Source organism: Ipomoea nil, unplaced genomic scaffold (assembly GCF_001879475.1).
Source record: "Ipomoea nil cultivar Tokyo-kokei standard unplaced genomic scaffold, Asagao_1.1 scaffold2779, whole genome shotgun sequence".
In the NCBI taxonomy this organism is placed as follows: Eukaryota; Viridiplantae; Streptophyta; class Magnoliopsida; order Solanales; family Convolvulaceae; genus Ipomoea; species Ipomoea nil.
Window position 1 is genome coordinate 3,226,558 of NW_017619207.1, and position 72,089 is coordinate 3,298,646.

Sequence of the window (72,089 nt, forward strand, 5' to 3'; positions counted from 1 at the left end):
TCGCTTTCCTTGAGACCTTGAACAACATGGAGGCAGTCGATTTCAACATGGGTTCGATCAATACCTTTTCCTTTTGTCCAGCTCAAAACCTCCCTAACAGCCATTGCTTTTGCTTCTTTGGGACTATACACCCCTCTCCAAGGAGTGCTCCTAACTGTAATGAATTTACCTTTATCATAACCAAATCTCATTATTCCTTCTTCCATGTGCACTGCTGCATCAACATTCAAATTTACCCATCATTATTGTGGTCTCGTCCATGTAAGTTCTTTGGACTCCTGTGCCTTGACTGAGAATTTTCTTTAACTACATCTCTATAGTCATTTAGGTACAATTTAGCATTCTCAACCATCCTTGAATGTGAGATAATCTGGTTGTTCCATATCTTCTCATTCCTAGCATACCACAATTTCCAGCATATGACAACTGGTAGACACTACTCTTTCTCCATTCTTGTAAAGATTTTGTTCACCCAATCTATAAAGGATTTATAATCCACAGCAATAAAATCATTTCCAACCAAATTCCAACATGTTTGAGCCACCTCACAGTCCACTAAGATGTGCAAGATAAATTCTACATCATTAGAACAAATCTAACAAGTAGTTGGGCAGTTCACTCTTTTAACTATGAGCAAATCAGTAGTGGGAAGGTACTGAGTGCAGGTCTGCTAGAAAAAATTCTTAATTTTGGCCGGGATCCAAAGGTTCCACATTTAATTCCAAGTTTCCTGAGCATTTCCATCTGTCTCCCCCACAAGAGCTCTATAGCAACTCCTCACAGTAAAGTTTCCTTTGTCTTCGTTTGCCCAAATTATTATGCCAACCTTATAGAAGGTAGGAATAGGGATATTTAAGATCAACTTTGAATCTCTCTCATTGAAAATGTCGTTTATAACCTCCTCGTCCCACCTATTCCCTTGTATATTGAATAGAGATGCCACCTTCGCTTGTTCTAGCCACGGATAAGGGAAAGTAGTCACTCTTGCATTCAGATTATCAGGCAGCAAATCATCATACCAAATACTGATTTGTTTTCCACCCCCCACTCTCCACCTTGAGTGTTTCCCGATTACTTCTTGAGTTTCTAGTAGACTAGAACAAATAAAGGAGGGATTGTGACCTTTTTCAGCTTCCAAGAACGATGAATTAGGAAAATACCTTGCTTTGAAAATCCTTACCACTAGAGAGTTTGGTTTATTAATGAGCCTCCAAGACTACTTACTCAGCAGAGCAACATTAAATTCCCAAAGTTTCAAGTGCCAACGTATGCTCGGTTCCTTATGGAGTTATTCACTAAGAAAATGAGATTGAAAGGCAATGATAAGGTGTTAGCTGGAGAAAATGCTCCAGCAGTCATACAAAGGAAATTGCCCCAAAATGCAAAGACTCATGTATGTTTCTGATACCATGTGTGATATATAGGAAATAAAAAGATTGATAAATCTATGTTTAATCTAGGTGCATCTATTAATGTCATGCATTTATCTGTTTACAAGTGTTGTGAGTATTTCCGTTTAGCTCGTAGAGTTCCTCGGTGAAACGGATCAATAACAGTATAATGTAAAGTGCATAATATAAGAGAGAATAAAGTGTAATAGTAATCTTTCATTCCAACACCCTCTACCGAGTACATAATACATGGGATATATATATATATATATATATATATATATATATATGTATGGATGAACAAGAAAAGAGTACAAGGTATATAGATGGTATATTTGAATACATTCATGCCTCGTTAAAAAATTCACTAGGAAAACCACGTGGGAAAAACCTAGTTGAAGAAAGAGATCCCGCACAATCTGCTCGTAACCGCCTCCGGTGGGGCACTCAGGTGAGAATGCCACGACTGCCTGGCGAGATGATCCGCGTGGAAGGGCTACGACACCCAGCGAGGACACACCAACCACCGAGCCTGGTCGCCTGTATGGGTTCTCCCTAGGGAGTTCGGTTGGGGACACGCCGCCTCTCGAGCCTGGTCGCCCATCCGGGTCCTCGAGGGGATCCCAGTCAGGGACACGCTGACTACCGAAGCTGGTCGCCCAATCGAGTCCCGTGTGTGAACCCAATTGGGGACATACTGGCTACGGGGCCTGGTTGCTCTGCCTGAGCTAGCCGGCCTCCATTGGTTGACTAACCGACATGCGTCCTTTTCGGCACCCTTCGAGACGAGCAGGGACTGCAGCTGTCTCGTTCCTTGATCATGAAGTGTCGCGTCGCACTCGACCCTGACTACCTAGCTTTGTGCTCCTGACCGGGTGCCTAATTCTAGGTATCCATCACTAGTCCCTCACTTTTTTAGGTCCAGCTGAGCGATGACCTGAAAAAGTAAAAATGAGGCAAGGACGCATCGAGGCTATCCGACCGCCTTACTTTTTGTCCTGGCAAGTCAGCCAAGCTTCTGGTCGGGAGTCTATTCCTTTTCCGACTGATCCTGCATTTTCTCGACTGGTTCTGCGAAGCGGTACAGTCGCTGAAGCGCAATTATGATGACTCCTCGAATTTTGCCGATTACGGTCTCGAGGCGCATATTTCCGTAACTGTTATGTCAGGCGTTACGTCTCTGCCCTCACCATTCGATTAAAGACACGTGTCACGATCTGGGCGATCACCCATCCTTATAAATACCCCAAGCCTTCTCTCCATTTCGTTCTTCTCTCCTTTCTTCTCCCATTAGCTTTCACCCTCTCCCGCGTCCCTTCTAAAGCTCCCCTTCTTTCCAGCGATCGGCATTCTTTCCTCTTCCGCGTCAGTCTCGTTTCACTCCGGCCGTCGATCTTTTCAGGTTAGCTTATCTCTTCCCTCCTCTTTTCCCGGCGCTTTTCCTTCGTTTCTTTTCTTTCTTCTCGTCAGTCCGTATGTCTTCCTCCCAACTCCCTTATTCCTCCGCCGCCGCCGCCGCCACCACTTCTGTGCCCGCTGCGGCTCATGGCCAATCGTCAGTAGCCCCTGTAAACCCCCCTGTCGACCGGGAATCGGGCTACTTCGATGGCTTGGACTAGCCAGTGAGCCGCCGTTCGTCCCTCCACGAGGTCGACTTCTTGAATGCCCGACGGCTGGTGGGTACGCCGACGGTAGCTCGCCGACCAGGCGACCGACTGGTCACGGATCCCCACAACGGTGGGTATGTGGGGATCCATTACCAGTCCATTCGGTGCGGTTTCCGAGTGCCCATCTCTCCCTTCCCTTCTCTTCTCCTCCAATAGTACGACATCGTGCCCGGCCAGCTGGTGCCCAACTCCTACTGCCTTCTTACGACCTTTCTCAACTACTGCTACCATCTTGGGGTGGAGGCCTGTAACACCCCCGATTTTATCAACATTTTAAAACTTAAATTCAAATAATAAACAACTAATCATTAAGGCAATCAAAAGCGGAAGCTATTAAAATCGGGAAAAATGTTATGCCACACCCATAAAACTATGGGTGCACAGGCTAAATCTATCATAATCATCATAACAACATAAGTCTAGGCACACAGGCCACTAGTCTAGGCACACAAGCCAACAAAAGATAAACGTCTAAGCACAGGAGCTACACTATCTAGAGTCCACATCTAGCGCACTCGGTATCTACTGAAAACCTATAAAACATAGGGATAACACCCGGTCAGCGAATAATGCTAGTAACCCGTCAATACGCGTTAAATAACATAGTATAGATAGATATAATCAAAAGCATTTGGGACTGAGGAATACAGTATATAGTCATTTCAAAGCCGAGGAAAAGGAAACATCAATAGACTCATCTATCACTCACAACAAAGGTCAAAGACCAACATACTCAACGAGACAACAAATCACAACATCAAGAGACAACACAACTCAAGATGCAACCTACCATTCACAGGGTAGAGTTCATCAAAGACATACTCTTAAGCAAGGAAATCACACAATCACATAATGACACATTCATGTGTCAAGTTTCATAGTTCCAACCTTATGCCCTGTTCCAACCTTATGGCTACCCCGACCTTATCACAGTTCCAACCGTTACCTCCTGTGTCACCCTGTACTTCTGAGTCCAACCTTATTCCGCCTGGGACCGTCGCCCCCCACCTACACCGCCGAACTCTCAGTACACGAGGGTACCATTAAATATCATATTCACACACCACCGATCATGTGAGCAAAGCTCAAGTCACACACCACCAATCTCATTCATAATCACACATAGTCATCATCATCAAGAAGACTGAGGCCCATGAATAGCCCCAATCAAGTATCAACAAATGGTACAACGATTTGTACAAGATCACACCATAAGAATCAATCAAGAGATCACAACAAAGACATGAGGCATTACTCAACAACAAAGGATACAATCCAACATCAAATGATTGACAACACAAGTTGTCAGCCCCAATAAGAAGGAACAAACCACACATAATAGCATAACAACATCAAACTAGCATGCTCAACAAGCGGGTAAATCAAAATGGTTCCAACGAACCTTCAAGACTCATATTAGCCCAACGAATCACAAAGTTGGACCCTTAGCACGATTCAAGACACCAAATCCTAACATGGATTCCTAACACATCGTTCTAGACATACGAAACATCAAGAAGACTCACAAATAGCTCAATAAACCAACAACGGGAGGTCAAAACATCAATACCAAGAAGAAAAGGATCACGGGGAACAAATCCCCGTAATCAACCATGATAGTGCCCTACCCGTGCTCCTGCCCGCGGTGTACATACCCAGCACAACAATGTTCCTCACGGGTAGGGACACGGGTGGTGCCCTACCCGTGCTCCTGCCCGCGGGGAACACGAAGCCCAAACCTTAATCCCTTCGGGGATTTTCATCATCAATGTCAAGTTCAAGTCCAAAACACCCAAAATCTCACACACAACAAAGATATGACTTGAACCCAGGAAATAGCCAAACAATGGCATTCAAGAAACCTAAATACAAGCTCTAAACATGCATCATCACAAGATCATTCATCAAATCTCACAAATCACATCAAGAACATCAAATAGAAGCCAATAATCATCATTTAGGTAAGAAAATATGTTTTGTATAGCATGTGTTACCTTTGTAGCCTAATAACTTCTCCTTTACACTCTCTTAAGCCTCCACTTAGAGCTCTTCTTCCACAGCAACTTCTTACACAAGCCAAAACACGAGAAAGATTCTAACTTAGATAAAGACACCCAAAAGATGGCTAAAAAGACCAAAAAGCTATGAACCTTACCCTTTCCTATGCTCAAGAAGAAGAAAGTAGGAATCTTGGTGAAGGATCTTGCAAGGCCAGGAGGTTCTCCCTTTTGCTTGAAGAATAAGCTAGGTTCTTTTAGAGAGATCAGATGCTAGAGTGTTTGAGACGTAAGCTTGAATGATGAATGAATGAAATGTCTTGCTAGGGATGGCTTGAACACCAATTCATGGGTGAAAAGCCACTTTTACCATTACTAAGGTTGGAAAGATAAGGGGGCAAGGGCACAAACCATAAAGCACAAGGTACACTTGATTGACTTAAGTGACTAGTCAAATTCTAGTCCCTTGACTATTAAATTTCAAGATTTTAGAAATGGATTACCAAAGAAAGCTTGGATTAATTCTTCAATTAATCCCCAATTAGTATTTAGATTTACGAGGTGTCACAAGGCCACTCTTCCCATGTTCCACCAGCTCTTCCGCCTGACTACAGTCATCGCGGTCGCCCCGGGATACGTACAAATACGTTCCCACGACCGCCGCAAACTCCTGGACAAGTTGGTCTCCTCCCACAAAGGTTGGAAGGAGGAATTCCTCTTTGTCCGCCAAGCTAATCACCTCCCGACCTTCAATTTTCCTCTGGCCTGGCAGACGACATATTATCACCTTGACGGAAGGCCGACTTGCCCCGAGGACTTGGTTGATCTGGTCTAACGGATCACCGGGGGTGACCTCATCTCTACTCGGCGGTGGTCGCGGCTGGCGGCCATGATGAAGGCTGGCTTGCTGTCAGATGGTGCTCCTCGGACAGGTCTATTCTTGCCATAGCGACTACTTGGTGTACTTGGGCCAAGGGGCTTAAGCTTTCCATTTTTCATTTCTCGCAGGGAACAACGATACTGGGCAGTCATCTAAAGAGTCCGAGGAGGAAGAGGAGGGCGAAGAGGAAGCGCTGGCTGCTGCTCCCATCCTGATCGAAGCGCAACAGGAAGATCTCCCCGACAAAGCCATGGCCGACCGCCGCTCCATCCTTCGCACTTCCGGCCGGGCCCACCTGACTGCCGCTGAGAAAGGCAAAGTCGTGTCCATTTCTGTAGACTCCGCCTAATCGCCAATTGCACGCAACCCGGGTTCCCTGGTCATCGGGGGTTCTCCGGTCGCCGCAACCCTGTCCGCCGTAGATACTTGGCGGAGGAGATATACCACGCCAATGGCTCCAACTACAACTCCTTATCCTCGTCAGGCTGGCGTCAAACGGTCCGACGAGACACACATTGAGGCCCCGACTACCAAAAGGATACTTGTCGGCCCGGAGGCCAACGAAACGGAGGGTATCCACAAAGGCCACTACCCGGTCGGCGAGTGGCTCGACAAGGTGATCTTCCCCAAGGACCTTGAGTCCGTTGAAGGGGGGGATCCCGACTTGCTGTTGGACGGGATGGCCTTCCGTAGCTACCAGGTAACCGTTCGAGCCTTCTCCTCCCCGACTGCCTTCCCTTCACACTTAACCACTTTCCTAACGCTTTTCCTATGCTTTTTAGGCCTTGATGTGCCAGCTTGCTCTCCACTGCCGCCAGAAGGTCATAATGACCGAGCTCAAGGACTTGCATGCCATCCGGGACAAGCATGCCACCCAGGTGGACGATCTCAACCTGAAGCTCGGCCAGGCCGCCTCCGCTTTGGAGGCCGAGTAGAGAAAGAGCGACCAGCTGGCGGTCGAGCTACAACATGCTTAGGAGGCTGCATTGGCTGCCTTTTGGCAATCTCCTGATTATCAGAAGGAGTTGGCGGAGCACACGAGGGCCAACGCCGAGGGCATTGTCATGGAGAGGCTGGCCTCCGAGACCGGTCAAGCTTATCTTGCCGAGGGGACAGAGGACTACCAGCTCGGGATGACAAATATCCAAAAGGAGATCTACACCATTCTGGGGGAGTAGATATGAATACTTCAGCCTGCATTGCTATGGACTCCCGGCTGCCCTGTACGACGATAATGTGAACCCTACTACCCCCACACATGAACAGGGGTGCTGTAACACCCCACTTTTCTAAAACCTTATTAACAAATACTTAACTTAGAAATGAATTCTAACAAGCACAATAAATCTACTAATCATCATTAAGAGGTTTCACCGCCACAATCACCATATACGGTGATTGCACAGGCAAAGAAAGGATCTAAACAAATCAAGCTTAACTAACTTTTAACAAACTAAGGGAATAACACCCCGGTGTCCAACAACATCAAAAATCTAGATAGGTCTACAACCAAGTCTCAAAATAAACATAACGGATAAGAGTTTAGACTACAACTAGCACACTAAGTTAATCTACTCTAACTCGATCGCTCTCAAGAACTAGGCCCACCTGAAAAGGGTAAACAAACAAACAAGTAGAAAACAACTTGTTAGCACGAAACTAAGTATAACGACACTCAACCCTGTAAAATACTACCGTATATACTTTTGGAAAACATTTGTTTCACACATTTAGATCAAGCATTCTCAATCACTTAAGCTACATTCAAACATGCTCAACATGACTTCTATATGCTTGCAACCTAATAACAATTAGGCATACTTTCTCAATTAATTAGCATTAATTTGCTTATCAACAATCTCATGCTTTCCCATATATATATATATATATATATATATATATATATATATATATATATATATATATATATATATATATATATATATATATATTGGTTCCTATGAGGTCAGGTATTCCCGTGCGGTCAGTGCGGCATACACCATTAGGTATGCATAAATGCACCATACAGTGTTCAAAAATACACCAGAATGAAATGCCAAAAAATGCACCACATAAAAAAAAAATACACACACATATAGTGTATTTACGAACACTGTGTGATGCATTCCCACACTGACCGCACGGGAAGACCTGAACCTGACCCTATATATATATATATATATATATATATATATATATATATATATATATATATATATATATATCTTATCATGGCTTCAAACACTAATTATACTCAAATTGATGGTTAATAATATAACTTAAGTTTTAACAAGCAATCTCATGCTAACATATATCTTAATAACAATCTCATATCATCATATATCTCAATAAGCAATCTCATGCTATCAAATAACTCAATAAACAATCTCATGCTATCATATAACTCAATAAGCAATTTCATGTTATCATATAACTCAATAAGAAATCTCATGTTATCATATAACTCAATAAGCAATCACATGCTATCATATAACTCAATAAGCAATCTCATGCTATCACACAACTCAATAAGCAATCTCATGCTATCATACAACTCAATAAGCAATCTCATGCTATCATATAACTCAATAAGCAATCTCATGCTATCACATAACTCAATAAGCAATCTCATGCTATCACATAACTCAATAAGCAATCTCGTGCTATCATATAACTCAATAAGCAATCTCGTGCTATCATATAACTCAATAAGCAATCTAGTGCTATCATATAACTCAATAAGCAATCTCATGCTATCATATAACTCAATAAGCAATCGCGTGCTATCATAAGCAATCTCATGTTATCATATAACTCAAGGAAAGACAATATAATGCCATGCTTCTTATCCTACTTCCATGCAACACGTGCAATCATTTAATCATGCAGTAAAATGAACATAATGCTTTATTATAAGTATAGATAGATATACATACACACTCTTTCTTTGGTAACAAGGAACACTTGTTCAACGGAGGTTTCTTAGAGTCACAACGACTCGCTTTTTCTTTACTTTCTCTAGAGTCACATTGACTCGCTTTCTTTAGAGTCGCAATGACTCGCTTTCTCTTTTTACTTATACTCGTGGACGAGGTAGGAACTTCACCATAATGTGAATGGACCTATCTGGGCTCGGCATCTAGCCAACCCAATACTCATCTCGCCTACAGAATCACGCTCTTGGTTGTATTCTCAAATAACTCTGTGGAATCAAGTATCGTACTTGTCAATGTGCACACCCCCTAACCAGGATTCCAAGCCCGGCGGGTAGTATCCTACCTAGTAACTCGGGAATACGCCTCGTTACTTCACATCGGATCGCAATGTCCGTTTCTTTCTTTACTTTCTCTTCTCTTCCGAAATGACATAGTCCTAACGGGCCTCCAAACCCTCGGATTACTCACACTAGATACATATAGATATAACTCATGCATTTCAATCTCACGCAACAACTTTACTTATGAAACTTGTGCACATAGCTTCTCAACAACTTCTCTTTTCTTACAAATTGGAAATCAAATATTATGCAACTTCTCAATGCAACTAGATAATGATTTTCCAAAATAGATATAAGTTTTAGAAAGAATACTTATGTAACACCCCGTGTTACGACCTTCAAACCCGAATTAATTATTAAATTAATTCAGTTAATTAAAATAATTAAAAAGGATTTAATTCAATTATAATTCTCCTAATTAATTTATGCGGTCCTCAATGGATCGTGAACCCTTGCCTGAACTAGAACCTTAAGCCCATAAGGAATAAGGAAAGTGGGCTTTATCATCCAGATCTCTGAATAGGTTTTACCTTAAACATATAAATAGAAGATTAGGAAGCAATTAGAACCCTCCTCACCTCTCTCTTACTCGAAAATAACTCTCAGGAGATCCAGTCAAGGAATTCCCCCACCATCAAGCTTAGGAAGATCGATTGGAAGAAGAATCTTAGGAAAGAACCTTAGTAGCCGAGGACATCGATTAGGGCTAAGAGGTAACCCATGTCTTACAAAACCTATTTTCCTTGCTATTGTTTATTGATTGGTTCCGTTGGTTGATTGAATGCGTGATTTTGTATGTATAACTTGTTAGAGCTTGTCGTTAGGTTTATATGGTGGATTATTGCTATTCTTGATATTCTTGATGGCCATGTGTGGTTATTGATATGATCTTATATTTAATTAAGTCTAGAGCTTGTCATTAGGGTTTATATCCTGAATCTCGTGTTGTGATGTTCTTGGTATTCTTGGGTGGGTTTATGCATGCTCGGGTGTTGATTCAAGTCTAGGACTTGTCTTTAGGGCTTTGCATATAGATATCTTGATGTTCTTGAGGTTCCGGGTGCTCCTGAACCGTTATGTGATTGATGTCGAGTCTTGGCATGTTTAGGAATCATGTTAGAACGTAATTGGAATTATTCTTGGTTTAATCTGTGTCAACCGAATCTGTAATGTTGTTGTTACGTGTTGGAACATGTTTGGACATGGTTTTGGGTTCCACGAGCGAACACCGAACCAAATAATCACCTTAGTACCAGTGGGGGTAGGTGGGGGGAACGAGTCCCCACCACCTACCCACGGGTAAGCTGCCCAATTCCAGCGGGCCGCTGGCGGGCCACCCGCTGGAATGTGACCGCCCACTGGCGGGTGGTCCTCCATCCGTCACCCACCCGCTGGAAAGTGGTGGCGCGGCGGGTTGTTTTCCCCCGTTTGACGTTTCCCCGTGTCCCATTATGCCCTATCGTACCCTGTTGGATGTTTATGAGTCTCGTATGATGTTTTGAGTACAGTTCTAGGAATTTATGTGTAGTGCGTATCGTTGCTATTATGCCTTGATTGTTATTGTTGATTATATGTTATTCGATTGAATGATTGATGGGTATTGTGATCATTACGCAATGATGGTTGAGATTGATGCTAATGAGATTGTGATTGGTGGAAATGAATTGTTGGCAGATAGCACAACGAGTGCTCGGTTATCGTGCTAAAGGCACGGACCACCCGTTAGACTTGCTAGCTAAAGGCTTAGGTCAGGGCATAAGCGCTGTGGTACCATGTCAGAGCTATATGCGCTGACTCCTTGGTAGTGGTGCTAGAGGCACGAATCATGCGAATGGCACTTCGGTGCTACCATGTTGGTGGACGTGTTGGTGGTTTCAATGTGCGGCATGTACTTGCTTCGAAGGAATAAGGGATGCGATATAAGGGTGGCCTGGGGGTACAGGTTAGAACTGATATAAGGATGGAGAGGAGTAAAGGTTTGAACTTGGTATAAGGTTGGAAGATGGATTGTGTGCTTGATGATTACTTGCTAATTCATCGTCGTTGGATCCCATTGTTGCCTTTAATTTCTATTTATGAGCATATTCGTCTATTAGGCCTTGTCTTGCGTTTTTAGGATGCATGCTAGTCTTTATGATCGTTCTATAGTGTCAAGTTTGTTGTTGTGTCTTGAGTCTTGATCTTGGTTTAAAGCTAGAGTTGCTTAAGTTATATATGTATTCCGGTTTCAAAATGATTTTCTTATATCTACTTATATTGTACTTAACGCGTGGGAGTGGGTTACCAGCATTATTCGCTGATGGTTGCTACGACATGTTTTTCAGGTGATGATCAGTAGCTAAGGAGCGCGCTAGTTGGAATTGTAGCCTTAGTTTAGTTAGTACTGGTACTGATGATGGCCTGCGTGCCTTGACTTGCGTTTTGGACTTACAGATCTTGTGTATTAGTTAGTTTAGCCTGTGCACCTAGGTTCTCAAACCTAGGTGTGGCATAGCACCCCGACTCTCATGAATAGTTTATGCTCTGTTTGGATGTTTAATAATAGTTTACATTATTTATATAATCTTTTAAATGTTTTAAAAATTAGGGGTGTTACAGTTGGTATCAGAGCTTAAGTTCGACCCTAGGAATAAGACCCTAAGACGAGACTTTAGGACAATAAGTTTGAATTCTAAGTACTTCGTCACGTAAGATCTAGGAACATTAGGACACGTGGTGAGGCTGTGAGTTTATTTACCATCTTATGCTTAATTTTCCTTAATATATATTCTATGCTTAGCATAGGAAATTCTTATAGTTAAGGGCGCGAACCCCTGACTTACACCCACGTCCGGTGTTGAACCTGTAGACAACTGGAATGGCACCATCAGGAGAACAATCAGGGACCTCTGAGCCCTACATTCGCGACCTTCTGACCCAGAACCTACAACAGTTGACTCAGATCGTTGAAACTCTAAACCACACCATAGTAACCAGCAGTGATCAAGCCCCATTAGACGGAGGTCATGACCTAGCACACCGAATAAGGGATTACGATCCCCCTTCTTTCGCTGGGGAGGAGGATCCTGCAACACTCGAAGAATGGATTTGGACATTCGACAGGATCTTCGAAGTAACGAATTGTCCAAGGGAGCATCAAGTCAAGTTAGCATCGTTCTACCTTCGGCATGAGGCTGACTCGTGGTGGGCACAGGAAGGGCCGGAACCAGGTGTGGACTGGCACGTCTTAAAAGCCAAACTGAGAGAACGTTTCTATCCACAGCATATCCGAGCAACCATGAACGAAGAATTCCTGCACCTAAGGCAAGGGAACACCTCAGTGGAGGAGTACTATAAGAGGTTCATAGAGTTGACTCACTTCACAGGTGGGTTGGTCCCTAAGGAAGCAATCAAAGTAGAAAGGTTCATTACTGGGCTCAACTTCGGAGGCAGGAAAGCCTTGATCGCAAGCAAACCAAGGACACTCGAGGAAGCCTACGCTAAGGCGGCCAAGCTCCAACGAGTACAACATAACCCTCCGGGAACTCCCGAGGCGCACAAGAGGAAAGTCGAAGGAAATCCCATAATCCCTCTACATATATTAAAAGTCGCCAGGGTCATTTCACCTCAAGGTCGAGGAAAGTCAATGTCACGGGTCTCGGAAGACAGGACGGAAATTACCCAGGGGAGAATCCTTGCCATGAGTAGGGCCCGAATCGGAGACAACAACGTAGTAACCGGGACATTTCTTGTACACGCCACTCCCGCCATCGTACTATTTGACTCAGGAGCCACCAACTCGTTCATAGCAACCAAATTCGCATCAAGGCTCGATTTAACAACAGGCACGGAGGTACAACTAAGAGTCAAGGTGGCGTCAGGCGAAGTGTTGAAGTGCGATCTTATGTACAAGGACATAATGATCGCCATTGGTGGAGTGGAATTTCCTAGCAATCTGATCCAGTTCGGGTTGGACGGCATACAGGTAATCCTAGGAATGGATTAGCTAGGGAAGTTCAAGGCACAGATCCTGTGCGACGAACAAAATGTAATCTTAAAAGCACCAAAATGTAAACGGGTATCCTACCGCGGATCTACCAAGGACCCGGAAGTCAAACTAGTAAATATGATGAAGATGAAGAAATACTTAACCAAAGGATGTGAGGCCTTTCTATGCTCAGTCGAGGATCTGGACGCCGGGAGCGACAAACCGCATCCAATCCCGGTAGTAGACAAATTCACGGATGTCTTCCCGGGCGAGATCCCCGGGGTACCACCACCCAGGGAGGTGGAATTCACCGTGGACTTAATGCCAGGCACCGCCCCCATCTCAAAGACACCCTATAGGATGGCACCAAAGGAAATGCAAGAACTGAAAACACAACTACAAGATTTACTAGATAAGGGTTACATACGCCCCGGCATATCACCATGGGGAGCCCCAGTGTTATTCGTCAAGAAGAAAGATGGGAGCATGCGACTATGCATCAATTATAGGGAATTAAACCAGGTTACGATAAAGAACAACTACCCCATCCCTTGAATAGACGACTTGTTCTACCAATTTAAAGGGGCAAGAGTGTTTTCGAAAATCGATTTATGATCCGGATACCATCAAATAAAAGTGGTCGACTAGGATATCCCAAAAACAGCCTTCCGAACACATTACGACCACTACGAATTCACAATAATGCCATTCGGATTGACCAATGCCCCAACAGTATTCATGGACCTTATGAATCGCGTGTTCCGACCCTACTTAGACGACTTCGTAATTGTATTTATCGATGACATTCTGGTCTAATCTCGAGACAGAGAAGAACATGAGAGGCACCTCCGTATTACCTTATAAACACTAAAGGAGAAGCAGTTATATGCTAAACTCTCCAAATGCGAGTTCTGGAAAGACAGGGTGGCATTCCTAGGCCACGTGATAACCAAGGAAGGAATCATGGTGGACCCGACAAAGATTCGCGCAGTCAAAGAATGGCCTACACCAAAGACAGTTTCAGAAATTAGGAGCTTCCTTGGGTTGGCTGGTTATTATCGAAGATTCGTGCCCAACTTCACCAAAGTGGCTCAACCCATGACGAGACTTATGAAGAAGGAAATTCCCTTCCGGTGGGATACCAGTTGTGCCTTAGCCTTCCAGGAACTAAAAGAAAGGTTGACCACAACCCCGGTTTTGGCACTATCCTCGAGAGTAGAAGGATTCGAAGTGTTCAGTGACGCCTCGAAGAAGGGTCTGCGTTGCGTACTAATGCAGAATAGTAAAGTGATAGCGTACGCGTCCAGGCAACTCAAAACCCACGATGAGAATTACCCCACTCACGACCTGGAGCTGGCAGCCATAGTATTTGCCCTAAAGATCTGGAGACACAATCTGTATGGGGCACAATGCAAGATCTACACGGACCATAAAAGCCTAAAGTACATCTTTACCCAGAAAGACTTGAATATGCGGCAAATGCGGTGGTTAGAACTTATAAAAGACTACGATCTGGATATCCAATACCACGAAGGAAGGGCTAACGTGGTGGCAGACGCACTAAGCCAAAAAACGAGCCACTTCCTTAACACCACGTGGGTACTGGCGGATGAACTATGTAGAGAATTTTAGAAATAGTAGAGCAAGGACAAGTGGATTCGGAAATCCAACTATTTAGCCTCAGGATCATACCCACGCTGTTTGAAGAAATCAAAGACGGGCAACAACAAGATCCTGAGTTAAGAAAGGTAAAACTCGGCCTAACTGAAGGGAAGAACAAGCCGTTGGAGCTGTTTAGTGACGGCAGCCTTCGCTATGAAGGAAGATAGTGCGTGCCCACGACACATCCCCACCTGAAGAGACAAATCCTAGAAGAAGGGCACGGTTCACCTTACTCCGTACACCCCGGAGGCGATAAACTGTACCAAGATGTGAAGGAGTTATTTTGGTGGCCTAACATGAAAAAGGAGGTAGCAGACTTTGTAAGCAAATGTCTGAACTGTCAAAAGGTAAAAGTTGAAAGGTGCAAACCCAAGGGACTCATACAGCCCCTCGAAATACCCCAAGGAAAGTGGGATTCCATCTCAATGGTCTTCGTGGGAGGTCTGCCCACGACACGAACAGGAAAAGACAAAATCTGGGTGATAGTGGATCGACTAACCAAGACGGCGCGGTTTATTGCCATGAAAGAGACTTGGACAATGAATCAAATTACCAGAGCCTACATAAACTAAGTAGTCAAATATCATGGGGTTCCACGAAACATCATTTCCGATAGAGACCCTAGATTCCTCTCGCAGTTCTGCAGATCACTACAAATGGCCAAGGGGACGAGACTAAAGTTAAGCACCGCTTTCCACCCCATGACCGATGACCAAACCGAGAGGAAAATTCAAACCCTAGATTTATCGGCCCCTACGAGATCCTAGAGAAAGTCGGGAACCTGGCTTACCGCCTCGCGTTGCCAGTCAAACTAGAGCGGACACACAACGTATTCCACGTGTCGCAACTAAAGAAATATGTACACAACGCGACTCATGTGCTCCAACCTGAAATAGTGTGCTTGGACGACACCCTATCCTATGAGGAGAAGCCTGTGAAAATCCTGGACACAAAGACAAGAGAAACCCGCGCGAAAGACTATAAAGATGGTTAAATTCCTTTGGTCCAATCATGAGACCGAGGAAGCAACGTGGGAGCTCGAAAGCGCAATGAGAGAGCGCTACCTCGACCTGTTCGCACAAGGTACCATGGGCTAGACCTTAGGGTAAGAAAATTAGGATAGACCTCGTCACATCTAAGCTTCGGGGACGAAGCTTCTTGTAAGGGGGGGAGGGTGTAACACCCCGTGCTACGGCCATCAAACCCGAATTAATTATTAAATTAATTTTGTTAATTAAAATGATTAAAAAGGATTAAATTCAATTACAATTCTCCTAATTAATTTAACCGGTCCTCAATGGATCGTGAACCCTTGCCTGAACTAGAACCTTAAGCCCGTAAGGAATAAGGAAAGTGGGCTTTATCATCCAGACTCTGAATAGGTTTTACCTTAAACATATAAATAGAAGATTAGGAAGCAGTTAGAACCCTCCTCACCTCTCTCTTACTCGAAAATACCTCTCAGGAGATCCAGTCAAGGAATTCCCCCACCATCAAGCTTAGGAAGATCGATTGGGAGAAGAATATTAGGAAATAACCTTAGTAGCCGAGGAAATTGGTTAGGGCTAAGAGGTAACCCATGTCTTACAAAACCTATTTTCCTTGCTATTGTTTATTGATTGGCTCTGTTGGTTGATTGAATGCGTGATTTTGTATGTATATCTTGTTAGAGCGTGTCGTTAGGTTTATATGGTAGATTATTGCTATTCTTGATATTCTTGATGGCCCTGTGTGGTTATTGATATGATCTTGTATTAATTAAGTCTAGAGCTTATCCTTAGGGTTTATATCGTGAATCTCATGTTGTGATGTTCTTGGTATTCTTGGGTAGGTTTATGCATGCTCGGGTGTTGATTCTAGTCTAGGACTTGTCTTTAAGGCTTTGCATATAGATTTCTTGATGTTCTTGAGGTTCCGGGTGTTCCTGAACCGTTATGTGATTGATGTCGAGTCTTGGCATGTTTAGGAATCGTGTTAGAACGTAATTGGAATGATTCTTGGTTTAATCTGTGTTAACCGAATCCGTGATGTTGTTTTTACGTGTTGGAATTTGTTTGGACATGGTTTTGGGTTCCACGAACGAACACTGAACCAAATAATCACCTTAGTACCAGTGGGGTTAGGCCGGGGGAACGAGTCCCAACCATCTACCCGTGGGTAGCCTGCCCAATTCCGGCGGGCAGTGCCCACTGGTCACCCGCGAGAATGTGACCGCCCCACCAGCGGGTGGCCGGCAGGTGGTCCTCCACCCGTCGCCCACCCACTGGAAAGTGGTGGCGCAGCGGGTCGTTTTCCCCCGTTTGACGTTTCCCCATGTCCCATTGTGCCCCGTCGTAGCCCGTTAGATGTTTATGAGTCTCGTATGATGTTTTGAGTATCGTTCTAGGAATTTATGTATAGTGCGTATCATTGCTATTATGCCTTGATTGTTATTGTTGATTATATGTTGTTTGATTGAATAATTGATGGGTATTGTGATCATTGCGCAATTATGGTTGAGATTGATGATAATGAGATTGTGATTGGTGGAAATGAATTGTTGGCGGATAGCACAATGAGTGCTCGGTTATCGTGCTAAAGGCACGGACCACCCCTTAGACTTGCTGGCTAAAGGCTTGGGTCAGGGCATAAGCGCCGTGGTGCCATGTTAGAGCTATATGCGCTGACCCCTATGTTGTGGTGTTAGAGGCACGGATCATGCGAATGGAACTTCAGTTCTACCATGTTGGTGGACTTGTTGGTGGTTTCGGTGTAGGGCATGTAGTTGCTCCGGAGGAATAAGGGAGGCGATATAAGGGTGGCCTAGAGGTACAGGTTGGAACTGATATAAGGATGGAGAGGAATAAAGTTTGGAACTTGGTATAAGGTTGGAAGATGGATTGTGTGCTTGATGATTACTTGCTAATTGATCGTCGTTGGATCCCATTGTTGCCTTTAATTTCTATTTATGAGCCTACTTGTCTATCATGCCTTGTCTTGCGTTTTTAGGATGCATGCTAGTCTTTATGATCGTTCTATAGTGTCAAGTCTGTTGTTGTGTCTTGAGTCTTGATCTTGGTTTAAAGCTAGAGTTGCTTAGGTTATATATGTATTCCGGTTCAAAATGATTTTCTTATATCTACCTATGTTGTACTTAATGTGTGGGAGTGGGTTACCAGAATTTATTCGCTGACGGTTGCTACGACATGTTTTTCAGGTGATGATCAGTAGCTAAGGAGCGCGCTAGTTGGAATTGTAGTCTTAGTTTAGTTAGTACTGGTACTGATGATGGCCTGTGTGCCTTAGCTTGTGTTTTGGACTTATGGATCTTGTGTATTAGTTAGTTTAGCATGTGCACCTAGGTTTTCAAACCCAGGTGTGACATAGCACCCCGACTCTCATGAATAGTTTATGCTCTGTTTGGATGTTTAATAATAGTTTACGTTATTTATATAAGCTTTTGGAATAAGGTTCAAATTGGCCATTGAACGTAACCTGAAAATGCAATTAGGCCACTGAACGAAAAAAAAGTGCAATTAGGCCATTAAACACTCAAAAAATGTGCAATTCGGCCACTGAACTCTCCAAACGTATGCAATTTTACCGGATAGCAGGTTACCATCAATTTTAGCAGGTTACCTGCTTACGTGGCAGCTTAGTTGGCATTTTTAATAATTTTTAAATAATTTTTAATAATTAATTTTAATAATAAATTTTATAAAAAATTGAAAAAAATTAAATAAAAAATAAAATAAAGTCATTTTTATTTTTAAAAAATTTTTTTTAATAAAAAGTTATTATTAAAATTTATTAAAAATTTATTAAAAATGCCAACTCAGCTACCACGTAAGCAGATAACCTGCTAAAATTGAGGGTAACCTGCTATCAGGTGAAATTGCACATTTTTGGAGTGTTCAGTGGTCTAATTGCACTTTTTTTTTCGTTCAGTGGCCTAATTGCACTTTCAAGTTACGTTCAGTGGCCAATTTGAACCTTATTCCTAAGCTTTTAAATGTTTTAAAAATTAAGGGTGTTACAACTTAGGCTTACATTAAGCCACTTATGCATTTTAAAACATGATTTGATCAAATATGCACTTTACTGTAAGGAGTACTTCAATTCCTCTTTCACCGTGAACTCTCAAACTGAGTATTAAATCATGCTTGAAACTCAATTCTTAGCAAACACTTAGCAAGTATTGGACATGCTCTTAAGCTCAGGATATGCTTCAAAAGCTAATAAATCATTTACTGAGATTAAGGATCATGCTTTATACATTTCAACATCTCTAAAGTTTGGCAAGAATTCTCGAAAAAGTCATAATAGACATTTAGTCATGCTTTTCTAGCAAAACTTATCAAATATTGATCATGCTCTTCATTTAATTTGCTAAGTCTAAATACATCACATTTTCTTCTCTGTAAACAATACATAGATTACTTATATGGCACAAAACATCACAAATCCTACTGTAAAATGCTCATATCTACTCCAAATTCAACGAAGTCAAATTCTACTAGTGCGTCGTAACGGTCCCGAGTGTCCGAGTCTCATGGGCCCGCGAGTCCCGATCCGAACGACACGTAGCTGGGCCACAAAGGACCTGGCCACTGCACTGCTTTGGCCTAGCGAGGCTTGTGGCGGGGCTTGAGGAGCCCCGCTGCCTGGATCCGCCAAGCGGCGGTCTAGGGCCACTGCTCTAGCTGTGAGTCGTGCCCTAGGGCCGCTCCTCCACGGGGCTTGCCAACGATCCCTGTCTAGGGCCGTTGGCTAGTTCCGTGACTCCATCTGGTGCACAATGTCTGTGCACCAGTGGGGCTCTTCTTCACCTGAAATGCAATTTCTAGAAATCCAACACTCCCAAATCCTCAACAACACAACATAGATAAAAAATAGATCACTTAATAGCTCAATCAAAACAATAATCTAGCATTTCTACACATTTCAACATCTAACTTGACTTCACAGAGTCTATAAAAGAGGTGGGAGTCTATGGGTTATACACTTTATAGATCAAAAGTTCTTAGTTAAATCTTTCTAGAGGTACATAGTATTTCTCAAAGTATAAGCTGTTACTAACTGAGTATTTTTAGGAAAATGATAGAATAAGCTACAAATATCTATATGATCAAATATATACCTCATACATAGTTATATATGTATATATTCCCAAAATCAAGTATAACATTTCCCATAACATATAAGTACATATATGTAATTCTAGGAATAGAGCTTTCTTGGCAACTCATAGCTTTTGGTAGTTCAAACCCTTCTCAACATATTTATGATTTTCTATAAAAAAAAAATACTTTTAAATATAAATAATCCTTCAAGTCCAAATAATATATTATATAATCCAAGATAATTTCTCAAAGGTTGAAGATGCTTAAATGGAATGAACTCTATTTATTAATTATTATGAGATTAGGTGTTTAACTCTTACCTTAAACCATTTTACCAAAGCATAATAGCACAAATTAAAACCAAAAGCAAGCTATTAGCACAGGGAATCAATCCTAGGCTTACCATAGCACACACTAATGCCCAAACCTATGAACTATAGCTGACCACAAAACTCATGTTCCGTTATCAAGGCCAGCCTACTATGTTCCACAAATCAACACAACAACACTAAAATCTCCACAAATCAACACAACAACACTAAAATCTCCCAAAAATCACATAGCATGCCAACAACAAATAACATACATTTCATCATTTTAAACACCCAATATATATATACACACATAATCAACTAAATCACATAACTTTAGGCAAACTAATAGATTTAGGAATCCATGGGTTATACCTTGAGCATCCCTGATCTAGCCAAACCATTTCTAAGCTCATCTCCTTAGCTTTATCTTCTTCCACCATTTCCATCTCTCAAGCAACCACAGCAACCCAAACAAACACATCTAGCTTAGATAATCTCTTCTTAAAAATAAGCTAACCAAAGGAAATGGGAGAAGATATCTTACCAGTCTTGAAACCTAAGCTTGGGAAGAAGAAGAAGCTCTAAAAATGAAGATGATGGGGAGATAGAGAGGATGTCACAAGAGAGAGATGAGAGTTGCTGATTTTGGAGGAATGAATAGTGCAACAAGGGAAAAGCTATCTCTTATACTTAGGGTTTGGGGTAAAAATGTAAAGATACAATTTTAGGGTTCACCTTGTATCATAGACCATGGTCTTAAAAATGATTTTAAACAACTTGGGGTCAAAAATAGATTTTCTAAAAGATAGTTCTAATTAAAACACTTGGTCCATGTTTCACAGGTTCCTTTCCGGTTTCACTCAGATTGACTCTTTGGGTCAAAACTTGGTACATAGATGTACCTGAAACTTAGGATTTTCGAAATAGAATATTCCCCGTGTCGAATTTTATTTAAAAACTCAATTTAAATTATTTAATTCAAACACCGTTTTCGAAATAAAATTTTTTGAAGGAGTGAAAATAGCTATTTTGGAATTTATAGAATAGAATTTAGGAAAATTATTTTTGCGTTGTCACAGGGGCGGTCGACCTGGACCATCAGGCGACCAAGCTGGATTAGCCAATGACCCCACTACTCTGGCGGGGCCCAAGGACCAGTGTTGCTGAACTTAGACGGGGAAGAAGACGAAGCAGAGTTGGCCGACCAGCTACTAAGGCACCATCGAGACTCAAACGTTACTACTCCCGGGGATGCCCACTCTGGACCAACGGAAGGGGCTGACTAGGGACGCAGCTTATACTTCCGCTCCTTTTTTGTCTTTCTTTTCTTCTGTCTGGACACGGGTGTAATCTGACTGCCCATCGGGGCCTTTTTTAAATGAATTTCTGCCCGCCGGGCTTTTGCTTCTTTCTCCCCTCTTTATATCTTGTTAAGTGCCTTACCCAATCAAAACTGACTACGCACAAGTCCCTCCGTGGGCGAGGTTGACCACCTGTGAGTGTAACACCCCCATTTTCTAAACTTGAGAGCCCATAAATAAGCATTCTAAATAGGATTAAACAAGGGAATTTAAAATATGCTGGGATATAAAATCCAAATAAAAAAACTAAGTGGAATGTCACCGCCACAGTTACCCACTCCCGAGTAACTGCACAGGCTAAACAAAACTACTACAAACTGGGGTGTCTACTCATCATAACAACAAAAAGGGGAAGCAATCCCTGGTTTCTACGCACCAACAGAAAAACTGTAGTCTAGCTACAACCATAGTCAATAAAATGTCTAAACACAAAGGTAATACTAGTCTAGCCTCTACTAGGTACTAGAGCTACACACTATTGTAAAGAATGCGTTCTCTCATCATGCAATAGATCCACCTGAAAGGGGTTGTAAAACACATAGGAAAATAAACCCGTTAGCAAATAATGCTAAGTATAAAGTCACTCAACCCTGTAACATACCATAGATATAGGTTGGAAAACGTTTTGCATTCATACACGTCTCAAGTATGAACATAAGCAATCACGACAATCAATCAATAGATCTCAAATAGGGTTACTTTATATACTTCTATATGCTCAGCAACCTATACTCATATCAAGAGATATCAACTCATAATTAATGCTCTTGCATAAAATATGCACTGGAAACTGTGATACAACTCTTCTATTAAGCTACTATGCACTTCTTGCAATCATGATGATACTTTCAAGATAGATAATGAACTGGAAATATGCTTATCAAGTAAGATTATGCTTTCATGTTATACTTAAAGCAATGAATGGTTCTTTACTTCTCATACACTCAAGATAAGACATATGCTATGCCATGATGTAATTCTATAAATAAAGATATGATACTATGCATATACTTATACTCTCGATCTTTAAAAAAAATACTTTTCTGTGGAAGATCTCTGTTGAGTCTCTTGACTCACTTTTCTCTTCTTTCTTACTTACTTTCTTTCTGAACTCGTGGGGAAGGTAGGGACTTCACAAATTGTGAATGGACCTATCCGGGCTCGGAAAATCTGGCTGACCTAATACTCATCTCGCCCACAGAATTGGTACTTGTGGTTCTTAATCTCTGTAGAATCAGGTATCGTACTTTCAGTGTGCACACCCCCTAACTAGGATTCCAAGCCCAGTGGGTAGTATCAAACCTAGCAACTCGGGAACATCAACCAAGTTACTTCTAAAATACTCTTCCGGTCTTCTGTGACCGTTTCTTTCTTTTTCTTATAACTTCTTTCTTTCTCTTTTCTTCCGAAAGGACATAGTCCTAACGGGAACCTCCAAAACATAGATTTTCCTCACATCATATAAATCATATAAATAACATATATAACATATATAACTCATGCAACTTCTCTTTCTCATGATGGAAATCTAAATAACATGCAAGCTTCTCAAATGCATATAGATATAGATTTTTCAAAATAGACATAAGGGTTTTGAAAATACCTTGAGGCACTACTATTGGCCTTCTACTATACATATGTGATAATGGACTTCTAATGCAAAGTTTGGAAACAATAACTTATGCAAGGAATCTCAATGATCTTGTCAAATCTTCTATTCCAGAGTTAAACAATGCAAATAGCACATTTCACCAATTTATCTTGCAATTAGAAGCTAACATATTACTTCATAATCTTGCACTCAAACATTCAATCAAATACTCAGGGACTAGGGATCATACTTGGTCTGAACAATTTGCTTCTGCTCATAAATCATGAAAATACAACTCACACTAGCGTGTCGTTACGAGCCTCACAGGCCCACGATTCCCCGTCCGAAATACACATAGCTGAGCCTCAAGGGGCCTGACCTCTCCTCTGTGTGACCTGGTGGGGCTTGGTGGCGGGCCTTGAGAAGCCTCGCCACTTGGCTCCACCAAGTCGCGGATTGGAGTGACGGATCACTCCATGATCCGTCACAAGCCAACGGATCCCCTTTGGGTCCGTTGGCTAGGCCCACATGGCCAAACTCGAGTCTCGGGCAGAGAATTCCTCTGAGATGCATCAAATGACAAAATCTCCATTTTCTTGATCTCATACCACAACAAAACTCTTCCAGACAACCATGAATAAATCATATAACATCAATAACGCATAATAAACATATTAACATGCATTCTCATTCATTTCTAAGCATCAAACCTCAAGATTCTATCAACATTGGGTTAAAATAATAGATTTGGGAATCCATGATTTATACCTCAAGATTTGGGTTGTCACAGCGAACCCCCGAGACACCAACGATCTCCAAAATGGCCAAGTCCCTCAGTGGGCGAGGTTGACCGCCTGCGAGCCTCTGAGAGACAAACGAACTCCGAAACAGCCAAGTCCCTCAGTGGGCGAGGTTGACTGTCTGCGAGCCCCTAAGAGACAAATGAACTCTAAAACAGCCAAGTCCCTCGGTAGGTGAGGCTGACCGCCTGCGAGCCCCCGAGAGACAAACAAACTCTGAAACAGCCAAGTTCCTCAGTGGGCGAGGCTGACCGCCTGCGGGTCCCTGAGAGACAAACGAACTCCGAAATAGCCAAGTCCCTCAGTGGGCGAGGCTGACCGCCTGCAAGCCCCCGAGAGACAAACGAACTCCAAAATAGCCAAGTCCCTCAGTGGGCGAGGCTGACTGCCTGCAAGCCCCCGAGAGACAAACGAACTCCAAAACAGCCAAGTCCATCTGGCCGGTCAAATGTTGCATTTCTTTGAGGTTGCTGGGAGGTTGCATATCCAAGATGGCTTGCACCTTTCCGGGTTCGGTTCAATACCCCGCCGGTTCACCATATAGCCTAAGAACTTTCCCCCCTGACCACGAACACGCACTTTTTGGGGTTCAACCTCAAATTAAACTTTCTCATGACGTCAAAGAAGTCAGTTAAGTCCTCAGTGTGGTCGACCTCTTCCTTGATTTTGACTAGCATATCATCAACGGTGTGGTCGACCTCTTCCTTGATTTTGACTAGCATATCATCAACGTAGGCTGCCATAGATTTGCCTATCAACCCCTTTAACAACTGTGCGACCATTCGGGTATAAGTGACCCCAGCATTTTTTAGGCCAAAGGGCATCACCTTATAGCAACCTGACTTTTTTTTTTAGTACTACTGACTCTTTTACAATGTAGTATTTGTTCATAACTACTTTCTCAACCTACTAAAGCACAAAGAGTCAATACCGCCCCACTGGGGCTCAAACCCATGACCTCTCATTTGGGAGAGCCACTTCATGCCACTAGACCACAAGATCATTGGCAAAGGCAACCCAACTTAGTTGTTTTTGTTTTTATATTTATGGTCTTAGTATATATTTTTTGCACTAAGTATTTATCTTATATTTTTGCAAGGATTAGAATGTGAGGGAGTGGAAATTTCCAGAAGTAGTATTAGACTAGACCGTGACCACATGAAGGCTATGAGAAATTCAGAAGAAATATCATAATGATCCTTTTGTATGGCGTGACCATGTGGCATATGGTGAAATCTAGGATAAGAGGGAAAGACTTTTATTTGGAATTTCAAGTTCCTAATACAGTTGGAGCGCAAAGTTGATGCATGGATTCACGGGTCACCTCACACTTAGGGGAGTTTGTATCTCTTTCTTTTTCTTTTAACTTTCAGTTTGCTAGTTTTGTGTCATATTTACTTTCTGTGTAGTGTAATTTTCCCCTACGTCAACTGAGGACAATGTTTGATTTAGGTGTGAGGGATGTTTTGTGTCGTGTGTCTTGTTATTTTTTGATTTATTTTTTATTTTAGGTGATTTTATTTTTGGCATTTTGTTGTGTGTTCTATCTTGTGTTAGACAAAAAATTATAATTACTTATAAATAGTTGCGGAGTAGTTTCCTTCTTCACAATTACAGTACAGTTGATTCATTGAATAAACAAAATATGTAACAACATTGATAGATATGTGATTAGTGCATTTTTGGATAATAATTTTGGTTTAATTGAGGGTAAAATTGCAATAATTCATATTATTTGGTCTTATTTTTGTGAATCAGAAAATGTTGGGGCAAGAATAGAAAAAAGTGAGAGATATTGAGTGATTTATGAAGAATTTAAGTTGGCTTTAAAGTCTAAAGAGATGGAAGACATGGAATTAGAATTGAACTGATTGTACCGTATGGGCATATGGCAGAAGTTGATAAAAGCAAAGGAAGAAAACACAATGCCTCATCTTGTACTGCGTGGTCACACTAGAGCATCTTGAATGAACAATTTAAGTCTCACATTTAAGTTTTCAACCGTTACACTGGTTGGATGTCAAACCGCCAAAATAAATTTCTACCCCTAAGAAAAGCAATATAGTGGTGAACCAAGATTGTATACATTGGAAACACAGTTGATTTACTTTCCATAACGGTTCAAACAATGGGTTACAATTGCAAAGATAGGCCCAACGATTGCAAAATAGACTTGGTTATAGCCACTCAAACAACCACTCGTACACCATTCCTTCCTAAATTCGACGATAACTACGAGACCTCAATAGCTATTTCTCTTACCAATTGATTATCAAAGAAACCTCATAAGATATTCAATTGATAGCATTAGAAACAAGAAAGAGTCCAAGTTCATGCGAATGATACCCTGACTGCTCCACTACGGTAAACGGAAAATAACTTCCAAACGTAAGTTATTTTCTAAAAAATCTCCTCTATTTTTTATTTACCACACCTCTTATTCCATTAACTTCCATTTCTCCCATCTAACCAAACACTAAAACTCAAAAAATAATTTCTAGAAATCATTTTTCGAATTTCGAAACACACACTTAACCTCTTAATTAAATTGCTCTCAAAAGCTAGCTTTTCTTTTAATTTAATATAATATTTTATTGCAAGTTCCAATATATCTACTAAGATCAAGCTACAAAGCTAATTAAGGATCAAAATCCTTCACTTGATAATATACAAGTAAATATAAAGTTTTGATTACTTGCATAGAAAAGGCATTCTGAAACAAAATCAACTACATACATACATCTATCTTCATATAGTATCGATAACAGCCTTGAGGAGGGTGTCCAGTGCTGTATAAGATAATCCTCCCTCAATCATAGCTTTCCTGCTCATCTCCTTCATCTCCTTAACCTTTTTCCTTATGTCTCCATTACTCATTATTTCCATTATCCCTTTCCGAATTTCCTCTGCAGTTACAATGTTGTCCTCTTCATTGCCCCCTAAACCTCCGACATTGTAGTCCATCCTGATCTCTGCCGCTATTCCCACCTCCTTTATCGCCCAAAATGCGTTTATCTGTTGTTCGGCGTAGAGTGGCCACGTCGCTATGGGAACCCCGCACCAGATGCTCTCCAGGAGGGAGTTCCAGCCGCAATGCGACACGAAGCCGCCCACCGCCGGGTGTGATAGCACCGCCAGCTGCGGTGCCCACCCGATTACTTTTCCCACCGCTTTCGTCCTCTCCAAGAACCCTTCCGGCAGCACCTCCGCCGGGTTCTCGTAGTCAGCTGGTAGCTCCAGCTTCCCCTTGGGCGGCCGCCTCCGCAAGGACCACAGGAAGCGGTGGCCACTCAACTCCAGGGCGGTAGCGATTTCCGTCACTTGTTTCTCCTCGAAACTCCCGAAGCTCCCGAAGCACAAGAACACCACCGACGATGTGGGTTGATCGTCCAGCCATTTCATGATGCTCTCGGATTGCGATGCCTTGTTTCGGCCATGCCCGGCTTCAAGGTTCAGCAGTGGACCAACCGGATATACAGGGGGCACGGTTTTTGTATCGGAGAGTGCCTGAAGGGCGTAGTGCTCCAGCTCTCCGAAGGTGTTCACCATGATCCCCTTAGTCTCTTTGTACCTCTTTACGCCGTCAAAGAACATATCCGTGGCTGGGTTTTTCTCAACCATCGGCGACGGCAAAACCTTCCCCCGAACAGGGTTGGCAAAGTACGGGATGGACAATTCCTCATCCGAATTCTTGTACCGGCTAGTGTCTTCCTTATGGTCGTGCTTGAGGGCCTGAAAATGGAGAGAGAGACCGAGAAAACCAATGCTAGAAGCAAAGAAGAGATAGGTTGGGACACTGAATTCATTGGCAACATCTATCATTGGGGCGCAGAACATGTCAATCACAAAGCCCACGAGTCGAGGACGATCACATTCAGAATCAGCATAATTAGTCTGGGCGAATCGCCTAACGTGAGCTGTTTGGCTATGGATGAAATCGAAGAGAAAGTTGTCGGGATTAAGCACTACCTCGCCGCCGGCATCTTCAGGGTCGTTGTATTGACGGAGATCTAGGAAGCGCAGCCTGGGGTGGCCGGAATCTGAAGTGACTGAGTCAAGATACTTGTCGGCTCCAAAGTCCATGGAAGTCCTCATCACTAAGATGGAGATGGAGAGGATTTGATTCCTCTCCAGCATGAGTTTGGCCAATTCCACCATGGGGACAAGATGCCCCATTCCTTCCCAGGGGAGGAAGGCTAGCTCTGGATTGCTCATCGTTCTCACCGCTCTTGATCAAGATCGAGTAGAGTTTGAGCTTTCAGCTTTCAACTTTCAAGGGTGCTTCAAGCCCAGCAATGCGAAGCAGATAATAATATAATTATGTTCCAGCACGGCACAACAAGTTTCTACTAGAAACTAGAAACTCGTACGTCTCCACTTTTTTATTTCACTCCCAATCCTTTGATAAGAAAGTTGAGAGAGTTCAGCATCGCCAAAAAATCATTAGTTTAATAAAATAAATAGTAGTATATGAAGTAAGAAAAGAGACGTTTAAAGTGAATAAATTTTTGTCCACATTAACATTTAACCTTGTTTATTCTTACCTTAATTTATATAGAATTTTATTATATGGACTTTCAAATTTTACTCCATGATGTGATGAATACTAGTAAGGTACTTTTTCACATAAGTCCCAATACAAATGTCTACATCAAAATTGTATGTGTAGAGTAAAAAATTAAAAGTAAAAAATAAAAGTAAACATACTCTATCTGTCTTATTTTATCTGTCATACTTATTATATAGTAGTCAAACAAACTCTTTCTTTTTTACTTATTTCTATTAACATTTTCTTATAATTTTTAAATTTAATTTTTTATGTTTAAAAATACTTTTAATATAATTCCTAAGTATATAAAATTTAGGAAAAATGGTGAAATAGACCCTCGAACTTTAGCTTAAAAGTCAATTAGACGCCTAAACTTTTTAAAGGTGCAAGTACACCCATCAACAATTCATTTAAGTGCAATGAAGCCCAAAAACAAATTAATGACCTGCTGTCACAGGTCATTAGGGTTCAGGCCATCTTCCGGCAAATTTTTCAACCAAAAAAAAAAAAAAAAAAAAAAAGAAGGTGACTGGCGAAATTTCCTACAAAAAAAAGTGACCGGCAAAATTTTCGATAAATCTAAGTCGGTTGCTGTTTACCTTTTTTTTGCCGGAAGGTGGCCTAAACCCTAATGACCTGTGATAGCAGGTCATTAACTTGTTTTTGGGCTTCATTGCACCTAAATGAATTGTTGATGAGTGTAATTGCACCTTTAAAAAGTTTAGATATCTAATTGACTTTTAAGTTAAAGTTTGAGAGCCTATTTTACCCTTTTCTTTAAAATTTATATACTAATTTTAAATTTAATATTATGAAAAAATTAAATTGTAAAAAACATAAGTCATTAACCTAAACGACATAATATCAAATACACCTTCTCAAATATCATAATGTGGGTCCATGTGATTGGAATTCAACCTTTGGTGGGTTCATGTGATTGGAATTCAACCTTTGGCATTTGGCAAGAAAGTTGAGAGAGGACAAAAGTATACCATTTCGTCACTGCTTACTTCATGGGGACGGGACAAAACTAGTGCTGCTTAGTTGGACCCAAACCTAGAAAATGGGAAATTTCCATTACTATCCTTCCAAACTTTTGAGAGCAACAGCAATGCAAGAAGGGATAAAATTTTAAAACTTGAGGCAGAGATTTTTCTGTATTTCTTTTCTCAAATTAATTCCCATGAGAAAAGGATAAAGCCAATTCTTATATATTAAAAAAAAAAAAAAAAAAAAAAAAAAAAAAAAAAAAAAAGCTAAATTGTCATTCCGTGTCATGAACCATTTCTAATTATTCATGCAAGCACCATAATTTTTAAAAAGTGATTTCGAATATAAACCATCAATTTTTTTTCGTCTTGAACTTTACAATAAGCTACAAGGCATTATTTATCAGTCCATTTCAGCATTTTTAATTAAAAAAATTTAAAAATTTTTTAAAAAGATAAAAACAATCCTCCTCCTTCGCCTCCGGTTGAGACGAACCGGAAGGAGGAGGGGGTGGCAGCAAAGTTGTTGTTTTTTAAAAAAAATATTTTTAAAAAATTTTTTAATTAAAAATGCTTACATGGACTGAGAAATAATGTCACATCAGTTTATTACCGGGCTATGTCATCAGGATTACCGGAAAACTTATAAAAGGTTCTAGAAGAAAAAGAAATGGTTTATGGCTCTAAATATCACTTATTAAAGATCATGGTACGGCATGAATAATCAAGAATAATTCATGGTGCGGGATGACACTTTAGCCAAAAAAAAAAAGGTAATTTATTAAAAGAGAAAACTATGTACAAAAAAGTTTAAGGAAGCCTACAGTCACCGAGTCCCAATCCCACACCCCTAAACAAAATTAAAACAAATAAACCTGCTACAAGAAGCAATGTTAAGAAATCAAACTGGGAGTATACCACAGACTTGTAAAGATCAACAAATGATTTCTATGAAAAGATGATAAAACCAAATCATTTGAATAACAAATTAATAATATATCAATTTTACTAGGATATCTATTTACTAATATTTTATTTAATAAGAAAAATGTAATTTTAGTCAATCACCTGCTCTTTATTTTTTATTTGGCATGTACCATGGTATTCGATTATAGTATCCCTAAAATACTCTCTTCCTTTCAAAAGTGTGTTCTATCAACCTACAATTATATATCACAATTGCAGCTCACCGCTATTTTCTTTTTCTATATTTTAAGAGTTTATTTCTACTTAATGTTAATAGTAAATAAAATAGTTGTATAATTAACAAATTGATGTTGCAGTATAGATATAATCATAACATATTGTTGAAGAGATGGGAGACTTAGGTTTGATTTTCACTAATAACATTTTGAATACTTACTATTCTACAAAAAAAAAAAAAAAAAAAAAAAACCATGTTTAAGACCAAAAATCAAAAGCCACTTTCCAAATAATAATCAATAAAAAAACTGACATCATCCAAATGATAAATGAAAATTTACACTTTATGATTTCCAATTATTGGTTATTAGTCAATATACAAAGTTGCAATCAATTTTTGCAAATGTGTTATCCTAACTTGTAGGGAAGCAAAATAGTTCAGACTGGAAGGAAATTATGATCCTAATTTGAGGAATGCCATACCATTGCAATTCTGGTTCCACTTGGTGAAGTGGCCAAGCACCAAGCGTAGAAAGTGATGTCATGAGAACTGGAGACAACCTCTGAAAACAGAGGAAAGTTGCACACATCTTCCTTCCCTAGACCCTGCATAATATGGAAACCTTGTGCAATTGAACCCTCAAATATAAGTTTTTAATAAATCCAAATACATTACTCTAGTGGCATGAAGTGACTCTCCCAAATGGGAGGTCATGTTTGAGCCCCAGTGGGGGGCTGGGGGCTGTATTGACTGACTCTTCGTGCTTCAGTAAGTTGAGAAAGTAGCTATGAACAGATACTACATTGTAATAGAGTCAGTAGTACTAAAAAAAAAAAATACATTACTCTAGAGTCTAGAAGAAGGCATGGGATTAGAGCTGAATGACAAAAAGTGGCTGGTAAAACTGACCAGAAAACATGGAGATCTTTCCTTCAGTTGATTTCATTATTAAGACCAAGCAATTTGATTAAGATTTTGGAATCCAAATGCCTCCTTTACATGGAGCAAGGAAGTGGGCACAGAACACCCAATTGCAAGCTTCAAAAAGCATTCCAACCTGAAGAATTTGTTGTTAATAAAGCAACCAAGAATCATCTTAAAGATTCAGTTAACAGTTTGGTTAGGCAGTGCACATCATTCTGAAGAAAAAAAGTCAAGAAACCAGAATGAAAAACAAAAGACAATATCACTGCACATCATACCGTGGTTTCCAAGTTGGTGACTGATTAATTACTCCATGATTTCACAGCTAGTAAGAGTGTAAGACCTCTCATACAAAAGTGCCCTGGTCTGGAAGTCTTTCCACTCTTAGATTGCATCTAGCTGACACCTATAACCGATGTCCTTCATATTAATAAATAAGTTGTCCAACATTTCATATATCTCATTGCAATTGGGATGCCTTCTATCTCTAGAAACAAACCCACAAGTATAACCAGAAATATCAATCCAACTGCAACCAACCTCCTTTACAAACCCCCTTTCATGCAGTCCTCCTCTCACACCATTTACAAACTCCCAATTTCCTTCCTCTGCATATATATTAGAAAGCAGAACATGATAACCTGTCATCCTGTCTCCACCCTCCAATTCAAGCAACTTGTTAGCAACAACTTTTGCTAAGTCAAAATTTCTGTGAATTCTGCAGGCAGCAAGAAGGGATCCCCACATCCCCAATATATTACCTTCTTCACCAAGCCCCTGAAGAAACCTGTATGCTTCAACCACCCTCCCAACTCTTCCTAGCAAGTCCACAATACAAGCATAGTGCTCAAGAGAGGGCTGAATACCATATTCTTTGTCCATTAATTCAAATATTTGAAGGCCTTCTTCAACCAACCCAGAATAGCTGCAGGCAGACAAGACTGCTACAATGGTAATTGCATCAGGTTTAACACCTTGATCTGGCAGAGAATAGAAAAGTTCTAAAGCTTTCTCCCCCATCCCATGTTGACCATAGCCCAAAATCATATTTGTGTATGTTACAGAGTTCTTCTCACAAGAGCTCCAAAAAACACTTTCGGCATAGAGAATTTCACCTGATTTAGCATACATGTCTACTAGTGCAGAACTCACAAAAACATTTTTGTCCAAAAAGTTGCGAATAGCAAAACCATGGAGCTGCTTACCCGCTGTTATACCTCCTAACTGACTACATGCAGGAAGAATTGATGCTAAGGTCACAGCATTTGGAGCCATGTTCTTCTCAACCATCTGCCTGAAGACAATAAATGCCAACTCAATTAACCCATTTTGTGTGTTACCTGCTATCATAGCATTCCATGTGACCTGATCTCTATTATTGGAGGAGCTTATTTCAAATATTGCTTGTGCTGCCTTGATCATGCTGGATTTAGCATACATATCTATTAAGTAACTCTCCATCCCTTCAAATTGAATATTATGTCTAAGAAGATAAGCATGGGTCTGCTTACCAATTTGCTCATCCCTGAGATTTGAAGCTGCAGAAAGTAGAGCAGTAAGTGTAATGAAATCAATAGCAAACCCTTGCTTTTGCATCTCATACACGAGCATCAAACCTTCAACATCATGTCCATTCTGCACAAAAGCAGAAAGCATTGTGTTCCAGGAAACGACATCTCTTTCCTTCATTTGAATAAAGACTTTAAATGAATCACCAATGCAGTTACACCGAGAATATGTGGCAATCATGGAGTTTTGCAGAATAACATGCGAAACAAGAGAGCTCTTGATCAAATATGAATGTAGCTGTTGAGTACACTTCAAATGACACAACTGCGAAGCTGCTGTAAGCATTGAAAGAAAAGTTACATCATCAAATGAAGGCACATCTTCAGCTTCCAAAGCATCAAGAAAGAGATGTAGTGCTTCTAGAGGGTAATTATTCTGAACATACGCGCTAATCATAGAGTTCCATATCTCTACATTTCTGTCAAAACTGGAGTCAAATATACTCTTTGCAGTGTCAAGGCATCCAAGCTCAGCATACATTAAAATAGCCGCACTCACAACATACAAATTATTTACATAATCACTACCTAATTTTACAAGAATCCCATACAAAACATCAGCAAGCCTAGTGTCCCCCAGTGCAGAAATAGAAGGAAATATGTTCACGAAACTAATAACAGTTGGTTTAATGCCCATCTTCAGCATCATAACAAAATGTCTTACCGCTTCTAGGAATCTGTCAGTTTTCGTATACCAGGAAAACATAGTATTCCAAGCAACCACGTTTCGATTACGCATTGTATTAAACACCCTTTCTACTAAATTATGATCACAGTGCTTTTCTGAGCTCAGACAAGCGGCATACATGTTCAAGAGAGAATTGTATACAATTCTGCTGGGGTGAATATCCGAACGTATGATATGAGCGTGCACGGATTTACCTATCCTAAGGCGCTTCGTTTCGGCACAGGCTTTGAGTGCAGAAGAGTAAGTGTAGGAATCACAACTGTGTGACAACCCCGAGCGCTTCATGCGGGAATAGAACATGAGGGCTTCGTGGGGCATGTCGTTACAGATGAACCCAATGATAATTGTGTTCCAGAGCACAGTAGTTGGTTGAGGAATTGCGTCGAACAGCTGGCAGGCGAGGTTGAGCTGGCCTTCGCGGCAGAGCTGACTGAGGCGGTACCGAATCGTTTTGGCTTTGGGGGGAGATTTCCGCTGCTCGTCGTGGCGGAGAACCGGGTAGGCCCCGGAAGTGCATTGTTCGGAGGCGTTTAGCGGCGACGCGGAGATAGGGAGTAGAGAAGAAGAGAATTCGCGGTGACTGTGGTGGTGAGTGAAAGTGGCGGTGGAGAATGGGAGGGGGAGAGCGGAGGCGGAGGCGGAGGCGGAGGAGGACATGTTCAGACGCATTGTGGATTTTGTGGGCCTCAGCTTCTGTTTTCCTCTTTAGCCAACGACCACTTCATTTTCTCAGTATATTAATCAGAAGATTCAGAACATAGACGAACAAAACAAAGTAAATGGCATTTTGGCCCTTTTAAGTATCGAGATCTAAAGTTATCTCCAACCCAAAATATTAAATTTTGCACCAAAATTTAAATCAAAATTAGTATATTTTTACACCAAATTTTATTCATGTCTAACTCATTATATCAGATTCTATTCTTACACTAAAATAACTTATTTTCTCATTAAATAAAACTTTAATTTTTTAATATAAAATTTAATTGTAATGCTAATAATATTTTTATTCCACAATAATATAACATATAACAACTATTACATTTAATTTTCGAAATTACCATATCGTTCTCATAGATGCTCAATCAATGCATTACGAAGTGCATCTATGTATGTTTTTATCTAATCTCAGATGTATTCAATTTAATTTTATGAAAATTATGTTATATGTACTTTAGTTTTTAATTAATATATATATATATATATATATATAATATTAATATTGTTTTAATTAGAACCGTCGAAACGGTCTTGCGGGACGAGACGTGCCAAAACACACCAAAGTCCGTCCCCGTAGTTTAGCCCGCCACTTAGCGGGCTTGGAATGTGGCTGGCCCGCCCCGCCATGCCAAAGGCCGTTGGCGAAGCGCGCCAGCCCGCCAACCAATATTTTCCTATAATTAAAAAAAAAAAAAATTGTACTGTAGTTAGTACTATGCAACTATGAGATGCATACACGATACAAACAAGTATTAAAAGTTCATGAAATCATCAGCATCATTCCTAGTGTCTCATTTTCATATAATCATAGCAAGGCAGAAGATATTTTAAGCTATAAATTGCAACCGAAATACCCTTGAAGCATCATCAGTTTCTTTCTTTTTAAAGCACCTATAAATGAATTAGTAGTTACACTACTGTGTAAAATAAAATAAAAAAAATGACATGCAAACTAAGTTAACTCTTCAAGGATTAGGATTTGATTTGCGAATGGCGGTGGAGGTCTGAATCGATGCTTCATGCTTGAACGCCGAATCGTTGATGGGAATTTTTCAATTGTTCACAAATTTTTTTTAAAAAAAGATATATATTTGTAGGTCGCGAGCTAAACCCGCGACCTGCCCCGCCTGGGCCCGTGACCCAGGTGGGGCGGGCTAAAAAGCCCGCCTCCTGGCGGGTCAACAAATGAAGAACACGCCCCCTACCTACGGCGGGACGGGACAGGTCGACCCTGCAGGTAAAACCCATTTTTGACAGCTCTAGTTTTAATCGTCTTGATGAGATCTTTCAAATGGTATAATTTATTTTTAATTATTCAAATTTTATGTTTATATATTTAACAAAATATACAAATTCATAAAAACAAAATATGGATAGAAAAGAAATTAAAAAAAAAAAATAAAAAAAAAGATAAGGGAAAATTGCATCTTTGGTCCCTGAGTTATACCCAAGTTCCGACTCATTTCCTGAGTTATGACCGTATCCATTTTTAGTCCTTCAGTTATGAATAAAGTGGCGCATTTGGTCCCCAACCATTAAAACTGACGAAAAAATTAAAAAATATTTAAATTTTGAGGGGTAAAGTAAAAAATTCACTTTTTATTCTCCTTATATCAAAACCACTTTCACAACATTATTTTTTACTTTTTAGCCTCTTATTTCAAGATTGTTCAATTCTAAAAGCATTTCAATAACTTTAGTACGACTTGTTAGGAACCTGCTCTCGTATAACAAACTTAAGACTTAGCATAAACAAATAAACACTTGATCATTGTCTTTAGACGCGTGAAACACACTATTCTATCAATTTTTAATTTTCTTTACTAAGCACCAAAGGTAATCAAACCATAACTTTTGAGATACAAAATGATGTCAAATTTCTCAGGTTGCTTTTATGAGAAATTCACCAACGGAATAACTTGAGATTTTTAGTATGTAGATTTTTTTTCATATGTAGTAGTTTAGTCAATAATCATTTTTAGAAGTTACAAAAGCTTGTAGAATTTTCATAATTGAGTCTTAGGTTCCTCATTCATTACTCTAGTTTTTAAGAAGACAAAGGAGGTGATGGATATATATATATATATATATATATATATATATATATATATATATATATATATATATATATATATATATATATATATATATATATATATATAGGGTTGAGTTCAAATGAGGACTACAATATATAGAGGATCGTGAGGACAAATAATGGGCACACAACAAATTAATACCAGGCACACAACTTAATACATAATGGCACACACGAATAAATGTAAACATTAGGTTTCGAACTCAGGCTCTATAAATTAACAAATCTAACACGCGACATACAAACTGTGGCACACGACTACTTTCGGCCATGCACACGACATACCGGCTAATGGCACACACTACATCTGTCCTCACAATCCTCTATAATATACTTGTCCTCATTTAAATACACACACACACACACACACACACACACACACACACACACACACACACACACACACACACACACATATATATATATATATATATATATATATATATATATATATATATATATATATATATATATATATATATATATATAGAGAGAGAGAGAGAGAGAGAGAGAGAGTTAGGATCATATGAGAACATGTGCTTAGGTGAGAACGTGAGAACACATCATGTGCATCCATCTAATATTTTTTAATGGTCTAGATTAAATTAAGTGTGTGCGAACGCGCATTAAATGTGTGCAAACACACTAAATCACGTTTGCACACATTTAATGCGCATTCACACACATTTAATCTAATCTAGACCATTAAAAAATATTAGATGGATGCACATGATGTGTTCTCACGTTCTCACATAAGCACATGTTCTCACTGGAACTCTACCATATATATATATATATATATATATATATATATATATATATATATATATATATATATATATATATATATATATATATATATATAAAATTTTCGTATGTTGTTAGGATATACGATTCTTGATTAAGTTACTACAGAGCTTACGAAAGAATTTTACATACTAAAAATCCCAACTTACTCTCTTGGTGAATTTGTCATAAAAATAACCTGATAAATTTGATATCTTCTTGTATTTCAAAAGTTATGGTTTGATTACCGTTATGTTTAGTAAGGGAAATTAGAAACTTTTAGGATGGTGTGTTTTACATGCTTGAAGACAATGATCAAATGTTCTATTGTTTGTACTAAGTCACAGGTTTCTAATGTTCTTGTACTAAGTCACAGGTTTGTACTAAGTCACAGGTTTTTTTGTTCAATGGAGATTTAGCGACGGACCATTTCCGTCGTTAAATACGTAGCTAATTTTAGCGGTAAATTTTGGCGCAAAAATTAGAGACGAATTTGCGACGTAATTTTCACGAATTTTTTTCATTACTTTAATTGCTACGCAGTAGCGACAGATATATGAATCTGTCGCTACATATTCAAGTCGAATCTTGTTTGTGTTGATATTTTAGCTACGGATTAAAGGATCCGTCGCTAGGATTTGTAGCGGGTTGTCTTTAAAATGTAGTAGTGATGGAAATGTGGTTCCGTCGCTAAATTTCGGGTTTTTTTAGCAATGTAGTCTAGCGACGGATTTTTATATCCATCGCTAACTAGGCGGGATTTCTGAAATTAGGCGCGGGGATTTTTTAAAGACATATTAGCCTAGGCTTTTGGTTGTTCAATAATATAATTTTTTGAAAAAAATAGTTTAGCAACGGAATTTAACATCCGTTACTAAAATAACAAGCGGGATTTATTTTATAGGGTAACGACGGATATTGTCCGTAGCTAAATAGGCCAAAATAACGTCATTTTAAATGTTAAAATTCCTTTTGATTTTCATTGCTTAAGAAATTTAAACCTATACTAAGTGAAGAGATCTCCTGACGTCGTTCTCCTCCGCCTAAACCTTCGAATGCGCTTCTCAATCGACAACTCTTCCGCCGACTATCGTTCTCCTTCGCCCACCGCCGCCTACTGTGCTTTTCCTCCGCGCCACCGCCGCCGACTGTGCTTCTCTTCGCCGATTGCCGACGGTGCGGCCTGCTCCTCCCACTGCCGCCGACTGCTCTTCTCTCGCCGATTGCCGACGGTGCAGCCTGCTCCGCCCACCGCTGCCTCCCCTCCCGCTCTATTCTCCCAGGTTTGGGCTATTGCTCTTCTTTGTTCAAAAAAAATTCTGCGTGAATATGATTATAGTTGTTATGAATAAAGTGTAATGGTTTTGATATGCCAAATTTGTATTTGTAGATCCCAATTTTATAGGTCTAGTAGAGTCTTAGACCATGATCGGGAAATTATTTAAATTGGAAAAGAGAAAAATAGAGGAAGATGCATGAAAATAGAAGAAGAAGATATAAAGCCTAAAATCAAGAATTTGTCTGGAGAAAAATGACAAATTGAAGAAGAAGATGAATGATACAATAAATCACGTCAATGCTACTCAAAGAAGATATCCCAGAAGAATTTTCGTGAAGAAAATTAATATTGGAAGAATGCATGAAATTGACTTGGAGATCAAGCATCTATGAAAAGAAAGGAGTACATCAAATGTGATTGGAGATTTAATCAAAAGCTGTATGGATGAAGTGGATGATGCTTGATATATTATGTGAAATGGCTTAGGTTTAAAACTCACCATCAACAATTTTACAAAGTAAAATTTGAGAAGCCAAATTAAATTAATCTAATGGAGTTGGGCGCTAGTTTAAGCTTTGGGCGACGATTACAAGTGGAAATTAGGAAGCAATTGCACTTGGGAGCCGATTTCATAGTAATTGAAATTGGGAGCTAGTTCGAAGCAATTGAACTTATAGTAATTGGGAATTGGGAGCCGATTTTATAGTAATTGAAATTGGGAGCTAGTTGGGAGCTAGTTCGAAGCAATTGAACTTATAGTAATTGGGAATTGGGAGCCGATTTTATAGTAATTGAAATTGGGAGCTAGTTCGAAGCAATTGAACTTATAGTAATTGAAATTGGGAGCTAGTTCGAAGCAATTGAACTTGGGAGCTGATTTCAATTGAAATTGGGAGCTAGTTTCACATGGGAATCAATTCAAGATGGAGCCAATGTAGAATTGAAATTGGGAGCTAGTTTCACATGGGAATCAATTCAAGATGGAGCCAATGTAGAATTGAAATTGGGAGCCAATTGAGGTTGTAGTATGGGATGCAATTTTGCAATTTCAAGTTGGGGACCGATTCAAAGAAGACATGGAGATCAAATTGAATTGAGATGAAATTCAATACCAGGAGAAGTCTGGGAGCCAATTTCGAAGTCAAAGTCAACAATTCAAATTGGGAAGCAATTGAAAGCACCAGGAGCAGTTTGGGAGCCAATTGCAAGTCAAAGTCAATTGGGAGCCAATTACAATGGAGAAATTCAAATTGGGTGCCAATTACAAGCCAATTGAAATTGGGTGTCAATTACAAATGAGAAATTCAAATTAGGTGGACGTTCAAAACCAATTTGAAGTCTGAGAACACCCAGACGTGAGAATGAAGAAGATGAAGATGCACTTACAGTGAAAATATTCTCACAAGGAAAAATACTAGTTTAACTAGTATGGGATTAAATTAATGAATATTTTTAAATCCCAAAGATACAAGGACCACTCCAGAGCTGATCAGAGAAGTCATTCTACACCAAAACTGAGACCCAGATATTCTCACTCAAACGTTGAACCAGAGGAATATCAGATGAATTTTGGGAGCTCATTTACATGGAGATGAAGATCCATCAAACGGCTAGCTTATCCTTTCTGACATCTTTGCAGAAGATAAGATAAGATATCTGAATAAAAGATACAAGATTTCAAAAATGAGAGCGTCTCTTTCCAACGGACAGATTCTCATTACTAGCTATAAAATGATGAAGATATGAAGACTTGAAGATGGGGAAATATAGAGCATACAAGAGAGCAAGAGCAGAAAATTCGAATCCATAAAAGGGAACGAATAGAGCAATTAAGCTTGAAAGAGCATAGAGCAAAAATCTCATTTGGTACAGAGCATACCAAAAATCTTCAAGTGAGAAGTGAGAAAAGAAAAAAGAACTCAGAGAGCTTCCAAGAAAAATATTCAGAGAGTTCTTAAACAGAGCAAAGCAGAGCAAAAATATCAAGTGCTTTACTTGATATATTCAAAGAGAGAAAACACTCAGAGCTATCAAGAGAAATCATTCCAGAGTGTTTATCTTCATCAAAGAGACCTGCGCATCATTGAAGATCATCTACAGAGTCTCAGAAGTTGGAAGCAAGACAACACTTGTTTTGGAGCAAAACAAGAGAAGGGAGGAAAGTAGCACGGAGCTGTGAAATCCTGGATTGTCACACGGAGCTGTGAGATCCGAAGCAGCAGTGTCGGAGTACTGGGCGTGATTAGTGCGGGCTTTGTGATCAAAGCACTAGATCACGGGATACGTTTCTACCGGAGTGTGGAAGACGGGGGGAAAGTAACGCGGAGTCGTGAAATCCTGGGATAGTAGCACGGCGACGTGAAACCCGAAGCAGCAGTGTGGTGTCACTGGGCGTGGTTGGTGCGGGCTTTGTGATCAAAGCACTAGATCACGGAAATTCATTGTATCTTGGAACCAAGGAGTGGTAGATATAGTGAATTGCTTTTGGAGATAAGAGCAAGTGGAGTAGGAGGATTACACCACCTCGCGAACCACTATAATTGTCTTGTGTTCTTTACTGCTTTCTTTACTTACCGCTCTTTACATATTCGCTCTACACGAGATATACTGCTCACACAATCTCACACACACTTTATGTTTATTTATTTCCGCTGTGCACCATACTCTAACAATCTAGTTAAGAGTTTTAGTTTATCTCTGGCTTAGCAATTGTTGTGCTTTGCGAAAAAGTTTGAAAGTCTATTCACCCCCCCCCCCCCTCTAGACTTTCACCTTACCTCTTTTGGGACCAACAATTGGTATCAGAGCAGGCTGTCTATTTAGGCCAAATTGCTATCTAAGCACGTGCCTAACTGCGTCAACCGTTTCTGACTGCTAGACAGATCCATTCTACAAAGTGTGTGAATTGGATTAATCTTTCATATCTCTTGTGATGATGATGAAGAAAGATTTAGCTCAAAATCTATTATTCTCACTTGATAAATTTGATGATTGGAAAGTTCGTATGCAGGTACACTTATCGCCCTTACACGATGAAATGTGGGAAGTTATTTCCACTGGCCCTATAAAAATATTAAAAATCAATACGGCGTTTGTCCTATCCCCGGATGCTCCACAGTATGTACAAAAGCCAAAACCGGAATGGACATCGGACGATAGAACGCGGAATAATCTTGACAATATTGCCAAGGATATTCTATTCAAAGCCGTTGATGATGCAATATTTCCGAGGATCCGAAAGTGTGCCACTGCCAAAGAAATATGGGAAACTCTCATCAAGATTGGCGAAGGAGATGAACAAGAAAAAGACAATAAGCTCACAATCGCCATGAAGAAGTTTGAAGATTTCAAAATGCTCTCAAATGAAAGTGTTGCAGACATGGAAGCTCGAATGATCAAAGTTCTTGGAGAGATTAGTGATCTTGGCAAAAATATTAGCCAAAAAGAAATTAATCTCAAAATCCTACGAGGCTTACCATCTGCATGGGATATGAAGGTTACGGCTATGCGCGATCGCCGAGATCTAAGAATGTTGTCAACAGACAAATTATTTAGTGATCTAAAAGCATATGAGTTCGAAATGAAGGCCAAAGATGATGATGTTCATGAAGCTCGAAATTCTGCTCTAATGGCCGAACAACCGTCAACCTCCAGGTCAGTAGAAAATAATGTTGATTTTATGACTGACGAACAGTTTGCTCTTTTTGTGAAAAGATTTAAAAGGTTTATGCCAAAAGGAGACAACAAAAATTCTGATCGTGGAAAATTCATATCTCGCATAACACAAGAAGAAAAAGTCGAAGAAAAAGTCGAAGAAAACAAGAATTTATGCTACAATTGCCGCAAACCCGAGCATTTTAAAATAAATTGTCCGTATCCGATCGTTAGCAAGTATCAAGGCAAAAATGTTGAATCTACACCGAACAAATCCGAAAGCAAAAGGTTCAAGCGCGACAAAAGAAAAGCTCTCGTTAGCAACGAACCAAACGAAAATGATGATTCGGAGGACTCATCATCAAGCAATGAAAGTTCATGTTCGGATGATGATACGGCTCTAGTATGCAAGTCAATTGAGTTGAGTACAAGTGAAGATTGTCTTATGGCTCTTGACGCAGAGGAAGAAGAGGTAACATCTAATTCTTTCAATTCTGTTAATTCTTCTTTTTCTCGTGAATCTATTGACAATCTAATGCGAGAATGTCAAGAGATTATGCTCACTCATCCTCAACTCAAGGAGCGCAATAATATTCTAATTCTTGAAAAAGAAGAAATGAATAAAAAATTGCAAGATGCTTTACTTGAAGTGAGTAAATTGAAGAATGAAAATATTCATCTTCAAGAAGAGTGTAAAGCAAGAGAGGTTAGAGAACATGATCTTAGAGCTACTATTGCTACGTTCACTAATTCGTCTAAAATTATAGATAAAATGGTGAGCATGCAAAAGCCATCAGGAGATAGAACCGGAATTGGTTATGACTCCACATGTTCTCAAACCCCTCAAAATCTGACTAATTCTACTACTACTTTAAAGAATAAAGTTCAAGTGGTAAAATTTGTTAAAAGTCAGAATAGCACAATGAGACAAGGACTTGGCTATCAAACAAATGCAAAGATGAATGTTGAAAGGCCGAAACAATTTCATTATACGGCAAAACAACAAAATTTCTTCAAGCAAAGATATGCCAAAGAGTCAAGTGCAAAAAGATTTCATAGAAAAGAGGGAAGCTTTTCTAGAAATAAAGTTGGGAAATTTCATCCCACTCAAAAAGATTGGTTGTGCAATAGATGTAATATTTTTTATAGACCAAAGCAACCATTCTCTTCCCAGGTGCCAAAATATAAAAATAATTTTCAAAACCCGGTGCCAAAAATATTTTCTAAAGTGAGTTATGATTATCGTATCTCAAATGGTTACAAATCGCCTCATCTTAATTTAATAAGACCAAGGTGGGTTTGGTTACCAAAAATCACTAACAGTAAAGGACCCAAGCAAGTATGGGTACCTAAAGTTAATTAATCTTTTTTGCAGGATGTTTGGTACATCGATAGTGGTTGCTCACGCCACATGACTAGAAATAAATCATATCTAGTAAATTTCAAAGAAATCGATGGACCAAAAGTTATATTCGGAGGAAATCAAAATTATGGAATCACAAAAGGAGTTGGCACGATCAAGAAAAATGGTCTGAAGATTAAAGATGTTTCTTTCGTTGAAGGATTAAAATTTAATTTGTTGAGCACTAGTCAATTTTGTGATAAAGGCTATCTTGTAGAATTTTCTAAAGATAATTGCCTAATAAAAAATGAGCTCACAAATGAAATTATTTTATCTGGAAAACGGCGAAAGAATATGTATATTGTTGATTGGAGCACAAGCAAAGATTCAGTGTGCTTAATGGCCAGAAATTCAAATGAAGCTAATTGGGAATGGCACAGAAAGCTCAGCCATTTAAACTTCAAGACTATCAATCAGCTTGCAAAGAAAAATCTAGTAGAAGGCTTGCCAGATATTATTTTCAAGAAGGACCAAGTGTGTGATGCATGCCAACGCGGAAAGCAAATCAAATCATCATTCAAATCAAAGACACACGAGTCAACGTCAAGACCGCTAAGCTTAATACATATGGACTTATTTGGACCGGTTGATCCAATAAGTGTAAGTGGTAAGAAATATACTCTCGTTGTTGTTGATGATTTTTCCAGGTACACTTGTACCGTGTTTCTCAAGAAGAAAAATGAAGTTGAGCAAGTTCTACCGAAGCTGTTGAAGCAACTACAAAATGAGAAAGAATTGCAAATATCAAAAATACGAACGGATCGCGGAATCGAGTTCGTGAATGGAGTTATACAAGCTTTTTGCAGTTCACATGGAATTTCTCATCAATTATCTGCCGCAAGAACACCGCAACAAAACGGTGTTGCCGAAAGAAGAAACCGGACGCTCAAAGAAGCCGCACGAGTGATGATTAGTGCTGCCGGTCTCCCGAAACGATATTGGGCGGAAGCTATCAACACTGCTTGTTACACGCAAAATCGAAGCATGATCCATAAGCAGTACAAGAAGACGCCATATGAGCTTTATAAAGGGAGAAAACCAAATATTGGTTATTTTCATATTTTTGGATGCAAATGTTTTATTCATATTAATGATAAATTGCATCTAAAAGCTTTTGATGAGCGTGCAGATGAAGGAATTTTTCTAGGATATTCAGCTACCAGCAAGGCATTCAAAGTTTTGAATAAAAGATCAATGGTGGTTGAAGAATCCATACACGTGGTATTTGATGAAAAATCACAGATCAAAAATGATGCACTGGACGAAGAAATTGCACAAAATGGTAACAAGTGTCATATTGATTTTTGTGATACTGATGATACGCGTGAAGATGATGTTTTGCAGGGAATGGATGAGTTGGAATTTAATTCTCTAGAAAATCCCATCCCTCATCTAGAAGAAGTTGGAAATTCCTTAAATAATAATTTTGGGAGTGATGCCGCACGTGAGAATGAGGATGCAGTACAAGTTGGTGATCCAATTAGTGATCAAGTTACTGGTGAAGTTGGTGGTCAATTACAAAATGAATTAAATGTGGAAATTCGAACCAACTCTCCCAGTACACAACAAATGGATCCACCCAGTGCCATGCACCCATTTGAACCAGATTTAAGATGGCTCAAAAATCACCCTCCAGAATTAATTATTGGGAATATTCATGAAGGCGTGAAAACAAGATCATCTACCATGGAAGCATTGTTCACGTGTTATCTATCTCAGATTGAACCAAAAGAAATTGACGAAGCTCTCAATGATCCGGATTGGATAAATGCTATGCAAGAGGAGCTCTATCAATTCAAAAGAAATGATGTTTGGGAACTTGTTCCAAGACCGGTGAACCACAATGTTGTAGGAACCAAATGGGTCTTCCGGAACAAAGCAAACGAAGAAGGCGTGATTGTTAGGAATAAAGCAAGGCTCGTTGCAAAAGGATACTCTCAAGAAGAAGGAATAGATTTTGATGAAACTTTTGCACCGGTGGCCCGACTTGAAGCAATCAGAATTTTCCTAGCCTACGCCGCACACAAAGATTTCACCGTTTATCAAATGGACGTGAAAAGCGCATTCTTGAATGGTCTACTCGAAGAAGAAGTTTATGTCGAACAACCCCCAGGTTTTGAGGTAAAAGGCGAAGGTGATAAAGTCTACAAACTTAAAAAGGCATTGTATGGGTTGAAACAAGCACCTCGAGCTTGGTATGATACTTTGTCAATGTTCTTGATAAGCTGTGGATTCACCAAAGGCCTTGTTGACAAAACTTTATTTAGAATTCAAGATGGTGATCATATTTTATTAGTGCAAATATATGTTGATGATATTATTTTTGGAAGCACTAACAATTCTTTGTGTGAGAAATTTTTGAAGCTTATGCAGAATAAATTCGAAATGAGCATGATGGGTGAATTAAATTACTTCTTGGGCTTACAAGTCAAACAACTGAAAGAAGGAGTATTCATCAATCAAGCAAAGTACACCCGCGACTTGATAAAGAAGTTTGACCTTGATGGAAAATCATCGATCAAAATTCCAATGAGCACACCAATAAGGCTAGACAAAGATGAAAATGGAAAGGATGTCGATCAAACAAAATATAGAGGAATGATTGGTTCACTTCTATATCTTACTGCAAGCAGGCCGGACATTTCTTATGCTGTGGGCGTGTGTGCAAGATTCCAAGCAAATCCAAAAGAAAGCCACCTCACCGCAACAAAGAAGATCATACGATATTTGAAAGGCACAATCAATGTTGGATTATGGTATCCAAAAGGTATAGATTTTACTCTAACGGGTTTTTCAGATGCGGATTTTGCAGGTTGCAAAATAGACAGAAAAAGCACTTCCGGGACATGTCAGTTCTTGGGGGGAAGGCTTGTTTCTTGGTTCAGCAAAAAGCAAAATTCCATTGCAACTAGTACCGCTGAGGCCGAATATATTGCTGCAGGAAGTTGTTGTGCGCAAATTTTGTGGATGAAGCAACAATTGAAGGATTACGGAGTAAATTGTGATGACGTTAGTATTTATTGTGATAATACTAGTGCAATCGCTATCACTCACAATCCGGTGCTTCACTCAAGAACCAAATATATCGACATTCGACATCATTTTATAAGGGATCACGTTGAAAAGAAAAATCTGAAGATCGAATATATCCCTACGGAAAACCAAGTTGCTGATATTCTCACGAAGCCTTTATGCGAAATGAGATTTTCTACCTTAAGGCACGAGTTGGGAATGATCGAAATGAGCTAAGTATCACTGGACTTAATCTCTCTAATTAAATTGATACTTGTGCTCAAAATAAATTGTTTTACGTATTTGCATGTATGTTTTTATTCGAAATTTTTATATGATAAAATTGCAATATGTGTTAGGAATTTAATTGTGTATTTGCATGTGTTATTTAACGTGAGATCATATGTCATGCAAATTAATTTGATAAAATATGCAATTCGTGATTTATTTGATAAGTTGTTTAAAATTGCATGTTTTAATGTGTTAATCAGTTTTTGAGTATGTGTTCATGTTTCTGTAAATTAGCTAACTTGTTTGCATGAACAATTTGCTCTAAAAAGTGATTTACCGTGTTTGTTTTAAAATATATATGTGTTATGTGCAAAATGTGATTTAATGTGTTAATTGTATATGTGTTTCGTATATATGCAGTATATGTGATATAATTTGCAATAAAATGTTTTAGAAATCTAGAAGTTAGTATTTTTGTTAGTTTCTAAAATTATTTTTTTTTTTCAATCTGATTAATGTGCTTTTTATATAAAGTTGTTTCTAATTTAGGAATATGAATGTTAATTTTGTTAGTTTCCAAATGTGTTTAATTTTTGATTGGAAATTACCGTGTATGAGTTTTATATAATAGGTATGTGTGATTAATTATTTGTGGAGTAATTTTTGCTACTAACGAGATGTTTGAGTGTTATTATGTTTGTGGTACACGAATTTGAGAAGGAAATCAGGAGATAAAGGAGGAAAATTAGAGTTTAATTGGGCATCAAACCTCCACCCATAAACTCCTACCCTTTCTAAACCTCCACCCAACCTAAACCTCCCCCCATAATCCTCTCCTAGATCAAATCTTTCCAAACTGATATTCTCTCTCTCTCAAATCAGCACCCCATACCTTCTCTCAGCTTAATAATATCAATCGTCTCCCACATAGCAATTAAAACCTAACCCCTCATTAAACTCTCCCCTCTAAACCGTTGCCCATCAAATCTCTTCCCATCCACCGCCATCTTAGCCAATGAGAAGTCTTGCCGCTATCCATCACATCCGTAAACTCTAAACGACGGCAAGAAGAATTAACTCTCCATCGGCAAGTGAACCGATTACACTCCTGACCGCCCTATATATTGGGAGACAGCCGAGACATACCTGTTGTGGAAGATTTTGTTGTTTGAATTTTTGTAGGTGCAAGATGGTGTCCAGCGAGTCTCAGGAAAACGAGATAAGGAAGCAAAGTCAGAGAACCTGGGAGAAAGTTCTCAAACAACCCCGAAGGGCAACACGCACGGACGGACGAAAAATGGCAGGAGAAACACCAAGCAACCCTCTGGTGTTAATATCTGATGAAAGGGAGCAAGAAAAGGAGTCGCCACAAATTCAAGCAGTTGCAAAATCACCACCGCGTGAACCGGGCTTTATCTTTGAAGAAGATGATGGTGCCAAGAAACCATTGGCAGAACAAGACCGAGTGGAAGGGTCTAAGCCTCCATTCATGAAATTCTCTCCAGTTGTTCAACCTGATATGTATGCTGAAATTCTGAATATGAGTAATTCAGAATATCTCCAATATTTAAAACAACTGACTTTTGGACCGGTTCTACCTCCTCCCGGTTTCGGTTTTGATGGGCTCTATCAACCTCCTCCTCCACCAGAGCCTCTCCCGAAGTTTCCACCAAGTCTGCCAGTTCTTGCACCACTGCCTCAAGAAATCTCTGCTCCTCCACCACCTCCTCAGCAGATGCCACTCAACCCGTTCATCCGTCCTCGAGTGGACTTTACTAGGTTTTTTAATCAAACCTATTCATCTTCAAGCTCAAACGGATCGATGTTCGAGGAAAGTGAGTCTAGTAGTGACTCAGGACCGGGATATGCTCCTTCACCATCAGAAGGCTATGACTCAGAAGATTGCATGAGTACTGGCTTCTCTGCTTGTTGAACAAATGTTATGTTATCTCTCTCTCTCTCATTCTCCCTAAGAAGGAGATGAATAAAATTATGGTTATTTTGTGCTTCTGGTTATCTCTATTTTCTCTCTATCTCTCTCTCCTACAAAATGAAAAATCCCTACGTATATAAAAAGATCAAAAGTTTCGTAGCCAAAAAGACACATAAAAAAATATATGAATAAAAATAAAATAAAAGGGAATTAAAAAAAATTATATAATATGGCTACAAAAGGGATAAAAGAAGAAAATAATTAAGAGGAGAGGTGTCAGTACGAGAAGAAATAAGAGAACAAGTGTCAGAAGAAAGAAGAAGAGATATACCAGTTGAAGTTACAGTAGAAGTTGCTACTGAGAGTAGACTGCAAATCACAGAGGATTTATCCAGTGTATTGCCGGTACACCATACCGAGTCTACCATACCTATTGTGGACCCTGTTCTAGAAAATGAAGATATATTTGCAGACAACTACACAAGAACAGAAGTCTTAGAAGAACAAGTTGGTGATCTCAATCAAGAAGCCGAATCACCTGAAGAAGAAGGGATGCAACTTATTGATACAGTTGTTCTCACAGATCCAAATAGAAGTTCATTCGGATCCCCTCAAAACTTTGTGCAGATGAATGATCAAGATGATGACATATTTTCATCCTTATTTGCCAAAGTAGCCGAATCCAGTGATGTTGTTTGTCAAACAATTGGAGAAAAGTTGGTTGAACAGAATCAAAAGATGGATCAACAACACACGAATACACGAGTCAATCTGAAGGAATAAATGGAGCATCAAAATATTTTGAAAACCCAGATTGACAAAGCAGAAAGAATTTTGAAAGGAGAATTGACAAAAGGCTTACTTGAAGTGATTCAGCTCATGAAGAAGGAACGTGAAGCAGCTGAAAAGATTAACAATGAACGTCACTTGAGACAGATCAAAGAAATTCAAGATCAAGAAAGCCGAATCAACAAACTTGAAGCTGAACTCGCAGTTACAACAAACAAGCTGGACAACGTACAAACCGTTTCCATTGAAACGCACAACAGTGTTGAAACTGTGAAAGCAAACCAAGACCGAGATTTTAAGACCCTTGCATTTTTGGTTGATAACGCCAAAAGGGAGGAAGAAACTCTCAGTCACTTGGCTTTGCAACAACAAGAATTTATTCTTGGAAGTTAACAACAGCCAGTAATATCTACTCAAGGTAAAGGCCGAAGCCGCGGACAATCCTCACAAGGACCATCTCAGATTGGTTTTGCTCAGTTCGCGAATCCTAGTCTTGGTACGAGTACATCAAAGGTTGCTGAACAGCGTGGCTGGTTCGAATGCTCTAAGGGTACCGCCACTCAGACAACAATATGGACTAAGGAAAATCTACCAAGCATGATCAAGAAATGGCCTGCAGCCGATCAAGCCCAATGGATCTCGGAGAAGAATAAAGAAGAAGAAGGCAAAAGGAAAAAAACCGAGATGTGGTATGAACTAAGAGATTTCACTGGAAATATGGGCATGAATCTTGGAGAAGAAAGAAGCTTCGAAGAATGTGTCTTATGGTGGGAAAACGGAGTTCTTCCGGGCAACAATATCAAAGAAGCTTTTGGACACTACATGGCCGGACAGCTTACAAAGAAATTTCAGAATGCAAAGTTCAAAGATGATTTCTTCAAGCTCAGAGAACATGTCAAGGAAATTTTGAAGAAAGACTCTGGTGTGAAGAAACCCAGAAGGTAATCTGAAAATTCTCTTAAGCTGATATTTTCTATTTTCGAACCTCTGTTGCGTTTTTTCTCAATATTCTCGAAATATATCAATAATAATTTCCCATGGTCTATTTTGAGTCTTTAATTTTGTTTGTTTAATGTAATAGACTTTCGTGAATTAAAAGACAAGAAATATGTCAAACACACGACAAAATTAAAAATTGATGATGATCAAAATAAAAATAATTCAAGATGCGTTTAGGAGCTTGTCTAAAAGTTTAATTCACAAGTTTCTTTTGATTGTGTCTAGAAAACCATTGTTAAACTCATCTTGGCTTTGTCAAATAAAATTGAGCAAAAAGATTATTTTTCAAAGACTTAAAGCCAATGACTGAGTATAGGTTTTGGCATTATCAAAAGGGGGGAAATTGTTAGGAATAAAGTGTAATGGTTTTGATATGCCAAATTTGTATTTGTAGATCCCCCAATTTTATTTTATAGGTCTAGTAGAGTCTTAGACCATGATCGGAAAATTATTTAAATTGGAAAAGAGAAAAACAGAGGAAGATGCATGAAAATAGAAGAAGAAGATATAAAGCCTAAAATCAAGAATTTGTCTGGAGAAAAATGACAAATTGAAGAAGAAGATGAATGATACAATAAATCACGTCAATGCTACTCAAAGAAGATATCCCAGAAGAATTTTCGTGAAGAAAATTAATATTGGAAGAATGCATGAAATTGACTTGGAGATCAAGCATCTATGAAAAGAAAGGAGTACATCAAATGTGATTGGAGATTTAATCAAAAGCTGTATGGACGAAGTGGATGATGCTTGATATATTATGTGAAATGGTTTAAGTTCGAAACTCACCATCAACAATTTTACAAAGTAAAATTTGAGAAGCCAAATTAAATTAATCTGATGGAGTTGGGCGCTAGTTTAAGCTTTGGGCGCCGATTACAAGTGGAAATTAGGAGAAAGCTTAAACAAGTGGAAATTAGGAAGCAATTTCACTACACATGGGAATCAATTCAAGATGGAAGTTGGGGACCGATTCAAAGAAGACATGGAAATCAAATTGAATTGAGATGAAATTCAATACCAGGAGAAGTAAGTAAAATTTGAGAAGCCAAATTAAATTAATCTGATGGAGTTGGGCGCTAGTTTAAGCTTTGGGCGCCGATTACAAGTGGAAATTAGGAGAAAGCTTAAACAAGTGGAAATTAGGAAGCAATTTCACTACACATGGGAATCAATTCAAGATGGAAGTTGGGGACCGATTCAAAGAAGACATGGAAATCAAATTGAATTGAGATGAAATTCAATACCAGGAGAAGTAAGTAAAATTTGAGAAGCCAAATTAAATTAATCTGATGGAGTTGGGCGCTAGTTTAAGCTTTGGGCGCCGATTACAAGTGGAAATTAGGAGAAAGCTTAAACAAGTGGAAATTAGGAAGCAATTTCACTACACATGGGAATCAATTCAAGATGGAAGTTGGGGACCGATTCAAAGAAGACATGGAAATCAAATTGAATTGAGATGAAATTCAATACCAGGAGAAGTCTGGGAGCCAATTTCGAAGTCAAAGTCAACAATTCAAATTGGGAAGCAATTGAAAGCACCAGGAGCAGTTTGGGAGCCAATTCAAATTGGGAAGCAATTGAAAGCACCAGGAGCAGTTTGGGAGCCAATTGATTCAAAGAGCAGTTCGGGAGCCAATTGATTCAAAGAAGACATGGAAATCAAATTGAATTGAGATGAAATTCAATACCAGGAGAAGTCTGGGAGCCAATTTCGAAGTCAAAGTCAACAATTCAAATTGGGAAGCAATTGAAAGCACCAGGAGCAGTTTGGGAGCCAATTGATTCAAAGAAGACATGGAAATCAAATTGAATTGAGATGAAATTCAATACCAGGAGAAGTCTGGGAGCCAATTTCGAAGTCAAAGTCAACAATTCAAATTGGGAAGCAATTGAAAGCACCAGGAGCAGTTTGGGAGCCAATTGCAAGTCAAAGTCAATTGGAGCCAATTACAATGGAGAAATTCAAATTGGGTGCCAATTACAAGCCAATTGAAATTGGGTGTCAATTACAAAGGAGAAATTCAAATTAGGTGGAAGTTCAAAACCAATTTGAAGTCTGAGAACACCCAGACGTGAGAATGAAGAAGATGAAGATGAACTTACAGTGAAAATATTCTCACAAGGAAAAATACTAGTTTAACTAGTATGGGATTAAATTAATGAATATTTTTAAATCCCAAAGATACAAGGACCACTCCAGAGCTGATCAAAGAAGCCATTCTACACCAAAACTGAGACCCAGATATTCTCACTCAAACGTTGAACCAGAGGAATATCAGATAAATTTTGGGAGCTCATTTACATGGAGATGAAGATCCATCAAACGGCTAGCTTATCCTTTCTGACATCTTTGCAGAAGATAAGATAAGATCTCTGACAAAAAGATACAAGATTTCAAAAATGAGAGCGTCTCTTTCCAACAGACAGATTCTCATTACCAGCTATAAAATGATGAAGATATGAAGACTTGAAGATGGGGAAATATAGAGCATACAAGAGAGCAAGAGCAGAAAATTCGAATCCATAAAAGGGAACGAATAGAGCAATTAAGCTTGAAAGAGCATAGAGCAAAAATCTCATTTGGTACAGAGCATACCAAAAATCTTCAAGTGAGAAGTGAGAAAAGAAAAAAGAACTCAGAGAGCTTCAAAGAAAAATATTCAGAGAGTTCTTAAACAGACCAAAGCAGAGCAAAAATATCAAGTGCTTTACTTGATATATTCAAAGAGAGAAAACACTCAGAGCTATCAAGAGAAATCATTCCAGAGTGTTTATCTTCATCAAAGAGACCTGCGCATCATTGAAGATCATCTACAGAGTCTCAGAAGTTGGAAGCAAGACAACACTTGTTTTGGAGCAAAACAAGAGAAGGGAGGAATGTAGCACGGAGCTGTGAAATCCTGGATTGTCACACGGAGCTGTGAAATCCTGGATTGTCACACGGAGCTGTGAGATCCGAAGCAGCAGTGTCGGAGGCACTGGGCGTGATTAGTGCGGGCTTTGTGATTAAAGCACTAAATCACGGGATACGTTTCTACCGGAGTGTGGAAGACGGGGGGAAAGTAACACGGAGTCGTGAAATCCTGGGATAGTAGCGCGGCGACGTGAAACCCAAAGCAGCAGTGTGGTGTCATTGGCCGTGATTGGTGCGGGCTTTGTGATCAAAGCATTAGATCACGGAAATTCATTGTATCTTGGAACCAAGGAGTGGTAGATATAGTGAATTGCTCTTGGAGTTAAGAGCAAGTGGAGTAGGAGGATTACACCACCTCGCGAACCACTATAATTGTCTTGTGTTCTTTACTGCTTTCTTTACTTACCGCTCTTTACATATTCGCTCTACACAAGATATACTGCTCACACAATCTCACACACTTTATGTTTATTTATTTCCGCTATGCACCATACTCTAACAATCTAGTTAAGAGTTTTGGTTTATCTCTGGCTTAGCAATTGTTGTGCTGTGCGAAAAAGTTTGAAAGTCTATTCACCCCCCCCCCCCCCCCCCCCTCTAGACTTTCACCTTACCTCTTTTGGGACCAACAATAGTATTTTAAAATTGAAGGTTATAATATATGAAAGTTGGTAATCAATCAATAAATATAAGATTATATTAATTTAGGTTTGAATTGTTATTAGGAACAATGGGTTCAAGAATAGGGTTGGAGTTTAGAATAGGGTTTTTATTCTGCAGAGTTTTTTATTCCGTAGGCTGCTGACAAGATTTATGCACAATTACTGATTGATGTTAAATTTAATGCTCATCTATGTTTAGCACATACATTTTATGTATTTCTGTTTATGTTTGATACATTTTAAGTACTTCTTTAGCCTCTCGATCTCTTCTGGACTTCCAACAAATATTGGAGTACGCTGATGAATCTGCAACACATTGCAAAATGAGATTATAAGTTGTATTTTTGTGTGATTTTTCCCGCTTTATATACTCATTAGTCCTTAAGGACCAAAATTAAGTTGGAAAAGAAGACATTATTGATCATTGCAGACTACTTCTAAAGTCCCAAATTTTGTTACCATTAACTATTTTGCCATTTAGTATTTATTTTGTATACTGTTTGAAGATTGCCTGCCTGAAGTACTATCACTGTGGGATAATATTGCGTGTTTTTTAAGATTAGTTTTCCGAAGCACGGTTCATTGGTATTGATTTTAGTTTTACCTTCCAATCATTTGATGATTTACTTTAACTGTTTTTTTTTATTGAACTTAGGAGCCTATCCATATGCATTTGAAAAAAAAAAAAGTTTTATGGATCTCTGTATGTATGTGTCAGTTTTTCATCCCATTTCAGGTTGCTTTTTCACTACTGTGTAATCATTGATATGAAACTAAAAGAATGTGGATGAGTTGTATGGAACTATATTGCTTGATGGAAATAAAAAAAAAAACATTATCATGAGTCACTTGCGGTTTAAAATTTTGAATCAAGTCCCTGGTTGTTTAAAATAACCACTCTCAAACTGGATTTTGTCCGATGTCAATTCACAAACTCTAATTACGCGATCGGTTCTCATGTGTTTACTGTGTGCTTCTTCAAACTCATGCAAGTTGCTCTTTACTTTTAATGAATAAATGATAAAAGTATTTTATTTTTGAGTCAAAATATTTTATCCTTTGGCTTTGAAATATTACTCTTTAGTGAATAAACAGATTTGGCACTTAGGAAACCCATTAGTTGATTCTCTCCAAATTGTCTATAGTCTTTCTAGCTTTCATAATTTTAACTTAAAAGATGCATATTTGTGTAAAACATGAGTGTTTCAGTCTTGTCTATATTATGGTTAGCTATTGTGATTTATTTGATATTTTTTTGAGCTCAAAATGGATGTCTAACCGGCCAATACTATCGTGGTATAACTGCAGTTTCAAGTCGAGAATCAAAACTATTAGCTAGGAATCACATTACTACACTCAAGATTATTCAAGTTCTGCTTCGATTGATAAGGTTTGAACAATTACAAATTTTTCTTTTGTTCTTTATTTGCTGGCTAAACCGCCTGTGAGTACCGGAGGTTTATGAAAATATGCATGCTTCATTATTTGAATGTCTCTATTGGCCGGCTAAACCGCTTGTGGGTACCGGCACTTGTGTTTTCTCCAGCTAAACCGCTTTTGGGATGGAGGCTAAACTACAAGCTACGAGAAATCAAATGCAGGCTTAGATTGCAAGTTTGATGGATGAGTTGCGTCGCAATGGGATGTTATCCACTTCTATGCTACCACCTCCAACTACTCAAGTTGAACATTCTGCTAATTCAAATGATGAAAATTTAGGAGATGATTAGGCAATGTTTATTAATATGTTTGATATTGTTGCAAACGATATAACATTATACAGTGCTTTACTTTTGTTATTGTTATGGAGTACGAATGTTTAAATATAATATATTTTATAATTATATTATTTTTTTGGAAATTCTAATTATATTATTGTTGTAGTATATTATAAGTTTAATGCAGATATGGTATGCGATATTAATTTAGCGATGGATATTGTCGTCCCTAAATCATAGCTAAATGGCATAAAATTCAAATAATAAAAACAACCTAGCGACGACATATATCCGTCGCTACATCTTAGCGACGGAATAATTCGTCGCTAGTCTGTTGTAACATTCGTCACCAGATCGTCGTGGTATGAATCTAGCTACGAATATTTTATGGGCTTAGCGACGGAAATATCCGTCATTACTCCATTGCAATTTTTGACGTCGAAATCGTCGCCATGAAAAATATAGCGACGGATTATTTTTGTTTCGCGATGGAAATATCTGTCGCAAAGGGTAGCGACGGAAATAAATTGCGTCGCTAAATTCTAGCGACGCCCATTATAGCGACAGACAAATTCTGTCGCTAATCCGTCGCTAAACAGTTTAGCGACGGATTTCACCTGTTTAGCGACGGAAATTGTCCGTCGCTATTTTCGCGTTTTTTTTGTAGTGTTTCTCGTGTTAGTTTGAATATATTTGTTGGGCTTAAGTTCATGAAATGTTAATTTAATAGCATATTCCCTTATTTTATCATTTAGATATGTTTTTACACTTGTTTTGAATGTTTTACGGTGTTTGTTATTGTTTTGGAACCATTGTAGATCAATTGCAAATGCAAGGGGAAGTGCTAGGACAAGTTCGGGTTCGAAACGAAGATGCGGTTCGAGTTCAGAGAACTTGACGCGTCGAGAATCCCATCCGAGAGGTGCTGATAGTCGATGCCAAACTCGACGCGTCGAGAGTTTCCAGCAAGCGTCCCGGATTTTTGAGAATAAACTCGACACATCGAGCCATCGATTTGGCTAGGCATGTTTTTGGAATATTTTTTGCGCAGAAGTTTCCTATTTCACCCCTGCTTGGCTCCCGCTATACAAAGCCCATCTTCCCTCAACCCTATAAGTCATATGCTGTATTTTGGAGACAAGAAGAAAGAGAATCAAGAGCTACAAGTTGCCTTGGGAAGGAAGAAGAAAAGCTTGGGAGATTTGGGTTAATCACTTGGTTTATTCTTTTACTTTCTTTGATTCCTTGTAAACTCTTTATTATTGTTATGGATTCTACATTAGCCATGCGTGGCTAAGTTTTCTTAGAGATTCTTGGGTTAAAGTGTTTATGAACCTATGTGCCTAGTGCTTTAATTCTTTAATATATTTATATTTGGGTTTATAACTTGTGTTGCAATTGTGATTTATATTGTTGCTGCTTGTAATTTGTAGCCATAGTTACTCGTTTCATAGCTTTGTGTCACAACGGGAGTTAGGCATAATTTAGGGCATACACACAATTGCATTTAACTGTTGCACCTTGGGAGAGGGCATATTGGTTAAGGAGGTTAATTCTTGATTATTGCACATCGGGAGATGGTAGTAGTTAAGAGTTTATATTGAATGCTTGTTCTTTCATTGTTGGGTGTTTATATCATGGGAGTGAATATTCACTTGTTTTAGGTCAGAGATTATGGGGGTAACTCTTTCCCTTGTTTGCATTCTCACACTTGTTTAAACCTACATTTAATATTGCACTTAAGTTTGGCACTAGGTGATTAGACACTTGAATCCCAGGAATCTCACACTCTCTCTATTGTTTTCACAAACCTACTAATTTATCTTCTTTTAATTATTTTAATCAACCATCCATGATTTTTGTTAGGATTAGTTTCACAAGAATAAATTAGTAGCTAGTGCTTGATATGCTCCGCTTCACTGTGGATCGATTACCCGATACTCCGAGTAATTATTTGTTTGAGAAATATACTGCAACCACCCTACTTTTACACCTAATTAAGATTATATCTTGTAACCCTATAAATACATTCCTTCATGTACTTTGTAAACACGACTGATCAATAATAAAACTCTCTAGAAATTTCTCTTCTCATATGGTAGTAGACCAAAACGATAAATGGTTGTTAACCCACCCAAGTTCCAATAAATACTCTGCAGATAGTCCATCACTTTATCTCTCCCAAATTTACCTCCTCCAATTATTTATCCTGGAATACTCAGCTTGTTCCTTTTCTTCGCTGTCAAAATCTCTACGGATACATCGATGGTGCACTCATGTGCCTGGTTTCCTTTGTTTAAGCTTCAAATGTGTGTTCCGTTGTAGCTAATCTTGTGGCCGAAATTTGGCTCAGTCAGGATTCCTCTATTTTGTACATGCTTATATCGTTTTTGTCCGATGAAGTTATGCATGTTGTTGTGGGACATGCCACGACCCAGAGGGGGGGGGGGGGGGGGGGGGGGCACTATGGCAAGCTATTAAAGCTGCGTTTGGGTCTTCCTCACTAGCATGCACTCTGATTCTCTTTAGTTACATGTAACCTTTGTGCTAAGGAGATTTCACTATGAGTGAGTTGTTAGATCTAAATAGTCTAACTATAATGAACAATAGTATACGAGAAACCTGACATCATATAAGAGCAGAAGCATAGTCGTGTAGATCTCCAGCCACAGTTGATGTTCCTGTTGTGTTGCCTCTTAACGGTAGACCGTTAGCCATTATTTGCCTCATACCTGACTCAAAACCCTAGATGGTGTATTGGTGTCTACTGAGCAGTATGAGTACCGTAACTGAATGTGCTAACATCAATCATCCTGTATCCCATCAATCCAGGATTATATTAGGCACAGAGTTTGGTGGACTAACAACTTCTAGTTATTCAGTCCAACCAGACCACTTAATAAGTCTAGTCCACTTGCACCACTTAATTAAGACCCTAATATATAATATATAATATATATTATTAGGGAAAATCTTACATGAGTATCTTGGCAAAGTCAAGGTTTTAATTGGACTACTTGTAGAAATCAACCAACCATTTGGTTTAGATGAGCAGAACCATTACATGTTTAATGCCCCCCGCCCTGAGTATTGCGCAATGGTCTCTTCATTGACTACAAAAGAAAATGTGACAATTGATGAACTGAATGACTATCTCACCACCCATCTGTTCATTTAAATTGACGACATTCCTCTGTCAGTTTCCCACAACTACCTGCAACTTTTGTCGCTCAACATGGACTACCTGCCACCTTACGACAAAAAAACCTGCCTAGAGACCTCGTGGTCATGGACATAGAGGAGGCTAAGGCCACGGTCGTGGCCATAGCTATGTTCCGAAGTGCCAAATCTGCAACAATTTTGGTCATACTTCTTTACAATGTGATAGGTGGTATTTTGTGGCAACCAATCCTCAAGCACACATTACTTATTCCAACGTTTTAGCTGCTACACTATTCCCTCAGAACTGGTTCCCAGATACTAGTACCACCCATCATGCCACTCTAAATCCCTCCTCACTACAACAAGTAGAAAAATTCACAGGGAGCGAAACTCTCCGAGTTAGTAATGACACAAGTTTGAATATTTATAGTATCGGGCATACTTATAGATCCTCTCCTTCACGTGTCCTACGGTTAAAAAATGTATTACATGTTCCTACCCTAACCTACTCTCCCCTATCTGTCAAACGTTTCACCACTGACAATAATGTCCTCTTTGAGTTTCATCCATTTCTTTTTGTTGTAAAATATCTCAACACCAACCAAATTATACTTAATGGAGAAAGTTGGGGGGGGGGGGGGGGGGATACAAACTTCCAATACAAAATCTAGTTACATTCATTATATCCAAAGCACCTTTAAAAGTTTGACATAATTGCCCTGGTCACCCTCACTCAAGAGTCATACACAGTATACTACGCCATTATCCAGTGTCTAAGTATTTAAATAAGTTCATTATCTTTGTACTACCTGTCAACTAAGAAAATCCTTACAATTTCCACAAGAAAGGGCCAATAAGTATAGTTCTAGTGTATTAGATTTGGTTTACATAGACATTTGAGGGTCATCCCCCATTATAGCTAATGAGGTCATTGTTATTTTGTTATTTTTGTTGATGATTACTCTTTGTATACATGCTTCTTTCCCATGAAACTAAAGACATATATCTATACAATTTTCCATAGGTTTTAAGCACTGATAGAGCGGACTTTCTCTTTTAAAATTAAAGTTATTCAGTCTAATATAAGGGTATTGTTAAGACAATAATTTGTGGCTAAAATTCATGAAGACATTTTCCTTCATCACCTCCACATTGCACTCCACTACCGCACGTCTTCTCCATTTTTTGTGCTTCTCCGCATGCATGTCGCATCTTTAGTTCTTTAGAGTGTATAAATAGGACTTTGTAAATTATTGCATCTTTAGTTCTTTAGAGTGTATAAATTGCATCATCAATTATTGAATTCATTTGCCTTCCTGTTTTCTCTCATCACGTAGATTTATATATATAATTCTTGTATTCTCTTTTTAGAGATTAATATATATATATATATATATATATATATATATATATATATATATATATATATATATATATTTATAATCTCCCAAAGTAGCAATTGCTTTATTTTGTCATTTATATATTTTCCCTATTATTTAACTTCTATAATTCTTAATTTTCGATTATTCGCTTCCACATTATTCCCCTATATTCCTAACAAGTGGTATTAGAGCGGTTTATTGAGAATTATTTTCAAAGATTTCGACTATTACCAAGTTCGATATCGAGAAGTTCGACGGAAAAATTAGCTTTTCTTTCTGGAAGGTTCAGATGGAAGCCGTTCTAACCCAGAACGGTTTGAAGAAAGCGCTAGCTGGAAAGAAGAAGAAACTGGCTACAATGACAGATGAAGATTGAGAAGATTTGGATGACAATACATGTTCAACCATTCTTCTGTGCCCGTCTAAAGTGGTTCTACGTGAGGTGGTAAGTGAGACGACTGTGTCGGATTTATGGTCTGAGTTGAATTCGCTTTACATGGCCAAATCTTTGGTGAACACGCTATGCTTAAAAGAGCGTTTGTACACAATTCGTATGACGGAAGGTACTTCTATTAAATCTCACTTGGATGAATTCAATTCTATTTTATTGGACTTGTAGAATATTGATGTCATAATTGAAGATTAGGATCGTGTTGTTTTATTGCTTATCTCTCTCCCCAAATCATACAAGCATTTCAAAGAAATTATGATGTATGGTTATAGTAGTGATACCCTTACTTTCGGTAGTGTTAAGTTAAAACCTATTCTCCAAAGAAATGTTTGACTTACAAATTAAGTCTGAGGACAGAGGTGAAGGCTTGACTGTAAGGGGTCACTCACTTGAAACATAGAGTAGCAATAAAAAATCTAGATCTAAGTCCAAAGGATGTAAGTCCAACAAATCCTGTATATACTGCAAGAAGCATGGTCATGATGTGACTGAATGCTTCAAGCTAAAAAATAAGCAAGAGAGAGAAACGAATTCTGCTAAAGCTAGTGTTGTTGAAAGTGAGTCAGAATGCGATGTTACGTTATCTGTTAGCTCTGATTGCAAACGGAGCAAAACCGAGTGGTTTCTGGACTCTGGTTGTACATCCCACATGTGCATTCACAAAGATTGATTCGTCTCTCTAGAATCGGTTGATGGTGAAGTTGTCTTGTTGGGTAATGATACCCAATGCAAGGTTGGTGGAATTAGAAGTGTTCAGATTAAAAATCATGATAACGTTGTCAGGACTCTCACCAATGTTCGGTATATTCCTAATTTGAAATGCAATCTGATATCCTTGGGCACCTTGGAATCTCTGGGGTGCAAGTACATAGCTGAAGGTGGAGTTTTGAAGGTTATAAAAGGCTCTCTTGTTCTCATGAAAGCTTCTCGTTCTGGAAGCTTGTACGTCTTGCATGGCAGTATTGTGACAGGTTTAGTAGCGGTATCCTCATCAATGTCTGATGCGGATCTCACTCAATTATGGCATATGTGTTTGGGGCATATGAGTGAGAAAGGCATGCATCTCCTGAACAATAAAGGCCTCCTTGGTGGTTCAGGTACGGGTAAATTACAATTTTGTGAGCATTGTGTTTTTGGGAAACAGAAGCGGGTCAGTTTCTCTACTGCTACATACCGTACCAAATATGTATTGGAATATATACATTCTGATTTATTGGACCGACTAAATTCCAGTCTATGGGAGGTTGTAGATATTTTATGTTTATTATTGATGACTTTTCTCGTAAAGTCTGGGTCTATTTCTTGAAACACAAAAATCAAGCATTTTATATTTTCAAAAAGTGGAAAATACTTGTTGAGACTTGGACATAGAAAAACGTCAAGAACCTCAGGTCAGACAATGGCTTAGAGTTCTATGAGTCAGATTTTAATGACTTTTATGCGGCAAATGGAATTGCCAGGCACAAGACCTTGCCTGGTAAACCCCAGCAGAATGGTGCTGCCGAACGTATGAACAGTAATATGTTAGAGAGAGCTCATTGTATGCTCTCTAATGCTGGATTACGGAAACTGCGTGATTTTTGGACCGATGCCGTTTCTACTGCTTGCTATCTGGTAAATAGATCTCCACATTCATCCCTTGATTTCAAAATTCTAGAGGAAGTTTGGTCAGGTAATCCTATTGACTACTCTATCTTAAGAGTTTTTGGATGTCCTGCATATGCTCATTCCAGTATGGGTAAATTAAACCCTAGAGCTGTCAAATGCATTTTCCATGGTTATGCATCTGAATCAAAAGGGTATCATCTATGGTCTCCTGATTCTCAGAAAATCATTCTGAGTCGAGATATCACTTTTGACGAAAATGCACTACTTTCTTTTGGAAAAGATTGGGTTATTGGTGAGAAGGTGGAGTTTGAGTTCATGCCTATTGATAGTATTAATACCACTAATGGTAATACTAAAGATGATGCAACTACTAGTATTGCACCTCTCGTCGAGCCACAACGAGAGTATTCCATTGCTATGGATCGTCCTAGGAGGACAATTAAAAAACCTGCTAGGTATGCTAGTGATGATTGTAATTTTGCATTTTCTCTTTTTTGATAAATTGACAAGATTAGAGAACTGTCCGAGATTACTGATTGATTCAGTTACGAAGATAGTCAGTGTTAATCAATCATGTAGAGGGTGTAAGAGAAAGATAACATCACAAACTCAACGACACAGAATATTTACCCAGTTCGATACAGTGTGTATCTACGTCTGGGGGACGATCACATAGGCGTCCAATCCACTAAATCATAATCCAATGTACAAAGGTAGATATACGATAATCTTACCCAAGTGCCCCACACAAGGTACAAACCCAGTCTACACAGGTTTAGTGGATTGTTGAAGATGGAGAGCCATGCATACAGAAGTCCAATGAAATCCCTTCACTTGGAGAGCCCACTCTGATGCAGTCCACTTCAATGACGCTCTTTAAGGTTGTTCCCACAACAGTGTGATCACAGTGTCCTTTCGTTTAAGCAGCAGTGATCCTTCTCAAGTTCATCATCTTAATCACCATGAACATATTGTATTGAGAAGATGCATGACAATCAAAGATCTAATCTCATATAGCAGATGGGGAGTGTTTCTTCATACTTTCGGCGTAACCCTAATTCTTTTCGAGTAAGGGTACTTATAGATTCTTCAATAAACACTCTCTATAAATGACTTTGATTGTAGAAGGTAGGACTATAAAAGAGGAATATAATCTCAGAAGATTTGGTCCATACCTTTCTTGAAAAAATACGCTGATCTTCTTTCCAAACTTGTCTGATAATACCGCGTAAGACTTTTTAGAAAATAGCTTCCTAAATCAGATCTTCAGTGTCAGTCCTTCTGTTGTTGCTTCTGATTGATCAGTCGTCTGTAGAGCTGGACGGACAGACTCTAAACCTATCTTAGTATTCCATAATAATATTGCCAATTATAATATGAGGTTTTTTGAACATTTAAAAACACTAACAATGATGAAACCAACTTGGTTGCTTATGCTCTTTCAGTCACACAGGAGGTTGATGGTGATCCATCCTGCTATTATGAGGTTCTTCCTATTGCTAAGTTCAAGCAGTGCTTGAGTTTAATCGACTGCTCGAGTTGTTAATTCCCACAGATGAATTTGATCCAAGGCGGAGATTGTTAAGATAATAATTTGTGGCTAAAATTCATGAAGAAATTTTCCTTCATCACCTCCACATTGCACTCCACTGCCGTACGTCTTCTCCGTTTTTTGTGCTTCTCCGCATGCATGCCGCATATTTAGTTCTTTAGAGTGTATAAATAGGACTTTGTAATATCATTACATTGCATCATCAATTATTGAATTCATTTGCCTTCCTGTTTTCTCTCCTCACGTAGATTTATATATATAATTCTTGTATTATCTTTTTAGAGATTCATATATATATTTATAATCTCCCAAAGTAGCAATTGCCTTATTTTGTCATTTATATATTTTCCCTATTATTTAACTTCTACAATTCTCAATTTTTTATTATTCGCTTCCGCATTATTTCGCTATATTCCTAATAGGTATAATACAAAAAATTAGAAAAGTTCTTTCTCGGCCTAGGATAAATTACTATGAATCATATGCTTACACACATTAACAAAATGGATGTGTAGAAAAACGTCATAGACACATTGTCAAAACTGGTCTCACCTTGCTTGCCCAAGCCTCTGTTCCTCATAGGTATTGGACCTATGCCTATGAAACTGTAGTTTTTTTTTTATATTAATCATATGTCCTGCCACCCTAAACAATATGAGCCCCTATGCTCTCGAAAATAAAGAAAATCCCAAGTATTCATTTCTTTGTATCTTTGGCTGCTTGTGGTTTTCTTATCTTCGTCCTTACAACAAGCACAAATTAGAGTTTTGATCTGCCTCATATGTCGTTCTTAATTACCTAGAGTAGTTTCAAGGATTTTTGTTTGAATATCAATACAAGAAAGATTTTTATCGTACTTCATGTCTGATTTGATGATAATATTTTCTCTTTTGTAGCAAATACTTCTCTACAGGTTCTTGTTCGTGCTTGAGATGCATTACTATGGGTTTTTGTCAGTGCCCTGAGCCGACCGCACTGCTAGTAAGAGAACATGACTGTGACACCCCTGAGCCGACTGCATTATCGACGCCACCCCTAACCCCCTAGCGGAGTTCACACCCGAGCATCTCCAAATTGTTATTTCAAAACCCACACGGCGCCAATCACTAGCTCTGGCTTAATGAACACATCCTATGGTACTTCGCTACATGACTTGTGGCTCCACAGGTAACAAAGCTTTGATTGTATGTATAGAAGATTCCGAGCCCACATGTTACTCTCAAGCCGTGAATAACTCTAAATGGAAAACAACGATGGTGCAAGAGTTCAATGAACTATTGCACAACATCACTTAAAAAATGGTTCCACCTAATCGGGATATAAATGTGATAGGATGCAAGTGGTTGTTCCGACTTAAGAGAAAGGCTGATGGATCAATTAAATGGTACAAGGCTCGACTTGTTGCCTAAGGGTTCAATCAAGTTGAAGGATAAGATTATTTTGACACTTTTAGTTTAGCGGTCAAGCCAACTACAATAACACTTCTCTTATATCTTACCATAACCAAAAGTTTGTCAATCCGCCAACTTGATGTTCATAATGCCTTCCTAAATGCCTCTCTAAGTGAGAATGTTTTTATGAAGCAACCGCCAGGGTACATAGACAAGGATTTTCCTAATCATGTTTGCAAATTATAGAAATCACTCTATGGCTTGAAACAAGCACCTCATGCATGGTTCAAATGTCTTCATGATTACTTACTTCCAATCAGCTTCAGGGCTTCAAAAACTATGTGTATTTAGTTATCTATTCAACTGCTAACACTCAGATTTATTTATTGGTTTATGTTAATGATATACTAATAATAAGTAGCAACGACTAAGCTAGATGATGTCTTCAAAATAATAGATATCGGAACACCGAGCTTCTTTCTAGGAATAGAAATAGTTAACAGCAATGTGGCGATGATCTTGTCACAAAGAAAGTATATGATTGAAATACTCAAAAGGTCAGGAATGGAACACTGCAAACCAATCTCAACTCTAATTCCAAATAACAATAAGCTAAGTGTAGCAACTATAAGTCGACCATATGAAAATCCTACACAACACCACAACCTTGTTGGAGTACTTCAGTACCTAACCATCACTCGTTCAGATCTCTCATTTGCAATTAACAAACTTTGTTAGTTCATACACTCTTCATTAAAAAAATGGCTTCGTCTCCAGGCTGCTAGAGACGAAGAACCAGTCTTCGTCTCCGGCAGCCTGGAGATGAAGAGGTCCCTTCGTCTCTAGCCAGGGACGAAGAACCTTCTTCGTTTCCAGCATGGAGATGTATAGGTCTCTTCATCTCCATGCCAGAGACGAAGACTGGTTCTTCGTCTCCTGTGGCCTAGAGATGAAGTCCTTGGTTTTTTGTTTTGTTTTTTTTTTTTTTTGTTATTTAAAATTATTAAAATAAAGTAAAAAATTATTATTTTGATATGATAACCTCCACCGCCTCCACGCTAGCAAACTAACAGGTAAACATGTCACTTTTGGTTTAATTGCATCATTTGCGTTGTTCGAAGACCTAATTGCATGTTTTTCTTAATGGCCTAATTACATTTTTGTGTAGAGTTCGATGACCTATTTGACCCTTATTCCTAAATAAATTCAAGACACATAATATGTTAACTGCATGTACATAATTTATTAATTTCAAACACATAATTATATACCTACCACAATTAATATATTATGTATTGTAGTTAATATATTATGCGCCTATAATTTATTTATAAGTGCATAATTGATGATTTATTAGATTATTTTGAACTAAAATACACCAGATAAAATGTACATTGATCCATGGTATAATTTGCCACACTCGCAATATGAAATACGTGATTTAGGCCACCTCTAGTGAAGGCGCCGCCAAACACCAAAATGGTGGAGAATTTGGCGCTGATCCTTTTCCAACGAAGGCGCCATTTTCTCCACCATTTTGGTGTTTGTCTACGGTGCAACACTATATTTGGCGCTGCATTGTAGATTAACGCTAAAATGGTGTAAAAATATAAATGTCAAGTTTGTCTTTTATCTTTTGGGAAAATGGCGAGTTTGGTCCATGAGTTATAATGGTATTGACGACTCAGTCCCTAAGTTATGACCGTATTCATTTTTAGTCCCTTAGTTATGAGCAAAGTGGCGCATTTGGTCCCCGACCGTTAAAACTGACGGAAAAATTAAAAAATATTTAAAATTTTAGGGGTAAAATAGGAAATGCACAATTTTATTCACTTTCTTATATTGAAACCACTTTTGCAACATTATTTTCAACTTCCTAGCATTATATTTCAAGGTTCTTCAATTCCAATTGCAATTCAATAATCTCTGTATGACTTGTTAGTAACTTGAGTCTCGTATAAGGAACTTGTGACTCAGTACAAACAAGAGAACATGCAATTAAACATGTACAATTAAGCTCACGTCATAGGGTTGCAATAATATTCAAAGATGTAATAAGAATCCTAAAGCAAATAAAATACCGAGTCCTAATAGTGACATAGTGAAACTCTTGAATTTGAAGCAATTCCTGATTAAATTCGATAGTAGTTCGAATTTAAAATATATTAATTAAAAAACAAAACAAAAACATATTGATTTCTTTGATTTTCAAGAAAGCCCGCATCTGCTACCTTAAGATACGCTCTTGGTGAAATAAATATTGTGATCTTAGTCGATAAGGAAGTAAATTAACTTAAGTTACTCATGATTGACCGGCTCAAACCAAAACGAATAAACAACTCTCATAAATAGTCAAACTTAAATTATATTTTTTTAGTACAAACTTAAACTATTATAATTAATGGAGTAATTTCAGTTTTGGTCCTAGATTTATAGTATTCTTATGACATGACCATTTTCGATCATCTGCCAACAGACTTGTTTAAATAGCGTTAAATACGAGGAAATTTTGATCTTTTTATACAAAGTAGGTTGACCAGCTATATTTTTATTTTTAGTTTTATTTTGAGAAAATCTCTAATTCATGGCTAGAGTCCCCTGTTTTCTTTAATTGCAATTCGCGCCTCGGCAATAGCACATCCACAACAATGGAATGACACATATAAATCTAGGACAAAAAAAATTAACATTTAGAACTGAATAGATTGAAGTTCCCTCATATTTGACGAATGGTTAAATATGGTCATGCCACAATAATACTAAGACCAACAGGAGACGCTCTAAAAAAATGATTAAAAGTGAAATGTCACATATTAATCTAGAACCAAAAGTGAAATTAACTCTAATTAATAAGACAACTATATTACAAATCTGGCTGAAATTGTCCTCACCTTATGATTTCTAGCCCCAAAGGTTGAATCCCTAACCGCAATGACCCCTACACCTCAATTCGAAAAACATTTAGAATGATGTAAATCATGGTAACTTAGTGGCTCAGTAGACATTGTCAAATTGTCGGTGTATACAAGAAATTTGTCCACTTTAAATATAATCTCCACACCACCGTTGCGGCAGGACCGGCCTAGGGGCATGGGCAGGCTGCACTCCTGCCCAAGCCCCATCTCTATAGGGGGCCCATAGATCATATATTAATATATTATATATTATAGATAATAGATAATACTCCGTACTTAGTATATATTTAAAAAAAAAAAAACGAAGAACAAACGGGAAGTGTGGAAGACGGAAGACAAAAAGACGAGAAGAGTGTCAGGTGCTTTTGTTCTTTTTTTTTTTTTTTATTGTTAAGTTCAATTTTATTTATAATAATTTTTGTTATACAATGTTGCCTAATAAACATTTATCTGAAAGTGAAAAGAGAAAAAAAAAATTGAGTAGTTAATAGACTCACAAAGATGAGCTATGAATACATTTATTAAAATAGTAGGATCCTCATCTTCTAATAAAAATTTAGAGAGACCAAACATAAATAACTTGAACCATCTAATGAAAATTTAGACTCCGTTTGGAAAGTAGGAAAATGATTTCTAGAAAATGTTTTCTGAAAAATGAGTCATCTTTTCCAGAAAACATTTTTCTTTCCGGTGTTTGGCTACACAATGAAAAATTGTATTTGTGTGTTTGGTTCATTTTTTAGAAAATGAGTGGAAAATAAAACAATTGAATACTTCAAAATCTTAATTGTTTGATACTTTTGATAAAATCCTTATGTGAATAGTACTTTTTTGATATATACATATTGTTAATTATTAAGGAGTTATATACATTTTGTTATATATATTGAAAAAGACTTTTAGGCTCCGATCTATGTAATTAATATATGTATATACTATACAGTAATATATATATATATATATATATATATATATATATATATATATATATATATATATATATATATATATATATATATATATATATATATATATATATATATATATATATATATATATATATATATATATATATATATATCACTACTGGAAATTATGGAATTTCCAATCACTTGAAAGTGATTTTAAATCAAGTCGAAAGCCTTGTTTCGACCACTTTTGGTATCCGGAAAAACCATTGTTGCTATTTCCGATCACTTTTTGCTTTCAATTTGATTTAAGATCACTTTCAGGTGGTCAGAAATTTCATAATTTCTAGTAGTGTGTGTATAATATATATATATATATATATATATATATATATATATATATATATATATGTGTGTGTGTGTGTGTGTGTGTATATATATATATATATATATATATATATATATATATATATATATATATATATATAATATTAACATTTTAAAAAATGTAACTTTTTTTTAATTTTTAAATACGAAAAAATTAATATTATTTGTGAACATTGTTTATTTTTTTTTCAACTTTGAATTCAAAAAAAAAAAAAAAAAAAAATGCTCGCGGATCAGCCCGCAGGGCCTGTCAACCTGCATGGGGCAGGCTATGGTTGCATGAACCCTAGCCTACGAGTTTGATTGGCCGACGCGCAAAAGCACGCAAAAATTTAGGCCCGAAAAATTTTGCATGTGCATCCCTTGGAAAATCACTTCCCCAAAAAAAATGGGAAGTCATTTTCCCCCAAAACATACCTATTTTCCTTTGACTAAGGTATCATTTTTCATTGACCTTATTTTCCCCTCTCTTGCCAAACACTAGAAACTCGAAAAATATTTTTCAAAAGTCATTTTCCAAGTTTCCAAACGCACCCTTAGAGAGACTAAACGTAGATAATCTTGAACCATCTAATGAAAATTTGAGGAATCAAGATCATATTGATGAGAATATTGGTAATTTGAATAGACAAGATAATGTAATAAATAATAGTACTTTGGGTGAACATGATAATTTTTCAAATTAGTATAATCTTGAAAATATATTGGTTGATGAACAAATTACTCCTTATTTTGAAATTTATGACCCTAGAAATTGGTATAATCTTGATAATAAATCAAAAGATATTTTGGTTGAAAATGGGCCTATAAGGGAATTAAATATTGTGTTTCCTTTGGATAATAACTCTAGGCATTTTTCATATGCTCATTATACTAGGAAGTTGAGTAATGGAGAAACTAGTGATAAAAAATGGTTAGTTTACTCAAAACATGTGGATAAAGTATATTGTTTTTGTTGTGAGTTGTCCAAATCTAATAACAATACAAGTCCTTTAGCAAATGATGAATTTAGAGATTGGAAGCATCTTAGTGACATGAGAATAGTATTGAACATATGACTAATATGACAAATTGGAAGGAACTAAAATAAGATTAAATAATAATCAAACTATTAATAAAAATTTACAATATGAAATTTCAAAAGAAAAAGAACGTTGGATACAAGTTTTACTACGCATAGTTTCTGCGGTAAAATGTCTTGCAAAACATAATTTGACTTTTCGAGGATCCAATGAAAAAATTTACTGTGATAATAATGACAATATTTTGGGATTGATTGAGATGATTGCAGAATTTGATTTGATAATGCAATATCATATTAGACACATTCACAACCATGAAATTCATCATCATTATCTTGGTTACAAAATTCAAAATGAGTTAATTTCTATTTTGGCCCAAAATTTTAAAAGTTCTATCATAAATATTATTAAAGAGGCTAAATATTTTTCTATAATTATTAATTGTACCCCTGATGTGAGTCATCAAGAACAAATGAGTTTAGTAGTACGATGTGTTAATATGTCTAGTAATAAAATAAAAATAGAAGAATACGTTTTAGAGTTTTTGAAAGTGGACGATACATCTGGTTTAGGACTTTTTAATGAATTGTTAGATCCAATTAAAGCTCTAGGTCTTAAAATTGATGATGTGAGAGGTCAAGGTTAAGATAATGGTTCTAATATGAAAGGAAAACACCAAGGTGTTCAAAAACGATTACTTGAAATAAATTCGAGAGCATTGTATATGTCATGTGCTTGGCATAGCCTTAATCTTATTGTTAGTGATATGACACATTCTTATATTAAAGCAGTTTCATTTTTTTGGAGCTATGCAACGTATATGATGGGGTGAGAACCCCAGCCCAAGAAAGGTTGGCCCAAGAAGGGAATCCAAGACAAGGAACGGGGCTAGCAGTGAAAGAAGCCCAGTGAAAGCTTGGGCCGAGTCCAGGAGTCGGCCCAGGCCCAAGTCCATGAAGAGACGGCTCAGAGCCATCAAGCGAGCATTGGGAAGCCTCATTTAAAAAGACCCGGCCCCGGAGCCGTTGGAGGCATTCAAGGCAAGACTCGGTCAGACTGTTACAGATTCAAGGAGCCGTTAGCCGATCCGATAACGGCACCCAACGGCTCGGTGGTTGTAATTAGCCTTGAAGTCAGCCATTAATGGCCTTCAAGTCGGTAGGAAGGGAGCCTGCTATATAAAGGCTCCTCCACCCTTGTAATCCAGACAAGTTGATCCCAAGAGAAAAGAGAGACACACTCG

At 38.5% G+C, this 72,089-nt stretch overlaps 4 protein-coding genes across 4 annotated transcripts; 2 read left to right on the forward strand and 2 right to left on the reverse strand.

The window, feature by feature from the left end:
- Positions 1–12,069: 12,069 nt before the first annotated feature.
- Positions 12,070–14,811, forward strand: LOC109157321. Its single transcript, XM_019305220.1, has 2 exons — positions 12,070–13,176; positions 14,053–14,811. The coding sequence occupies exons 1-2, from the start codon at positions 12,070–12,072 to the stop codon at positions 14,809–14,811; spliced, it is 1,866 nt and encodes a 621-aa protein (XP_019160765.1).
- An 11,866-nt stretch (positions 14,812–26,677) lies between these two features.
- Positions 26,678–28,427, reverse strand: LOC109157355 (anthocyanidin 3-O-glucosyltransferase 2-like). The gene has a single exon (XM_019305253.1). The coding sequence runs from the start codon at positions 28,222–28,224 to the stop codon at positions 26,758–26,760; it is 1,467 nt and encodes a 488-aa protein (XP_019160798.1). The 5' UTR covers positions 28,225–28,427; the 3' UTR covers positions 26,678–26,757.
- Positions 28,428–30,972: 2,545 nt separating this feature from the next.
- On the reverse strand, positions 30,973–34,540 carry LOC109157322 (pentatricopeptide repeat-containing protein At3g22150, chloroplastic). Its single transcript, XM_019305221.1, has 3 exons — positions 31,894–34,540; positions 31,601–31,748; positions 30,973–31,296 (listed from the first exon to the last, which is right to left on the reverse strand). Exon 1 carries the CDS (start codon positions 34,538–34,540, stop codon positions 32,000–32,002), a length of 2,541 nt encoding a protein of 846 aa, XP_019160766.1. The 3' UTR covers positions 30,973–31,296; positions 31,601–31,748; positions 31,894–31,999.
- Positions 34,541–45,958: 11,418 nt separating this feature from the next.
- Positions 45,959–46,897, forward strand: LOC109157340 (uncharacterized mitochondrial protein AtMg00810-like; the record flags this gene model as incomplete). Its single annotated transcript, XM_019305239.1, has 1 exon — positions 45,959–46,897. A coding segment is annotated over one exon (939 nt), but the record flags the coding sequence as incomplete, so codon positions are not given.
- Positions 46,898–72,089: the final 25,192 nt, after the last annotated feature.

Bases quoted from the DNA above. Each gene is read 5' to 3' on its own strand.
- LOC109157322 (XM_019305221.1), bottom strand. From the start codon at position 34,540: ATGCGTCTGAACATGTCCTCCTCCGCCTCCGCCTCCGCCTCCGCTCTC.
- LOC109157321 (XM_019305220.1), top strand. From the start codon at position 12,070: ATGGCACCATCAGGAGAACAATCAGGGACCTCTGAGCCCTACATTCGC. The intron at 13,177-14,052 runs GTAATCCTAGGA...TAAACACTAAAG, and splicing joins TCGGGTTGGACGGCATACAG to GAGAAGCAGTTATATGCTAA.
- LOC109157355 (XM_019305253.1), bottom strand. From the start codon at position 28,224: ATGAGCAATCCAGAGCTAGCCTTCCTCCCCTGGGAAGGAATGGGGCAT.